The sequence below is a fragment of the Salvelinus namaycush genome, chromosome 3 (genome assembly GCF_016432855.1).
Source record: "Salvelinus namaycush isolate Seneca chromosome 3, SaNama_1.0, whole genome shotgun sequence".
In the NCBI taxonomy this organism is placed as follows: Eukaryota; Metazoa; Chordata; class Actinopteri; order Salmoniformes; family Salmonidae; genus Salvelinus; species Salvelinus namaycush.
The window spans coordinates 91,337,572-91,409,215 of record NC_052309.1 but is presented as its reverse complement, the minus strand read 5'-3'; the positions used below and the strand labels follow the sequence as shown (position 1 = coordinate 91,409,215).

General features: G+C 45.0%; 4 protein-coding genes across 7 annotated transcripts in view; 1 reads left to right on the top strand and 3 right to left on the bottom strand.

Moving 5' to 3' along the window:
* Nucleotides 1–13,936: 13,936 nt before the first annotated feature.
* rab40c (RAB40c, member RAS oncogene family) lies at nucleotides 13,937–33,408 on the bottom strand. Its single transcript, XM_038987237.1, has 7 exons — nucleotides 32,976–33,408; nucleotides 31,672–32,371; nucleotides 28,802–28,862; nucleotides 21,872–21,932; nucleotides 19,757–19,834; nucleotides 16,639–16,861; nucleotides 13,937–14,598 (listed from the first exon to the last, which is right to left on the bottom strand). Exons 2-7 carry the CDS (start codon nucleotides 31,811–31,813, stop codon nucleotides 14,324–14,326), a joined length of 840 nt encoding a protein of 279 aa, XP_038843165.1. The 5' UTR covers nucleotides 31,814–32,371; nucleotides 32,976–33,408; the 3' UTR covers nucleotides 13,937–14,323.
* A 3,234-nt stretch (nucleotides 33,409–36,642) lies between these two features.
* Nucleotides 36,643–51,470, bottom strand: pigq (phosphatidylinositol glycan anchor biosynthesis, class Q). 2 transcript variants are annotated; one of them, XM_038987228.1, is made up of 14 exons: nucleotides 51,405–51,470; nucleotides 49,302–49,551; nucleotides 48,623–48,809; nucleotides 47,145–47,440; nucleotides 46,630–46,826; nucleotides 45,298–45,429; nucleotides 44,936–45,056; nucleotides 43,045–43,171; nucleotides 42,531–42,684; nucleotides 39,456–39,567; nucleotides 39,179–39,259; nucleotides 38,806–38,920; nucleotides 38,404–38,465; nucleotides 36,643–37,999 (listed from the first exon to the last, which is right to left on the bottom strand). In XM_038987228.1, the coding sequence occupies exons 2-14, from the start codon at nucleotides 49,452–49,454 to the stop codon at nucleotides 37,847–37,849; spliced, it is 1,890 nt and encodes a 629-aa protein (XP_038843156.1). In that variant the 5' UTR covers nucleotides 49,455–49,551; nucleotides 51,405–51,470; the 3' UTR covers nucleotides 36,643–37,846. The 2 variants fall into 2 exon arrangements, with proteins under 2 accessions (XP_038843156.1, XP_038843151.1); XM_038987223.1 differs by lacking the exon at nucleotides 51,405–51,470 and adding an exon at nucleotides 50,848–50,994.
* A 534-nt stretch (nucleotides 51,471–52,004) lies between these two features.
* eef2kmt (eukaryotic elongation factor 2 lysine methyltransferase) overlaps nucleotides 52,005–71,644 on the top strand; it is a 63,728-nt gene continuing 44,088 nt past the window's right edge. Inside the window, exons 1-8 of one of the 2 annotated variants that reach the window (XM_038987188.1) lie at nucleotides 52,005–52,232; nucleotides 52,361–52,423; nucleotides 52,549–52,629; nucleotides 52,823–52,924; nucleotides 53,933–54,066; nucleotides 57,024–57,268; nucleotides 60,502–60,651; nucleotides 61,541–61,829. In XM_038987188.1, coding sequence (XP_038843116.1) covers nucleotides 52,107–52,232; nucleotides 52,361–52,423; nucleotides 52,549–52,629; nucleotides 52,823–52,924; nucleotides 53,933–54,066; nucleotides 57,024–57,268; nucleotides 60,502–60,651; nucleotides 61,541–61,641 — 1,002 coding nt within the window. In that variant the 5' untranslated portion in view covers nucleotides 52,005–52,106 and the 3' untranslated portion in view covers nucleotides 61,642–61,829. Of the gene's footprint in view, nucleotides 52,233–52,360; nucleotides 52,424–52,548; nucleotides 52,630–52,822; nucleotides 52,925–53,932; nucleotides 54,067–57,023; nucleotides 57,269–60,501; nucleotides 60,652–61,540; nucleotides 61,830–71,644 lie in introns of those variants that run through there. The other variant, XM_038987197.1, reaches the window with a different exon arrangement.
* Nucleotides 62,389–71,644, bottom strand: part of LOC120042341 (chitobiosyldiphosphodolichol beta-mannosyltransferase-like) — a 20,513-nt gene continuing 11,257 nt past the window's right edge. Inside the window, exons 6-13 of one of the 2 annotated variants that reach the window (XM_038987153.1) lie at nucleotides 71,638–71,644; nucleotides 69,713–69,834; nucleotides 68,563–68,601; nucleotides 66,648–66,707; nucleotides 65,932–66,042; nucleotides 64,932–65,046; nucleotides 62,993–63,068; nucleotides 62,389–62,723 (exon numbers count right to left, since the gene is read on the bottom strand). The exon at nucleotides 71,638–71,644 is cut by the window's right edge and continues 104 nt beyond it. In XM_038987153.1, the coding sequence (XP_038843081.1) occupies nucleotides 62,586–62,723; nucleotides 62,993–63,068; nucleotides 64,932–65,046; nucleotides 65,932–66,042; nucleotides 66,648–66,707; nucleotides 68,563–68,601; nucleotides 69,713–69,834; nucleotides 71,638–71,644 (668 nt within the window). In that variant the 3' untranslated portion in view covers nucleotides 62,389–62,585. The remainder of the gene's footprint in view (nucleotides 62,724–62,992; nucleotides 63,069–64,931; nucleotides 65,047–65,931; nucleotides 66,043–66,647; nucleotides 66,708–68,562; nucleotides 68,602–69,712; nucleotides 69,835–71,637) is intronic. The other variant, XM_038987157.1, reaches the window with a different exon arrangement.

Here is a 71,644-nt window from a genome sequence, read left to right as displayed (position 1 = left end):
CAGTGTTTCTGAGCGTGAGTATTGGATTACTGTTAAATTTTATGTGAAAACTGTCCGTAACCGAAGGCATTGTGTAAAGATATCTGCGAAGTATAAAATCAAGTCGAATTAGTAATCTGGAACTAGTTGAATTGTTCTTCAACTAGGAGTATCGGTGAGAAATCTAAGCTTGATGAAGTGTTGAAATGTAATGTAATCTGTTCAAGTCGTATTAGTAATCTGGGGCTAGTGGAAATGGCACCCCACTAGGAGCATCGGTGAGAAATCTAAGCTTGACATTTCGGGATTCAAGTCGCATTAGTAATCTGGGACTAGTCGAAATATTCTTCGACTAGGAGCATCGGTGAGAAATCTAAGCTTGAGCTAGGAGTAATGGTATTAAACCTGAACTCGCCAAATTAATGTGAGTGATTGAACGTTCCACGAGACTGATTGCTACTAATTACTGATATGCTAAATTGAGGCTGTGTTGAAAGTGACCGCCGAGTCAAAAAGTTTAGGTCGTTGTCCAGCCGCCGCGCTGAAAGTTGACTTGATTTTTCCCTCTTGTGCTGTTGGTAATTCCTTAAGGGCTAGAATTAATTTGACAATTATTTTAGAAGCGCTAGAATATACTAATATATTGTCCCAAAGGGAAATTTCTGAAATGTTTTGGCAAAGTATTTAATTAATCGAATAAGCGAAAACCAATAATAACTTTTGGATAAAAGTTCCTAAAATCATTATTCCAATTAAAATAGAAGCGCTTGAATATACTAATATATTGTTCCAAAAGGACATTTCTGAAATATTTTGGCAAAGTATTTAATTAATCGAAAAAGTTAAAAACAATAATATCTTTTGGGAAAAAGTTCCTAAAATCTTTATTCCAATTATTTTAGGAGCGCTTGAATATACTATATACTATTGTTCCAAAAGGATATAGCTGAAATATTGTTGGAAAACGGAAAAATAATTCATTGAAGATACGGAAATTACATCGCTGGTTTCGACCAAGTGACGGGCTAAGTGCACCAAAATAGTATAGACCCAGACATAGCTTAACGACAAAATGGCCACGACCACCGTCCCCAAACACAAATTCAATGAATACTTAGATCAGAGAATAAAGGACAGAGCAGGGGGAAAAATACAATATAAAACAATAAAGAAGGTATGGGAGGAAGTGAGGCTAAAATGGACACAGGCAGGTTACCTTAGTGGAGCTGCCCCATCAAAAGGGCAACTCCTCACTATGGAGAAAGAATTAGAGGAAGCAGTGTAGGAAGGGATAGAAAGTGAAGTTGAAAGGAATAGGAACCACTTATTCAAAAAGGAAGGTACAAAACATAGGGAAAGAGCAGAGGCAGAACAAAGGATAGGAACGTGGGCAATTGAAGAAACCAGAAGGGCACTCCCATACAAAAAACCTGATATGATGGGGGTGGTCACTGGAGCCCCGACTGCCATAAAGGGCATCGCCCAGGCTCAGTTCAACTCCCATGTGCATCACCACATCACTCAATACAACAAGGACAAGGGAGAAGCAGAAACACAAGTCCAGTCCCTACAGGTACAACTTTTGAAACTACAACTGAAAGAGGCCCAGAAAGGAGATAAACCGAAGAAACAGATGGTGGCAGAAGACCAACCAGATATTTCTCAAATCATTGAGAAAACAGTATCTCAGATGATGCAAACCCCACAGGTACCGGTCATTTCAGGAGCACCAATGGACCAACCCATCCCGATGGCAACACCACCATACTACCAAACACCAGTGCCACCATACCAGTCACCTGTGGCACCATACCAAGCACCATGGGGACAACCAAGACACGAGACACCATGGGGGGGCTGTTTCAATTGTAAACAAATGGGACATTTTGCACGCCAGTGCCCATACCCAACAACAGCGGCTCAGCAACATTGGGTAGCAAATAGGGCAAGAGGATACGCCCCTAGGGCAAGGGGAGAAGTAAGACCCATGATGTACCAACCACGGGCAGCCCCTCCGACCGCATACAATCACCCAAACCCAGACCCTAACCAGCAGCCGCCTCCTCCTTTCCAGGGCATGTCAGACGAATATGCCCCATGGCCCTGAAGCTGCCAACCACCACAGAACGGGAATGGGGGTCAGCATTTTCCACTCCACACCGAACCAACTGTCATGTGTGAGGTGGAGGGAGTGACCCATCAAATGGACCACTGAAGCATCAAAGGCTTTTGCACTCCTGAAAACAGATCTCTCAGTGGCAGCAGCCTTGACATCACCTGACTACAAAAACAAATTCCATCTGGATGTTTCTGAAAAAGAAGGATTCACATCATCCATCCTTTTTCAGAAACAAGAGGGGGAGAGAAGAGTGTTGATGTATCACTCCTCCAAATTGGACCACATCGAAGTAGGACAAACCACATGTTCCAGGTATGTAGCTGCAGTGGCAAAAGCTATTGAAAAAACAGCCCACTTGGTAATGTGCCATCCATTGGAAATCCACACCCACCATGGGGTTGCAGCATATCTGATGAGCAAAGAATTCACGTTCAGCGCTGAAAGAAAAACGAAAATCCAGAATAAATGCACACAATCACACATCACATTTGTCAACACTGACAAAAACATGGCAGACGCACTCAATGCTGAAGAAGGTCTACCCCACTCCTGTGCAGAAAGAGCTGCACAAGAACTGAAACTGAGACCTGACCTGGGGAACGAACCACTCACCAACCCGGACCTATGGTTATACACAGATGGATGCTGCTATAGAGGAGAGGAAGGGAACATAGCAGCATACGCAGTGGTACAACAGCTTCCAGACGGGTCACACGTGACCTTGGACTCTGCCATCATCCCACAACCTGCATCGGCCCAACTGGCAGAAATCATAGGTTTAACACAAGCTTTGGAAAAGGCTGAAGGAAAGACTGTAAACATCTACACCGACTCAGCGTATGCTCATGGAGCAGTCCATACTGATGGACCACAATGGGTTAGACGCAACTTCACCACCACAGGAAACCTGCCAATCAAACACAAGACACAGATGGAAAAACTGATTAAATCAGTCTCACTACCTAAGAAGGTGGCCATCATGAAGTGTAAAGGACATCAACAACTGAAAAACAGAGTCAGCGAGGGAAATGATGCAGCTGACAAAGCAGCCAAGAAAGCTGGTGGATACACCCCGAGACAAATGATACTACAGACCCAACCAGCTCGGACTGAGCTCACAGAGCAACACATAAAAGAACTCCAGTTCTCAGCAGGACCCTATGAACACTCAGTATGGGGACAGAAAGGGGCCACCAAAGGACCTGATGAACTGTAGAGATGCCATGATGGCAGACTAGTGGCCCCTGCAAACCTCTGTCCAGAACTAATACGGGAAGCTCATGGGCCCACACACGAAGGCAAACTAAAGACTTTACAGAAGGTGTCCCACATCTGGTGGCACCCCCACATGAAAGACATGACAGATTTGTTTTGTGACGAGTGTAGCATTTGTGGTAGCCACAATCCAAAGAAACCATATCAAACGCCCATGGGTTCATACCCAGTCCCTAACGCTTGTTTTCAGGACATAAGCATAGATTACACAGATATGGGGCCAGACTATGTGACAAATGGAAAAAGGTACCTGTTAGTTATGGTAGACAGGTTCTCTAAATGGGTTGAGGCAATACCAACAGCAAGGGAGGATGCAAAATCGGTCATTAAGTGGCTGCAAACCAAACTCATACCAAGGTATGGAGTCCCCAGGCAAATCCGATCCTACAACGGATCCCAATTCAGTAACAAACACCTGAGACAGGTGGAGGAAAGATTTGGCATTGTACACAAATTTGGGTCAGTGTACAAGCCCCAATCTCAGGGCCTCGTGGAACACTCAAAACAGACCCTTAAGGCTAAGATAGCTAAGGTATGTGCAGGTTCGAAGTTGACATGGGTCGAAGCCCTGCCCCTGGCGTTGATGGCCATGAGAGCCTCGCCAGGTGCAGGCACCCATCTCTCTCCTCATGAGATAATGACTGGTAGAGTCATGCCTGGTCCACCAAGGGAGGGAGGTCATATGCCCGCCCTTGATGTACAACAAATTGTAATGTACTATGGGAGAAAATTGACGGAACTTTCTGCAGCTCTCTCCAAACAGATTCACAAGGTCCAAGAGGGGGAGCTGACGGGAGATCCGGCACCACTGAAGGTAAAAGTTGGTGACTGGGTGAGGGTGAAAGTCCACAAGAGAAAGTGGCTAGAACCCAGGTGGACTGGACCGTACGAAGTGAAGGAGGTTACTTCACACTCAGTCCAGGTCAAAGGTAAATCAGGCGCACCTTGGCACCACCTTACACATTGCACTCCAGCACCAACTCCTTCCAGAACTTTGACTGAGGTCAGGGCCGATTTGAACGACCTGAATTCGATTCTAATCACAGAAACCTCAGGTAGTGAGAATGTGGGAACGACTCCCAGTCACACGAACTAAGGAATCTCGCCGGGGGACGGGTTATCTCCCGCCCTGGGCGAGATTGGGGATATCTGGTCCCTTGTTTGTTATTTTCATTATAATCACTGGAGTTTCCTAGGAACTTTCACATGGCTAATACAGCACCTGGCACATCCACCTGTCCCACGCACCAGCCAAACTAATGTCACATCCAACACCACTTCACACATCTACAACCACAAAATATACAAACGACATACTGTAACTAGTAACCATACCTGTACTACAGACCGAGTTAGAAGTACCACCCTATGTGTCCCCATAAACGCCACCACCACTGTCACGGTACCCTGGGGAATGCTGGAAAGTTCTAGGGACAGTGCTGAAGACAAGACATTATGGCAGACCGGATTTCATTGGTATATGACATTGGGGGGTTTAGATAAATGGTCCTGGAAAAATCTTGTCGCTGAGACGGGTCCCGATTGGTCGAGTTATGCTAAAGGACGGGACGTCTTATTATGGCGAAAGGAACTTACATTGACTAAACTACAAAATGGTCTGAGGCTGGTTATCCCACCAGGTCTGAGGGAGGGTTGCCAACCTTATGTGTTGGCTCCATGGATGGACACCAGTGGTGCTCCATTATCAAGGGACTTTGTTAAGATAAAGGGTTCTTTTGGTATGTCTAGATATGGTATGGAACACGAATGTAGGTGTAACCTTTTGACCTGTTTTTCATTGCATTTTCCTGTGACTTGATCACTCACGGGGGGATGTAGTGAGAATAATGAATTTGTGGTCATTGGGATGCTAGTTTTGAGTTAAAATGATTAGAATAGAGTTTATAACTCTTGACCATAAACTTACCTAAGTCATTATTTAGAGTAGGTAAGGTTGATACCTGGCCAGAGCCAGGTATCAAACGGGGGAGGGGTACATTGTGGTTTAGGATAGGATGGGGCCTATTGGATAATAAACTAATTTAAAACTAAAAATTTCTAGCTAAAAAAAATAGGCATAGAAGTTAAATATATAATCAGATAGAACAAATGAGAAACTGTTTGTTAACCAAACCTGTATGTCCAAGATTTTATGCATTGCAGGTGAATTAAAGGAGAAGGTGATTCACCCGACCTGGGGGCATATCGCACTTGGAGGGTGAGACACACTGACACTGCCGAATGATCACAGAGTTAAGGAGAAGAACCGTTGCTAATAGAGTTCGGGGGTCAACTCCTTAATGAAGAATCCCTGACCCCGACCTTTCATCACTGTGTAAGTTCATAGAAGTGAAAGTGTTGCTTGATCTCTGGCTGGTGATGTGTTCTCTGGGAGAGGATGGGGCTTTACAGGACTGCTTGTAGTCCTGAGCTGTCTGTTTGGGATACGATGGGGATGTTACTATCACAGTACCGCCAGAACCACCACCAGTTCCAACAGACCAGGGTTCAGCCGGCCTCCTCCACCACTTCAAGACCAAGTCCCACGCCATCACCTAAGCTCTCCAATCTGGTACAGGTAATAAATGTAAAAGACATCTCAGATAGTGACCAATTGGGGACTGAAACTGGTTATGAGGGAAGGGAGAATATGTGGTTGGCCTACAAAACACTTAATAGAAAGGACTGTGTCGTATGTGGACATGCCAGACCTATTCTGGCTGCTCACCCATTTGTCCTAAGTAATGGGGAAGGTTGGATGTGCATATTGGAAAGCTTAAGCCAAATTCAACCCTGTGTAAGACTCTGAGTCTTGTGTTCCCAGAAGTCCCTCCCCAGAAGGCACCGTGGGGAGTTAAGGCATATGGGGGATATTACAGCTGTATCACTGGTACAGGTAGAGGTATAGACTATGGGAGGCTCCCTACTACTGCCTGCATCACTAATGTCACTATTAACTAGAGGTGTTGCTGATGTATGGTGGATATGTGGACCTGCCAGGCGGTTGACCCCATTTTGAAAGGAGATTGTCAGGGCACATGTGCTTTGGCCAATCTGATAAACACCATTGCCTATTATTGAGGTTACAGCTAACCAACTTCTGGGAGCCGCACATGACACAGAGGCTTGGGACCAACCCAGGAGACGGCAGAAACGTGACGCTCCTTGGTCCGAGGGAACAGATAACATTCACACCAACCTGTTGGGGGTCCCAATAGGGGTCCCCCACGAATTCCAGACATTAAACAGGAAAGATGGCCTGTGGCATCTGATGCCCATCATTGGCCCAGCTATTGTTGATGCTAAAACAAAATGTCTGGATCAATTATATCTACTATAATTAATAATGATTTGTTAAATACACCCACACAGCACTTACAGGGATGGCTGAACAATTGGATGCTACCTCTCAAACCAGTAGACACAATAGACTAACACTGGACATGATTCTGGCCAACCAGGGAGGTGTATGTAAAATATTTGGAGAACAGTGTTGCACGTTCCCTAACAATACTAGTCCGGATGGGAGCATTTCAAAAGCTCTGAGTAGGTTGGCAAGGTTATCAGTGGAGATGAAGGGTCTTGCAGGCGTGGAGGAGAGTGGACTGGTCCCTTGGCTGGGTGGTTGGTTTGGTAAGTACACTGCAATGATGATTACTGGATTTCTGACACTAGTTGTTGTTTTTCATTTTTGTGTTGCCTGTATCATACCTTGTTTGAAGAAGTCTGTTACAGATGTGTAAAGGGCCTCTGGTATGATGCCGTTGCTTGATGCTCCAGTTGGAGAGGCTGATACGAAAACAAGCTTCCGCAGGAGAGTGGGCCTGACAGAGGAGGACCCTTGGTTTGCTGTAGTTGATGTTGTCGAATGAATAAAAAGTGATGTTTGTCCTCCCTGTTGTGAAGGTTTGAAGTTCCCGGGTGGCGACGAGCCCACCTGGTACAGGTTGTATAGAGGGATGGACCTAAGGGTTTAACATATTCTCGTTTTTTGGTTACTAATGTGTGATTGGCCACTCCAGGTAACCTGCCCAGGGACTGCGGTTGAAAATTAGCCGGCTGGCTAAAACCGGCACTTTTACTGAAACGTTGATTAATGTGCACTGTCCCTGTAAAAATAAACTCAAACTCAAACTCAAGGTGTAGTTATTGGAGTGGTCTCCTTTTTGGTCCTTGCTCATTTACGACTCAACTTACATTGATGCTATTGGTGTCCCTAGGGGTTGCCAGATGAATATAAACTGGTGGACCAAGTGGCAGCTGGGTTTGAATCTTCTGTCTGTTGGTGGTGTACAGTTAATAAAAATGTGGACAGAATTAACTACATTCATTTTAATGTCCAGAAACTGGGCAATTGGACTCAACAAGGCTTCGAGGCGGTCCATGGACAATTGGCAGCCACATCCCTGATGGCATTTCAAAATAGAATCGCGGTTGATATGTTATTGGCTGAACGGGGGGGGGTCTGTGCAATGTTTGGTGAGCAGTGTTGTACTTTCATTCCCAATAACACAGCTACGGATGGGAGTCTGACTGTAGCATTGGAGGGACTTCGTACCCTTAATGGTAAGATGAAACAGCATTCTGGAGTGGACACTTCTATGTGGGACTCATGGATGGATGCTTTTGGTAAATATAAGACGCTGGTTTCCTCTATCCTAGTATCTATTTCCGTTTTTGCGGGCATTCTTGTACTTTGTGGATGCTGTTGCATTCCATGTGCGCGCACGCTTGCTAGCCGTGTTATCACTGCCGCCATAGACCCTAATCAGGAAAGGGCCCAAATGTTCCCATTGCTTGATGATGGGGAAGCTGGACCTGTCTATCTATTTGAGGACTAAGAAACTTTTATGTCACGTCTCTTGTGAGACGTGAAGAGGGGGAATTAAAAATTTGTCTTCTGACAAATTTTATCCCATAGCTTTGTCTTTTTTACTTTTATGTCACGTCTCTTGTGAGACGTGAAGAGGGGGAATCAAAAATTTGTCTTCTGACAAATTTTAACTAGTTTATTCACGTCTATAAGACGTGAAGAGGGGGATTTGTAAGAAATTGTAATAGATACTGGAAACTTGTTATAACAACTTCTCAACATAAGCTATCTTTTATACAACATGCACACACCCCCTCTTTCCCCTAGACACATGCTGGTCTCATTAGATACCAACCACAGACACACACACACCCCCACTCAGAACAGGCCCCTGAAACAACATTAGGCATACACATTCTTTCCAAGGTTGGGACTCAAGACAAAGAACTATGTTAAGAGCCAATGGAACGTCGACATCAGGCCCGAACAGGACTACCCACGACCCAGATCGACCAATCAGAAGGCCAGACTACCAGATTCAACCTACGTCATTTACAGCATATATAATCTGCACAATATGTTTAGGGCCTCTTTCCCGACGATTCCATATGAATCAGACAGAACGGGGCCGTGCAGCACGATTTGCCAGATATCTTTACCCTTGAATAAACTGCCTTATTATACCATATCCACCTAGTCCTATGTCTCAACTTGATCTCCTGTCTCCAGTAAATGTTTTATCAACAATGGCACATTAAAAAGAAGTTAATTTTTTACAGTTAAATTACGTGTCAATTTTTTTTTTTAAGGAATGTATAGTAAATGAGGGGCAGGGCCTCATACTGGCCTCTCCAAATCACTTAGCACCAGCGCTAGCCTGGGGACGAGGTTGGTGTGTATGTATTGGGGCCAGTAGATGGCATTGTTTCTTTAAGAAACTGATACTCATGTCTATGGCGCTAGGTTCTGCATGCACCTCCAGCCGATAAAAGGATAAACTAACTCCTGTAAACACACAATATTACCTCTGGTTAGTGGGTCAAGGTTTTGGACAGACTTTAAGACGACATATTGTTGGCAATGTCTAGTTTAACAAAAGTGTGGATTGCAGTCACTCCTCCTTGTCCACTGCTTTCAAGGTAAGGAAACAAACATCTAAACTATCTCTTTACAATAGAACATCAGAGCCTGGTTCAGGCTCCCGAGTGGTGCAGCGGTCTAAGGCACCTCATCTCAGTGCTAGAGGTGTCACTACAGACCCTGGTTCAGGCTCCCGAGTGGTGCAGCGGTCTAAGGCACCTCATCTCAGTGCTAGAGGTGTCAATACAGAGCCTGGTTCAGGCTCCCGAGTGGTGCAGCGGTCTAAGGCACCTCATCTCAGTGCTAGAGGTGTCACTACAGAGCCTGGTTCAGGCTCCCGAGTGGTGCAGCGGTCTAAGGCACCTCATCTCAGTGCTAGAGGAGTCACTACAGACCCTGGTTCAGGCTCCCGAGTGGTGCAGCGGTCTAAGGCACCTCATCTCAGTGCTAGAGGAGTCACTACAGAGCCTGGTTCAGGCTCCCGAGTGGTGCAGCGGTCTAAGGCACCTCATCTCAGTGCTAGAGGTGTCACTACAGACCCTGGTTCAGGCTCCCGAGTGGTGCAGCGGTCTAAGGCACCTCATCTCAGTGCTAGAGGTGTCAATACAGAGCCTGGTTCAGGCTCCCGAGTGGTGCAGCGGTCTAAGGCACCTCATCTCAGTGCTAGAGGAGTCACTACAGACCCTGGTTCAGGCTCCCGAGTGGTGCAGCGGTCTAAGGCACCTCATCTCAGTGCTAGAGGAGTCACTACAGAGCCTGGTTCAGGCTCCCGAGTGGTGCAGCGGTCTAAGGCACCGCATCTCAGTGCTAGAGGTGTCACTACAGAGCCTGGTTCAGGCTCCCGAGTGGTGCAGCGGTCTAAGGCACCTCATCTCAGTGCTAGAGGAGTCACTACAGAGCCTGGTTCAGGCTCCCGAGTGGTGCAGCGGTCTAAGGCACCTCATCTCAGTGCTAGAGGTGTCACTACAGAGCCTGGTTCAGGCTCCCGAGTGGTGCAGCGGGCTAAGGCACCTCATCTCAGTGCTAGAGGTGTCACTACAGAGCCTGGTTCAGGCTCCCGAGTGGTGCAGCGGGCTAAGGCACCTCATCTCAGTGCTAGAGGTGTCACTACAGAGCCTGGTTCAGGCTCCCGAGTGGTGCAGCGGGCTAAGGCACCTCATCTCAGTGCTAGAGGAGTCACTACAGAGCCTGGTTCAGGCTCCCGAGTGGTGCAGCGGGCTAAGGCACCTCATCTCAGTGCTAGAGGAGTCACTACAGAGCCTGGTTCAGGCTCCCGAATGGTGCAGCGGTCTAAGGCACCTCATCTCAGTGCTAGAGGTGTCACTACTACAGACCCTGGTTCGGGCTGTATCACACCCGGCCGTGATCGGGAGTCCATAGGGCGGCGCACAATTGACCCAGCGTCGTCCGGGTTTGGCCGTCATTGTAAATAAGAATTTGTTCTTAACTAACTTGCCAAGTTAAATAAAAGGTTACATCTTTTTTTTTTTTTTTTTTATATCACAGAAGACACCATACAACAACTTGATAATGTTAAGTTTTTATTGTGAAAAAAGTCTGCTTTTCATACCCTAGCCTAAAACTGTACAATCAATAATTTAAAAACATGTTTTTATTTTTAAGAACACACTCTTGCGCTCGCTCGATCACACACTCCTTGTTTAAATTACCCAGCAGCAGCTACAACCAAAGGAAAATAGTGTGCATCCCAAATCACATCCTATTCCCTATGTAGTGCACTACTTTTGACCAGGGCTCATTGGGATATGCACTACATAGGTAATAAAGTACTCTTTTGGGACACACCCATAGTGTTTATATTTTGTGTTCACCATCATTTCTCTTCCCTTAGTCCAAAATGGCCCCCTATTTCCTATCAAGTGCACTACTCTGTTCAAAAGCAGTGCTCTATATAAGGAATAGGGTGCCATTTGGGACGCACATAACAACCTCAACTCAGGCAACATCAGGGACACCCCCAAACGGGGCCCTTCTATTGACATGGTCACAAAACTCCATCTCCCATCATTCTTTGCAAACTTTTTTTTTTTTAAAACAGTCCATCATAATAATAACATTATTCTCATCTGGAGAAATTACTTGAGAAGGAAAAAAATATAATATCTCTGTTTCAAATTACACCCTATTCCCCCATATTAGGGCACTTATTTTAAAAAGTACTGCAGTATTTTGAAGAATAGGGTGTAATTTGAGGCCTTCCTAATGTCAGACTATTATAAGGTCAACATCAAAGGGTGGTGTCGTAATAAAACACATTACAATGTCAAAAAGTTTTAAAATGAAGGACGAAAAGGTTTTGTTGAAAGCTCGTCTTCACTACATGATGAAGGTAGTGGGTCCATATTATGATGTGCTGCACAAGAACCAAACACCTCTTCCCTCCTTTACAGTCTACAACTAACAGATCACTATTAGGCACTCTATTGGCACCCTATTCCCTAGATAGTGCACTACTTTTTGACCAGGGACCATAGTGACTAGGGTGCCATTTGAGATACATCCTATGCTTCTGTCCAGAGAACAGCATGACAACCTTTTGATATTACCAGACCTAGAGGTTTTCCCTGACCTCATGACCTGACCATGTGGCCTAACCAGGAGAACCTCACAGAGAGGGAGGCCTGGAAAAAGGCTGTGGGGAAGAAGCTTCTTTATAAAAAGCAGACAGAGTTAAAGTCCTATTTTCTTCATTCATACAATACTGGACTTTGAGGCATTGGATGCAATTGTTGCATACAAACTACATAAAACAAAGACCTTTTCTCAATACATTAACTCAACTCCTCCATCCTCTCTCGCCTCCTTTTGTAAAAGGTCATGGAGGAGAGGTGGCGAGAAGGGAACGTGGATGAAATTGCTACTTGTATAAAATTAAGACTCCTCTCCACTCACGCATTATCAGGCAAATGATGTCTACAGGGTGGAATCCCCAATAAATGTGTAACGTGATAATAAAAAATAAAACATTTCAAAAGTATTTCCGTGAAGGACTCAGGTAGGATTCACATAACTATCCTTGATGAAAGGTGGCTATCGAGGAGGGGAGGAGCCTGTTCCGTTCGTCTACTAACTAATTGGCACGACTCGACCACTTATCGGTTTCCGGATCAAGCAGAAGAGAAGACGGAGAGAGGACAGGCTTTTTCCCAAATGAGAAAAGGCCATTCATACATCCATACATACATAGAAGAGTCTGTCCTTCTAGCGGTTGATACTGCAGCCTCTCTCTCTCTGAGACCAGAGGGACACGTTAGTTCAGTAAAACACCGAACAATAAGGGAGAAAAATAGCTTTGAGGGCCAGGAGATTTCCCTGAATAGGAGAAACTCTGGGGCTCCATGCTCACGTCGCTGACGGTCTGTGTAGGAAAACAATATGGCCGCCCTGCAGTGAGAAGAGAACACCACTCAGCCTGACAACCAGGCTTCATTGGGTGAGTCTGGGACGGCGTCCTAAACGGCTCCCTATTCCCTACACAGTGCACTACTTTAGACCAGAGCCTGTGTCGGGAATAGGGTGACGTTCACTGGCTGCACTGGAAACTGGTGCAGAGAGGAGAGGAGGAGCAAGAGAAAGGAAGGAATGAGAGGAAAACTGGCAGGCAGACTGGATGACTCTGGGGAGAAGAGAAAAGGGAGAGAGAAGACAAAAGGATAAGAGAGGAGGGTAGGGAAGGGAGAAGGAGGGAGATAAAGAACAAGGAGGGAGGGAGATGGGAGGTAAAGAGGAAGGGAGTGCGAGAGAATGCAAAGTGAGGGAGATGAATAGATGTAAAGTGGAAGAGAGGGAGAAGGGAGGGAGAGAGATGTAGGGAGAGCAGGCAGAGTGAGGAGAGAAAGCAGGCAGAGGGATGTAAAAAGCGGCAGAGATCCATGAAGAGAACATCTATTATTTAACATATGAATCATGGGACAACAGGAGGCAACACTCTGATCAACAGAGAGAGAAAGGGAGGGAAGAAGGAGAGAGGAGGGGAAAACACTAGAACTCAGTAGGGTTGTGTGGAGGTATTCTGGATGTATTCCGGGTGTGGATGTATTCTGGATGTGGATGTATTCTGGATGTGGATGTATTCTGGGTGTATTCTGGGTGTGGAGGTATTCTGGATGTATTCTGGGTGTGGATGTATTCTGGATGTGGATGTATTCTGGGTGTGGAGGTATTCTGGATGTATTCCGGGTGTGGATGTATTCTGGATGTGGAGGTATTCTGGGTGTATTCTGGGTGTGGATGTATTCTGGGTGTGGGTGTATTCTGGGTGTATTCTGGATGTGGATGTATTCTGGGTGTGGATGTATTCTGGGTGTGGATGTATTCTGGGTGTATTCTGGGTGTGGATGTATTCTGGGTGTATTCTGGGTGTGGATGTATTCTGGGGGTGGATGTATTCTGGATGTATTCTGGGTGTGGATGTATTCTGGGTGTATTCTGGGTGTGGATGTATTCTGGGTGTATTCTGGGTGTGGATGTATTCTGGGGGTGGATGTATTCTGGATGTATTCTGGGTGTGGAGGTATTCTGGGTGTGGAGGTATTCTGGGTGTGGAGGTATTCTGGGTGTGGATGTATTCTGGGTGTGGAGGTATTCTGGGTGTGGATGTATTCTGGGTGTGGGTGTATTCTGGGTGTGGGTGTATTCTGGGGGTGGATGTATTCTGGGTGTGGGTGTATTCTGGGTGTGGATGTATTCTGGATGTGGATGTATTTTGGAAATATTCTGGGTGTATTACTACTCCAGCACAACCCCTCCTATGGACGAGGGTTGACCAGAAATGTCTGTTCGGGTCTCCTCAAGTCTGTGTACACACACCTCCCTCCTCCTCCAGTAGGTTTCACCACCCCCAGGGTGAGGGTATGGGGTAAGGGCTAGGTCTGTTTCAGAGTATCTCCTCCCTTCAGGGTGTAGGGTAGGTCTCAGACTTGGTTCTCTCCACACATCTTCTCCTCAGCTTGTCTGTCCCCTCAGTGGAAGGGAGGGGGTCTGTTTCAGTGTGTTTAGGGGGTCAGTCTCCCCCCTCCCCCAGACAGGGTCTATCACTAGGAGATTTTACAGTTGTTGCGTGTGCAGTTCTGTGGGGGGCTCTGGGGGGGTTTGATGGATTTAGAACGCTTCAGACTGTTCCCTTTAGACCCGCCCCCCGCGTTGGCCAGCGAATAGGACCGTCCGTGCATCATCACCGCGTTCATCCCATTGGCCATAGAGAAGGACTTGAGGTGGGACTTTATCGCCACGGGCAACGGCAGCTTGTCAATCAGGTGGACGGGCGTGCAGGAGACAATCGCTCTGCAGCACAGGTCCTGGAGAGTGAAGACTGGAGGGAGAGGGGAGGAGAGAGAGTTAGTTCATACACAAGAGATGCTAACCTTAAAACAACCTTGTTCTGTCCTGTTACAGCATGAGCTAGCTAGCAACCTGCTAACCACAGATCATTAGCTAGCTAGCTAGCTAGCAACCTGGTAACCACAGATCATTAGCTAGCTAGCAACCTGCTAACCACAGATCATTAGCTAGCTAGCTAGCTAGCAACCTGGTAACCACAGATCATTAGCTAGCTAGCAACCTGCTAACCACAGATCATTAGCTAGCTAGCAACCTGCTAACCACAGATCATTAGCTAGCTAGCAACCTGCTAACCACAGATCATTAGCTAGCTAGCAACCTGCTAACCACAGATCATTAGCTAGCTAGCAACCTGGTAACCACAGATCATTAGCTAGCTAGCAACCTGCTAACCACAGATCATTAGCTAGCTAGCAACCTGCTAACCACAGATCATTAGCTAGCTAGCAACCTGCTAACCACAGATCATTAGCTAGCTAGCAACCTGGTAACCACAGATCATTAGCTAGCTAGCAACCTGCTAACCACAGATCATTAGCTAGCTAGCAACCTACTAACCACAGATCATTAGCTAGCTAGCAACCTGGTAACCACAGATCATTAACTAGCTAGCAACCTACTAACCACAGATCATTAGCTAGCTAGCAACCTGGTAACCACAGATCATTAGCTAGCTAGCAACCTGGTAACCACAGATCATTAGCTAGCTAGCAAACTGCTAACCACAGATCATTAGCTAGCTAGCAACCTGGTAACCACAGATCATTAGCTAGCTAGCAACCTGCTAACCACAGATCATTAACTAGCTAGCAACCTGCTAACCACAGATCATTAGCTAGCTAGCAACCTGCTAACCACAGATGAAGGATATCGTGGTTCAGAAAGGAACAAGAGAGAACTTCTTTAGATGTGCTTCGAAAGTGGCCCTCCGTAGCTCGGTCGCTAGAGCGCGGCCCTCCGTAGCTCGGTCGCGGCCCTCCGTAGCTCGGTCGCGGCCCTCCGTAGCTCGGTCGCTAGGGCGCGGCCCTCCGTAGCTCGGTCGCTAGGGCGCGGCCCTCCGTAGCTCGGTCGCTAGGGCGCGGCCCTCCGTAGCTCGGTCGCTAGGGCGCGGCCCTCCGTAGCTCGGTCGCTAGGGCGCGGCCCTCCGTAGCTCGGTCGCTAGGGCGCGGCCCTCCGTAGCTCGGTCGCTAGAGCGAGGCCCTCCGTAGCTCGGTCGCTAGGGCGCGGCCCTCCGTAGCTCGGTCGCTAGGGCGCGGCCCTCCGTAGCTCGGTCGCTAGGGCGCGGCCCTCCGTAGCTCGGTCGCTAGGGCGCGGCCCTCCGTAGCTCGGTCGCTAGGGCGCGGCCCTCCGTAGCTCGGTCGCGGCCCTCCGTAGCTCGGTCGCTAGGGCGCGGCCCTCCGTAGCTCGGTCGCGGCCCTCCGTAGCTCGGTCGCTAGGGCGCGGCCCTCCGTAGCTCGGTCGCTAGGGCGCGGCCCTCCGTAGCTCGGTCGCGGCCCTCCGTAGCTCGGTCGCGGCCCTCCGTAGCTCGGTCGCGGCCCTCCGTAGCTCGGTCGCGGCCCTCCGTAGCTCGGTCGCGGCCCTCCGTAGCTCGGTCGCTAGGGCGCGGCCCTCCGTAGCTCGGTCTCTAGAGCGCGGCCCTCCGTAGCTCAGTCGCTAGAGCGCGGCATTTGCAACACCGGGATAGTGGGTTCAATTCTCGGGACCGTCCATACGCAAAATGTATGTACGCATGACTAAGTCACTGGATAAAAGCTTCTGCTAAATGGTATATATTATAATATTAAAAGTAGAACAGCTTTATGTAGGCTGCGTCTTATTATTTTCCTTCTGGTGCTCCTAAACCCTGGATTTTGTAATTACTGCCTATTTATATCATCAATACCTTGAATACTTTTTATTGTGCTCCTACATTTTTCTAATTAGGAGCACATGTACTAATTAGTACATTACCTAATTATTACCTAATTAGGGGGAACACAAAAAATGTCAGTGTCAAGCTCCTCCCTCCTACCTCTGTTGGGCTTCCAGAACTTCTCCATGCCGTGCCTCATCAGTACGATGCGAGACAGCTCTGTGAACGACTCGATGACGTTGAAGTTGCAGAGCGGGCTGACCTCGAAGAAGGTCATGCCATTCTTCTCAGCGTACGCCCGGGCCTGCTCCGTAGGAACCTGACGCTTGAACGCCAGGTGGAGCCGGTTACCGACCAGGATACGAGGTACACCCGGGGCATGCTGATGGGAGGTAGAGGGGGGCATTTAAGTGATTTACAGGAAGTAGAAAACAGTAGTAAGTCATAGAAACTGTTAGAATTGTCTCTTTCAGATAACAGAGAGATCAGGGACCAGTTTCCCAAAAGCATCTTAAGGACACGTTCATCGTGAGAAGCCTTCGTAGATCTCCCAGCTGTTTCCCAAAAGCATCATTACTAAAGTTGGTGTTGAAAAAGCTTCTTATTTAATGATTGCCTCAGACCACTCTTAGAGCAGCCAAGTACGTGGTTAGATGCGTTTTCTACCCTACAGCATCACTTCATACACAGAAGATCTCCGCTATACACAACATCAACATGTTTATCTGTCTTTCTGTGACAGAACCAACGTGACATTGACTGCAAATACAAAGCTGCCCATTTCTTTGCATAACAAGGGAAGGATAAAGAGGCCCCAGATGAAAACCCAGATGACTGTATTAAAAGATACATACAGTACACACTACCTATATATTGGAATGATAAATTCAATTGAGTTTTATTTAGCTATTTGTACACTACTGTCTAATACAATTTTTCCCTCAATATACACTGTGTACAAAACATTAAGAACACCTTCCTAATATTGAGTTGCATCCCCCCTTTACCCTCAAGGCTTAACCTGTCTCCTCCCCTTCATCTTTAGCCCGTCTCCTCCCCATCATCTTTAACCCGTCTCCTCCCCATCATCTTTAGCCCGTCTCCTCCCCTTCATCTTTAGCCCGTCTCCTCCCCTTCATCTTTAACCCGTCTCCTCCCCTTCATCTTTAACCCGTCTCCTCCCCTTCATCTTTAACCCGTCTCCTCCCCTTCATCTTTAACCCGTCTCCTCCCCTTCATCTTTAACCCGTCTCCTCCCCTTCATCTTTAACCCGTCTCCTCCCCTTCATCTTTAACCCGTCTCCTCCCCTTCATCTTTAACCCGTCTCCTCCCCTTCATCTTTAACCCGTCTCCTCCCCATCATCTTTAACCCGTCTCCTCCCCTTCATCTTTAACCCGTCTCCTCCCCATCATCTTTAACCCGTCTCCTCCCCTTCATCTTTAACCCGTCTCCTCCCCTTCATCTTTAACCCGTCTCCTCCCCTTCATCTTTAACCCGTCTCCTCCCCTTCATCTTTAACCTGTCTCCTCCCCTTCATCTTTAACCTGTCTCCTCCCCTTCATCTTTAACCTGTCTCCTCCCCTTCATCTTTAACCTGTCTCCTCCCCTTCATCTTTAACCTGTCTCCTCCCCTTCATCTTTAACCTGTCTCCTCCCCTTCATCTTTAACCTGTCTCCTCCCCTTCGTCTACACTGATTGAAGTGGATTTAACCAGTGACATCAATAAGGGATCATATCTTTCACCTGGATTCACCTGGACAGTGTCATGGGAAGAGCAGGTGTGTTTTGTCCACTCAGTGTATTTCACGTGTAACGTGCACTATGATGTGCCACATCTGACTGTAGTGGACTACATTAGGGGAAGCATTAGAATAAACCACCTCAATATACTTGTAGCCATAGTTGATAATATCTCTCTAGGAGCTGATCCGTCGTCAGTATTGTGGAATCATTCTAATGTTAAGGTACGATTGGAAAGGGAGAACACTGATCTGAGAACAGTGCTTTCTTTCAATCCTATCAGTATCCATCCTATCCTATCAGTATCCATCCTATCCTATCAGTATCCATCCTATCCTATCAGTATCCATCCTATCAGTATCCATCCTATCCTATCAGTATCCATCCTATCCTATCAGTATCCATCCTATCCTATCAGTATCCATCCTATCCTATCAGTATCCATCCTATCAGTATCCATCCTATCCTATCAGTATCCATCCTATCAGTATCCATCCTATCCTATCAGTATCCATCCTATCCTATCAGTATCCATCCTATCCTATCAGTATCCATCCTATCCTATCAGTATGGACACACGCTGCAACAACGCACTTAACGAACGTTCTCTCTGCATGGTGTTTTGGGAAACACATGTTACATCTTGGGCCGTTGTAGGAAAGATGGTTAAAACACTGGTAAGCCGAGTTCCATCGCTATGGGAAACGGGCCCTGGTCTTTCTAGCGGCTTCACCTCTCATTCTACCAATCAAATTATCTAGTCTATTTTCTCTCTCTCCTTCCCTCCCTCTTCTCTCTCCTTCCCTCCCTCTTCTCTCTCCTTCCCTCCCTCTTCTCTCTCCTTCCCTCCCTCTTCTCTCTCCTTCCCTCCCCTCTTCTCTCTCCTTCCCTCCCCTCTTCTCTCTCCTTCCCTCCCCTCTTCTCTCTCCTTCCCTCCCCTCTTCTCTCTCCTTCCCTCCCCTCTTCTCTCTCCTTCCCTCCCCTCTTCTCTCTCCTTCCCTCCCCTCTTCTCTCTCCTTCCCTCCCCTCTTCTCTCTCCTTCCCTCCCCTCTTCTCTCCTTCTCTCCTTCCCTGCCCCCTCTCTCCTTCCCTGCCCCCTCTCTCCTTCCCTGCCCCCTCTCTCTCCCCCCATCTGTCTTTCTCTCTCCCGCTCTCTGAATGACAGGAGTCCAGTTGCAGGGTACTGTAGACTAGAGGTGAACCAGGAAAGACATCTTCACCAAACACCACCCCCTGAGAGAAACACAGACACACACACCCAGGGAGAATGTCCTCTAGGCTTCTGCATCCCAGCCATCAGGAAGGACATGGTGTGTCTATTGCAGTACTCTGGGCCTATTCTGTTCACTGAGGTGTGTTGAGGACTATGGGACAGGGTCTCTCCTTTCCTTTCCTCTCCTCTCCCTCCCTCCCTTCCTTCCTATCCTCTACCCTCTCTTCCTCTTCTCTCATCTCCTCTACCCTCGCTCCCTCATCTCCCCTATTTCCCTATTTCATCTCCCCTTTTTCCCTTCCTCCTCTCCTCCCTCCATACCTCGTCAATCTCTCGTATCCAGCGGTCGATGCCTTCAAACGACCAGCGGTTTGCGATGTCATACACCAACAGGATCCCCTGGAGAACACACACACATCAGGCATTGTTCTTTATGTCCTGTTTATAGAAGTAGGAGGAGCAGACAGGGCCAGCCAAACACACTCAGTAGGGGACTTGTGTTAGTAGAATGTGTGTGTACTATGTCATTAGATTGTGTGTGTACTAGATTAGATGAGTTTATTAGTCATGTGCACAGAGTCTCAGATGTAATTGCAGGGTACAGGGTACAGCTCCAACAGTGCAGGTCAAAAAGAGAAGTACATGAAACAATAATACTAATAATATATACTATATACAGTTGAAGTCGGAAGTTTACATACACCTTAGCCAAATACATTTAAGCTCAGTTTTTCACAATTCCTGACATATAATCTTAGTAAAAATTATCTGCCTTAGGTCAGTTAGGATCACCACTTTATTTTAAGAATGTGAAATGTCAGAATAATAGTAGAGAGAATGATTTATTTCAGCTTTTATTTCTTTCATCACATTCCCAGTGGGTCAGAAGTTTACATACACTCAATTAGTATTTGGTAGCATTGCCTTTAAATTGTTTACCTTGGGTCAAACATTTCGGGTAGCCTTCCACAAGCTTCCCACAATAAGTTGGGTGAATTTTGGCCCATTCCTCCTGACATAGCTGGTGTAACTGAGTCAGGTTTGTAGGCCTCCTTGCTCGCACACGCTTTTTCAGTTCTGCCAACATATTTTCTATGGGATTGAGGTCAGGGCTTTGTGATGGCCACTCCAATACCTTGACTTTGTTGTCCTTAAGCCATTTTGCCACAACTTTGGAAGTATGGAAGACCCATTTGCGACCAAGCTTTAACTTCCTGACTGATGTCTTGAGATGTTGCTTCAATACATCCACATAATTTTCCTGCCTCATGATGCCATCTATTTTGTGAAGTGCACCAGTCCCTCCTGCAGCAAAGCACCCCCACAACATGATGCTGCCAACCCCGTGCTTCACGGTTGGGATGGTGTTCTTCGGCTTGCAAGCCTCCCCCTTTTTCCTCCAAGCATAACAATGGTCATTATGGCCAAACAGTTTTGTTTTTGTTTCATCAGACCAGAGGACATTTCTCCAAAAAGTACAATCTTTGTCCCCATGTGCAGTTGCAAACCATAGTCTGGCGTTTTTATCGCGGTTTTGGAGCAGTGGCTTCTTCCTTGCTGAGCGGCCTTTCAGGTTATGTCGATATAGGACTCGTTCTACTGTGGCCATAGATACTTTTGTACCTGTTTCCTCCAGCATCTTCACAAGGTCCTTTGCTGTTGTTCTGGGATTGATTTGCACGTTTCACACAAAAGTATGTTCATCTCTAGGAGACAGAATGCGTCTCCTTCCTGAGCGGTATGAAGGCTGCGTGGTCCCATGGTGTTTATACTTGCGTACTATTGTTTGTACAGATGAACGTGGTACCTTCAGGCGTTTGGAAATTGCTCCCAAGGATGAACCAGACTTGTGGAGGTCTACAAAAAACTTGTGGAGGTCTTGGCTTATTTCTTTTGATTTTCCCATGATGTCAAGCAAAGAGGCACTGAGTTTGAAGGTAGGCCTTGAAATACATCCACAGGTACACCTCCAATTGACTCAAATTATGTCAATTAGCCTATCAGAAGCTTCTAAAGCCATAACATAATTTTCTGGAATTTTCCAAGCTGTTTAAAGGCACAGTCAACTTAGTGTATGTAAACTTCTGACCCACTGGAATTGTGATACAGTGAATTATAAGTGAAATAATATGTCTGTAAACAATTGTTGGAAAACTTGTGTCATGCACAAAGTAGGCCTTGGTTGAAAACCAAGTTTTAATGACTCCAACCTAAGTGTATGTAAACTTCCGACTTCAACTGTATATATACACACACTATGTCAGCAGAATGTGTGTACTATGTCAGCAGAATGTGTGTACTATGTCAGCAGAATGTGTGTACTATGTCACCAGAATGTGTGTACTATGTCACCAGAATGTGTGTACTATGTCACCAGAATGTGTGTACTATGTCAGCAGAATGTGTGTACTATGTCAGCAAAATGTGTGTTCCTACCTGAGCCCCTCTGGAGTAGGACCTGAAGATGGTGCAGAACCTTCCCTGTCCTGACGTGTCCCTGAGAGAGAAAGAGAGAAAGAGAGAGAGAAAGAGAGAGAGAGAGAGAGAGATGAGTTAACCACAGTTAAAGGGCAATTCCGCCACTTTTCAACCTCATATTCATCATCTCCAGCACCGTACATATTGTCTACATGTGAAACGCTGTGTTTCTATGATCTGTGGTTAAAAAGAGAAGGTCCTAAACAAATGTTTTATCTGTGACATCACAGGATAGGATTCAAAGTAAGAAAAACAGTGATTTTCAAAACCGGCAAGGACTTTCTAGCCAGGAGGGTATTATCTTGCTCCCCACGTCACTACAAATCCCATAGTGGGAGTTTCTAGCCAGGAGGGTATTATCTTGCTCCCCACGTCACCACAAATCCCATAGTGGGAGTTTCTAGCCAGGAGGGTATTATCTTGCTCCCCACGTCACTACAAATCCCATAGTGGGAGTTTCTAGCCAGGAGGGTATTATCTTGCTCCCCACGTCACTACAAATCCCATAGTGGGAGTTTCTAGCCAGGAGGGTATTATCTTGCTCCCCACGTCACCACAAATCCCATAGTGGGAGTTTCTAGCCAGGAGGGTATTATCTTGCTCCCCACGTCACTACAAATCCCATAGTGGGAGTTTCTAGCCAGGAGGGTATTATCTTGCTCCCCACGTCACTACAAATCCCATAGTGGGAGTTTCTAGCCAGGAGGGTATTATCTTGCTCCCCACGTCACTACAAATCCCATAGTGGGAGTTTCTAGCCAGGAGGGTATTATCTTGCTCCCCACGTCACTACAAATCCCATAGTGGGAGTTTCTAGCCAGGAGGTTATTATCTTGCTCCCCACGTCACTACAAATCCCATAGTGGGAGTTTCTAGCCAGGAGGGTATTATCTTGCTCCCCACGTCACCACAAATTCCATAGTGGGAGTTTCTAGCCAGGAGGTTATTATCTTGCTCCCCACGTCACTACAAATCCCATAGTGGGAGTTTCTAGCCAGGAGGTTATTATCTTGCTCCCCACGTGACTACAAATCCCATAGTGGGAGTTTCTAGCCAGGAGGTTATTATCTTGCTCCCCACGTGACTACAAATCCCATAGTGGGAGTTTCTAGCCAGGAGGTTATTATCTTGCTCCCCACGTCACTACAAATCCCATAGTGGGAGTTTCTAGCCAGGAGGTTATTATCTTGCTCCCCACGTGACTACAAATCCCATAGTGGGAGTTTCTAGCCAGGAGGTTATTATCTTGCTCCCCACGTCACCACAAATCCCATAGTGGGAGTTTCTAGCCAGGAGGTTATCATCTTGCTCCCCACGTCACTACAAATCCCATAGTGTTTGAATATCACTGTTTTTAAAATGTTTTAACTTCTGATGATATCATCGGGTAAAACTTCAACATTATATTTGTTTCTACAAAATGTAGAAAATGTGCCGTTTTCACATAGTGTCAATCTGTGGTGTAGCAAATGATTATCCAAGAATAAACCCAGATAATGCACTTCAGAAAAAAGGGTAGAGTAAGAAGTATTCATGACTTCTCTTTCGGCCAACGCCCCTAAACTACACTACCTCATATAAATACCTTGGTTTCCTGTCTGAGGAAAGTATGACCTTTGAGGAGGGTATAAAGTCTTCATCAGATTGTGCAGGTAGAGCGTTGGTAGTAAACTGAACATCTGGAAAGACCTTAGCTGTGTTCGAATACCCATACTAACATACTGTATACTACATACTTAATGAGTACCCATACTAACATACTGTATACTACATACTTAATGAGTACCCATACTAACATACTGTATACTACATACTTAATGAGTACCCATACTAACATACTGTATACTACATACTTAATGAGTACCCATACTAACATACTGTATACTACATACTTAATGAATATATACTATTAGTTCATTCTAGTATACTGTAAACAAATGGTATTGTTTCAGTTGAGCGTACTAGCATTTCACCTGTCTACCGGAAGTTGATGCTGTTGCTATGCAACCTCTTGCTAGCTTGTTAGCATAACAAATAACTAGCTAGACATTTTACAACCTCGGGTGTGTTCGTAAATTCAATCTGGAGTACGTTCTGTTTCACACAACTCTACTGACTGACAATGTTCCACACAACTCTACTGACTGACTGCTTCACACAACTCTCCTGACTGACAGGTAGTGACGACCTGGGTGGCAGGTAGCCTCGCGGTTAGAGCGTTGGGCCAGTAACCGAAAGGTTTGAATACCCAAGCCGTCAAGGTGAAACACCTCTCGATGTGCCCTTGAGGAAGGATTTAACCCTAATCTACTCCAGGGGCACCGTACTATGGCTGACCATGTAAAACAACACATTTCACTGCACCTATCATGCTACTATGGCTGACGCTGTAAAACAACACATTTCACTGCACCGATCACACTACTATGACTGGCCCTGTAAAACAACACATTTCACTGCACCTATCATACTACTATGGCTAACCCTGTAAAACAACACATTTCCCTGCACCTATCATACTACTATGACTGGCCCTGTAAAACAACACATTTCACTGCACCTATCATACTACTATGGCCAACCCTGTAAAACAACACATTTCACGGCACCTATCATACTACTATGGCTGACCCTGTAAAACAACACCTATCATACTACTATGGCTGACCCTGTAAAACAACACATTTCACTGCACCTATCATACTACTATGGCCAACCCTGTAAAACAACACATTTCACTGCACCGATCACACTACTATGGCTGACCCTGTAAAACAACACATTTCACGGCACCTATCATACTACTATGGCTGACCCTGTAAAACAACACATTACACTGCACCTATCATACTACTATGGCTGACCCTGTAAAACAACACATTTCACTGCACCTATCACACTACTATGGCTGACCCTGTAAAACAACACATTTCACTGCACCTATCATGCTACTATGGCTGACCCTGTAAAACAACACATTTCACTGCACCTATCACACTACTATGGCTGACCCTGTAAAACAACACATTTCACTGCACCTATCATGCTACTATGGCTGACCCTGTAAAACAACACATTTCACTGCACCTATCATACTACTATGGCTGACCCTGTAAAACAACACATTACACTGCACCTATCATACTACTATGGCTGACCCTGTAAAACAACACATTTCACTGCACCTATCATGCTACTATGGCTGACCCTGTAAAACAACACATTTCACTGCACCTATCATGCTACTATGGCTGACCCTGTAAAACAACACATTACACTGCACCTATCATACTACTATGACTGACCCTGTAAAACAACAGGCCCTGTAAAACAACACATTTCACTGCACCTATCCGATGCATCATGAATTCATAATAAACTTTTATATGCCACCCACGGTTCAATCTTTCCAGAAAGAGAACATCTCACATCACTGTATCCTGTAGTCTGACTGGTGAGAGACAAAGCTGTATGTTGATTAGCTGAGGATAAGATGACAGGAGGATGAATCTGGAACATGATTAGCTCTGGTGAGACGAAAGGGAGATGTGTATCCGAGTGGTGATTGGGTAGTTAAGGACGTTAACAGACAGATGGTATCTGAGTGGTGATTGGGTAAAGTTAAGGAGTTAACAGACAGATGGTATCTGAGTGGTGATTGGGTAAAGTTAAGGACGTTAACAGAGAGATGGAATCTGAGTGGTGATTGGGTAAAGTTAAGGAGTTAACAGACAGATGGTATCTGAGTGGTGATTGGGTAAAGTTAAGGACGTTAACAGAGAGATGGAATCTGAGTGGTGATTGGGTAAAGTTAACATGGCTTATTTGCATAAAGGCCTACTGATGCTCTGATTGGCTATTGCGCACCGGTCTACTTAGACTCTGGTCCTGGATGTTTTTATTAGGTTTTATTTACTGCAGTGTCTAGTAATTGTCCAAACGCACGGCAGCTTTTCCACTCTATATTGATATAGCATTTTCACCAATGCCTTACTCTACGTCATTCCCAAACATTATAAGAATTTATGAAAACGTTAAAATGACCATATCTAAGTGCTCGCTTGTCAGCAGATGTAAAAACCTTCTTGTCATATTTTTCCTGGGGTGTATATGAACAGATTAAGATTCCCATGTTGCTAAAACGCTGTCCGTTCCACTTTAAGGGTGTTAAGAGAGATGATACCATGTATGAGGACTTATGTATTTTTAAATCAGTTAATTTACCTCCTCTGACTCTAACCTCTCTCTCTCACACACACACACACACACACACACACGTAATGATGACACCCGCTGGGTGCCGGCTAACAACATGTAGGATGTACTAACCACAGCGTGTTGATTCAACACGTACTAACCACCACGTGTTGATACAACATGTACTAACCACCACGTGTTGATTCAACACGTACTAACCACGGCGTGTTGATTCAACACGTACTAACCACGACGTGTTGATTCAACACGTACTAACCACGGCGTGTTGATTCAACACGTACTAACCACCACGTGTTGATTCAACATGTACTAACCACCACGTGTTGATACAACATGTACTAACCACCACGTGTTGATACAACATGTACTAACCACCACGTGTTGATTCAACACGTACTAACCACCACGTGTTGATTCAACACGTACTAACCACCACGTGTTGATTCAACACGTACTAACCACAGCGTGTTGATTCAACACGTACTAACCACGACGTGTTGATTCAACACGTACTAACCACCACGTGTTGATTCAACACGTACTAACCACGGCGTGTTGATTCAACACGTACTAACCACGACGTGTTGATTCAACACGTACTAACCACGGCGTGTTGATTCAACACGTACTAACCACGACGTGTTGATTCAACATGTACTAACCACGACGTGTTGATTCAACATGTACTAACCACCACGTGTTGATTCAACACGTACTAACCACCACGTGTTGATTCAACATGTACTAACCACGACGTGTTGATTCAACATGTACTAACCACCACGTGTTGATTCAACACGTACTAACCACAGCGTGTTGATTCAACACGTACTAACCACGACGTGTTGATTCAACACGTACTAACCACCACGTGTTGATTCAACACGTACTAACCACGGCGTGTTGATTCAACACGTACTAACCACGACGTGTTGATTCAACACGTACTAACCACGGCGTGTTGATTCAACACGTACTAACCACGACGTGTTGATTCAACATGTACTAACCACCACGTGTTGATTCAACACGTACTAACCACCACGTGTTGATTCAACATGTACTAACCACGACGTGTTGATTCAACATGTACTAACCACCACGTGTTGATTCAACACGTACTAACCACGACGTGTTGATTCAACACGTACTAACCACCACGTGTTGATTCAACACGTACTAACCACGGCGTGTTGATTCAACACGTACTAACCACGGCGTGTTGATTCAACACGTACTAACCACGACGTGTTGATTCAACACGTACTAACCACCACGTGTTGATTCAACACGTACTAACCACGACGTGTTGATTCAACATGTACTAACCACCACGTGTTGATTCAACACGTACTAACCACGACGTGTCGATTCAACACGTACTAACCACCACGTGTCGATTCAACACGTACTAACCACGACGTGTTGATTCAACACGTACTAACCACCACGTGTTGATTCAACACGTACTAACCACGACGTGTTGATTCAACACGTACTAACCACCACGTGTTGATTCAACACGTACTAACCACGACGTGTTGATTCAACACGTACTAACCACGGCGTGTTGATTCAACATGTACTAACCACCACGTGTTGATTCAACATGTACTAACCACCACGTGTTGATTCAACACGTACTAACCACCACGTGTTGATTCAACACGTACTAACCACCACGTGTTGATTCAACACGTACTAACCACCACGTGTTGATTCAACACGTACTAACCACCACGTGTTGATTCAACACGTACTAACCACCACGTGTTGATTCAACACGTACTAACCACCACGTGTTGATTCAACACGTACTAACCACCACGTGTTGATTCAACACGTACTAACCACCACGTGTTGATTCAACACGTACTAACCACCACGTGTTGATTCAACACGTACTAACCACGACGTGTTGATACAACACGTACTAACCACGACGTGTTGATTCAACACGTACTAACCACCGCGTGTTGATTCAACACGTACTAACCACCGCGTGTTGATTCAACACGTACTAACCACCGCGTGTTGATTCAACACGTACTAACCACGACGTGTTGATTCAACACGTACTAACCACGACGTGTTGATTCAACATGTACTAACCACGACGTGTTGATTCAACACGTACTAACCACGACGTGTTGATTCAACATGTACTAACCACGACGTGTTGATTCAACATGTACTAACCACGACGTGTTGATTCAACACGTACTAACCACGACGTGTTGATTCAACACGTACTAACCACGACGTGTTGATTCAACACGTACTAACCACCACGTGTTGATTCAACACGTACTAACCACCACGTGTTGATTCAACACGTACTAACCACCACGTGTTGATTCAACATGTACTAACCACGACGCGTCGATTCAACACGTACTAACCACGACGCGTCGATTCAACACGTACTAACCACGACGCGTCGATTCAACACGTACTAACCACGACGCGTCGATTCAACACGTACTAACCACCACGTGTTGATTCAACACGTACTAACCACGACGCGTCGATTCAACACGTACTAACCACGACGTGTCGATTCAACATGTACTAACCACGACGTGTTGATTCAACATGTACTAACCACGACGTGTTGATTCAACATGTACTAACCACCACGTGTTGATTCAACATGTAGGATGTACTAACCACAGCTCCAGTTTCACTCTCCTCCCATCCAGCAGAATAGTGGTGGTCTTGTAGTCGATGCCTGGATGGAGGAGAGGGGGAGGAGGGAGAGAGAGAGGGAAGGAGGGAGAGAGAGAGAGGGAAGGAGGGAGGGAGAGAGAGAGAGGGGGAGGTTGAAATACAGAAGAGAAAGTGGTAGGGAGGAGGGTGAGAGAAAGAAGGGAGAGGTATTAGACATTAAAAAGCATTATCAGTTCACCTGTCCTTATAGCAGTGTGTGTGTGTGTGTGTGTGTGTGTGTGTGTGTGTGTGTGTGTGTGTGTGTGTGTGTGTGTGTGTGTGTGTGTGTGTGTGTGTGTGTGTGTGTGTGTGTGTGTGTGTGTGTTCGGCTTCAGAATGTAAATGGACACGTTGTGCTTCAGTTGCAGTTCTCCACTTGGGTGAGAAATCTTTGCTCTCGTCTTGACCAATCAAATTACTGCTTTCACGGCGTTCTAAGGCACTGCATCTCAGTGCTAGAGGCGTCACTACAGACCCTGGTTCGATTCCAGGCTCATTCACAATTGGCCCAGCGTCGTCTGCGTTAGAGTTTGGCCGGGGTAGGCCGTCATTGTAAATAAGAATTTGTTCTTGGCTGACATTCCAAGTTTAATTTTTTTTTTTATAAAATTGAAAAATTCACGACTGGCATTCTTTTGTTTTAAAGGAACTCAGTCCAGCTTTAAACTTACTCTTGAAAGGTATAATAGTAGATGGGTATTACATCAGTTCCTCTTGTCATGTCAGTCATTACATACCTTAGAGAGATATTTATAACCTGTCAGAAATGTCCAGATCAACTAGCCCACGTCAGCTAACGATTTTAAATTGAGTTTTTTTTAGCCCATAGATACTGTTGTCATTTTTTTTGTCACTCAAATATCACATTATTACACACATACACACATTAGACATGGCAAAATGTATAGAATTGCAAGGAAATCACCTTTAAAACTGTTACATTTTCTCCACCAACAAGAGGGGTGTGCACAGTCTATCATGAATAGTGCTTGTCCCCATAGAGGTGTGCACAGTCTATCATGAATAGTGCTTGTCCCCATAGAGGTGTGCACAGTCTGTATCATGAATAGTGCTTGTCCCCATAGAGGTGTGAACAGTCTGTATCATGAATAGTGCTTGTCCCCATAGAGGTGTGCACAGTCTGTATCATGAATAGTGCTTGTCCCCATAGAGGTGTGAACAGTCTGTATCATGAGTAGTGCTTGTCCCCATAGAGGTGTGAACATTAGATAGTTCATGTAGACAGAGTATCTCCCCCTTCTCTTCGCATATACATTAGTTATTCTCTCTATCTTCTCCCCATCTCCCTCCATATCTCTGGGGGATTTCTCTGATGGAGCTGGGAGTGTGTGAAGCAGCTCTTTTGAAGCCACAGACCAGCAGCCCTGCTCCCCCCCTTCCTCCATCCCTCCCCTCTCTCTCCCTCCATCGCCCCCAACTATCAGCAGCACCATAACACCCAGACAGGCAGCCGTCCCCTCTCCTCATGCCCAAGGAGAGCTCACCCCATCGGGTACGAATCTGTCACAACCTCCCCTCTCCACTGAGAACCTCCAGGACTCCGACAGAGTCACACGACAGCTAGCCTGTAGACACCTCTAGCGCTGAACGATAATGACTGGGGATTCCCGGCCACAATGTTATTGTATTGAATTGAAGAAAAAGAAACAAAGAAACCACACAGCCTTTCAAATGACTTAACAAGGACAAGGTACGCAGTTCAAAAAACACCCTGATGAACTGGTGTGGAAGCTATGATTCCAAGCGTGATGGCAGCTAATGGGCGTCTCCGACTCAACACACACCCTGAGGGTGTCTCCGACCCAACACACCCTGACAAACCAGAATAGAAGGCATCTGGTGTTCCTTGGGCTAAAGTCATGGTGACTGTGTAGCTACACTCTCAGGGGACCTGCTGGGTGTGTGTGGAGTGTGTTTGTGGAGTGTGTGTACTCTATAATACAGGGCTTGTTGTAGGACTGTGAAGTCATTCAAACCAGGGGTGGGAGTAAAGGTCTGGTTTGAAAAGCTTCTCTTATGTTAAAACTTTATTATAAAAAAAAAATAAAAAAAATACACCGAATAGGTGCAGTGAAATGTGTTGTTGTACAGACATAGTAGTACGGCGCTCCTGGAGGAAATTAAGGTTAAGTGCCTTCCTTAAGGCACTTATTTTCACCTTGTCGGCTCGGGTATTGGTACCAGCGACCTTTCAGTTACTGACCCTTCTGCTGTAGCTCGTGCATTATTAGTTAGTGAGACAGTGACTGGACCTTTGTTTGGGAAAAGTCTAGCTAGATTATAAAAACAGGAGTGAGCGGAGTATGAGTGAGACAATATGAATGTGTCTGCATTGTTCAGATGTTTTTACAGGAACGTAAAAGATTATTCACTTACCACACACAGCGGACTTGTACGCGTGTCTGTTTTTAGGTGGTGTGTGTGTAGATGGTGTGTGTGTGTGTGTAGATGGTGTGTGTGTGTGTCTGTGTGTGTGTAGTATGTGTATACTTGTGTTATGTGTCCGTGCGTCTGTGTGTGTCAGTGTCTATACGTGTTCGTGCTGTGTATTTGTATTTATTAGGGATCCCCCTTAGCTGCTGCCAAGAGTTAGTGTGTGTGTGTATATATGTATCTGTGTGTGTGTGTGTGTGTGTGTTTTGTGTGTGCAGTACATTTTCAAGTTAGTCATTTAGCAGATGCTCTTATCCAGAGCGACTTCCAGTTAGTGCCCTCATCTTAAGATAGCTAGGTTGGACAACCACACATCACAATAAGTACATTTTCCCTCAATAAAGTAGCTATCAGAAAAGTCAGAGCTAGTGACTCACCGCTGCTGTAAGCGTATGGGGACTCTGCAGATCCATCCTGTAGGCTGTCTAGTATCTCCCCTTTCCCCACATCACTGTCCCCGACCAGGAGAAACTTCAACAGGTAGTCATAACTCTTCACCGGGCTGCCCTGGGTACCCATCCTGCCTTCCTCACATCTGTACCCTCACACACTGGGGGAGGAGGGGGAGAGGATGGAGGCAGAGGGGGACTAAGGGGGAGGCAGGTAAGGGGGGGGGGGGGGGGGGGGGCTGAGAGAGGGGGAAACAGGTATAGTCTATTCCAGCAGAGAAGTTAGAGGAGTCAAGAGTCTGTGTGGTCCTCCAGTTCAGAATCCTTGATTAGCCCTAAGGCCAGCCCACTGTTGTGTGTCTAGGTGGGGTTGAGGCGCTGCTACTGGTTAAAACACATGACCACCATTGTAGCTTGGCAAGTCTGAATGATGTAGCAATAGTGGACACAATGAATAAAAAAAAGTCCCTCCAGGTTAAACAGCTTGCAGGAGTTGGAAGTACAATGTGCTGCTCAAAACCAAAACATCCCTTGGACAGGAATTAGGCAGGGTACCAGTGGTGGTCCAAATAACGTCACTGCTGAAAGCAAGCTGCGAGCAGAAATCCTGATCTTCCAACCTCAACACCGTTTAGAATTGGTATTTAACCACCGACTTCTCTGGCTGCTAGCGCTTCAATCAGAACACCTGTCACAGTTTAAAACATCAGTTACATTTAAATTACAACGCTGTTGCTTCATCAACAGACGGTTAGTAAACGAACCTTGTGAGCTATCTGGCAATAACCTCTCTTTAGATGAAAACAACATATTTGTTTTGTGGACGTAACGTTAGCTAAACTGTATATTTTAAGGATGTAGCTAGTTTCCTAGCTAGTTAACAGGCTATCTGTGCCCGGGTCCTTATTGTTAGCATAACGCTAGCTAGCTAGCTAGCGACTAATGCCATTAGGGGCTAGCTATCGCAACAAAGAAAGTGAGTGTTATCAAGAACATCTAACGTTATAACGTTACAGCCTATATTGAGCCCACAAAACAAAAAAAAATTATAACCTGATTTTTTAAAACTAGATCGTTAGCAACCCTGTTATAGTAATTAAAGGGTAAATAGGCAGCTAGCCAGAATGGTAGCTAGCAAGCTAACTACTGCTAGCTCGTGAACAACAGCTTTGCGTGGCTGGCAAGACAGGAGTACCTAGCTGGTAATGCTAGTTAGCTAGATATTCGTGGTTAGTTGACAAGTGTCAAGTCAAATCAACGACAGAGGTCAACATACGAATTAAATAACATACCCTATATGTATCAGTTTCCCAGAGCTCTCATTCATAAAGGTAATAATTGTACGAGTAATCTCGTAACCTGTAGAGAACTGGACTATCCTCTTCCTAACTGGTTTACGATGCTGGCTTCCTTGGTAGCGATTGCTAGCTAACTTCACCCGAGACTGGCTGCTCTGAAATCGGGCCCCTCTCTCTTGTCCGGACAACAAAGATCCGTAACTTCCCGACCTTTTCCTTTCCTTGGTTCTATCCAGAACTTGCCGTATTCTCTCGTGGGTCCAAAGCACAATTTGAGATGTAAGGTTTTAGTCCAAGTCCGCGGTAAATCATTTGAAAATCTCAGTTTGTAAAATCATACATTTTTTCCTCCACGCTCAATCATATTCGCGATAACACACTGTAGCTGACAGATAGGCACTGCACAGTCTGGCGCTCGAGGTTCCCGCTCCGCCCTTGCCAGCCTCTGATTGGATACACATACGTACAGAATGATACGATTGGCTATCAGAAAAATCAATCATAAAATCTGTCAACAACACATCCAGAGAGTGTGGAAGTGACTGAGATAAGGGACAGATTCGACTATGCTGATCGTACTGGTCTACTGGGCACTGGTCTATGACCGGTGACGTAAACGGGCAAAAGCGGTGAAGGAGGAGCGTCGTTCTCAAATGGAACGGTAATCTGCGCTGCTCGGTCGTGTTGTCAACAAGGCAGCATGGTGCATCGTCCAGAAACATACATCTCTTTCCAATAAAAATATGTTTGAATTTTTCAAATTAGTTTATTGGGAAGGCAGATACAGCGTTTATATCAAAAGCAATCACTCTTTTCATGTCATAACATAGAATCCTACACATTACTCCACGAGTTTAATTATGTCACTTTTGTTTTGAACCAATTTCGCCATGGGCTCTGAATGGGGGTCCTGGGTCACGCCTGGGAGGCAGCCCGGTTCTAAAACGAATGCAATCAACATTCACCCGGTGCAAAACACGCCTTATCGGGCGCCACAGCCAGATTAATCGAATGCCTTCAATGATAATCAGATAATAGAATGGATTAAAGCACTGGCTCAAACAAAACAAATGAATAAAAAACAATGGGAAAATTGTGTAATACTAGTAACGTCATAAATGTTGAAACAAATGACACGGAAGTAACCTTAACACGTTTGTGTGGGATACTTGTCAGTTGAAAGAGGGTGTGAATGTGTGTCAAACCTGTTTGAAAATCATGACTCATTACCTCTCCCACGGATAAATACTCGAATTAATGAATGAATGACTGAATTAATTAATCACACAGACACATAGCCGAGGTAAGTAGTGGTGCAGAGGGTGCTGCAGCACCACTGAAAAATGGAAAATAATATATATATATATACTGGTCATGTATTAGCGGACCGATATAGGCTTCCGTATCGCCGGCAAATATGTTTTAGATATATATTTCAGGATATTGTGTATCCTTGGAAATAAACAGAATTCATGTAAACATTACAATTTTAAAAACATAGCTTGTCCAAGAAAAGTAGTCTCTTGACAGGGCAAATTAAGCTGCCTACAAAGTTCTGTACTGAATTCAACTTTTTAAAACCATGTATATATTTATAATTCAACACAATCATTATTATTTATTTTTATATATTTAATTTTAAGCTTATTTTAACACAGGCCAGGCCCTGTTGTTACTTCATATCCCAGCGATAATGCTTTGCATTACCCTGGGAAGAAAACATTTCAATTTGCTCAACTTGCCATTGGCTCAAACCCATGGCGAACATTTTGACTATGTTAGCTCACATCTACAAGGATGCACTTTCATGCTAGTGTAACAGTATAACTTTAGTACATCCCCTCGCCCCGACCCGGGCGCGAACCAGGGAACCTCTGCACACATCAACAACTGACACCCACGAAGCGTCGTTACCCATCGCTCCACAAAAGCCGCGGCCCTTGCAGAGCAAGGTGCAACACTACTTCTAGGTTTCAGAGCAAGTGACGTAACTGATTGAAACGCTAGTAGCGCGTACCCGCTTACTAGCTAGCCATTTCACATCCGTTACACTCACCCCCCTTCTTTTCCGCAGCAACCAGTGATCCGGGTCAACAGCATCAATGTAACAGTATAACTTTAAACCGTGCCCTCGCCCCGACACGGGCGCGAACCAGGGACCCTCTGCACAAATCAACAACGGTCGCCACGAAGCGTCGTTACCCATCGCTCCACAAAGGCCACGGCCCTTGCAGAGCAAGGGGCAACACTACATCTAGGTTTCAGAGCAAGTGACTTAACTGATTGAAACGCTACTAGCGCGTACCCGCTAACTAGCTAGCCATTTCACATCCGTTACACTAGGTTTAGGACCTCATATTGAAGCTTGTAGGCTGTTTACACAGGCAGCTCAATTCTGATTTCCCCTCCACTAGTTGGTCTTTTGACCTATCACATCAGATCTTTTCACATCAGATCTTTTTCAGAGCTGATCTGATTGGTCAAAATACCAATTAGAGAAAAAAATATCAGAATTGTGCTGCCTGTGTAAATGCAGCCATAGAGACCCCCCAACTGATGAATAGAGCAGTCTCAAAATGATCCACTTTGGTTTAGATACAAGCATCTTGAAACCTCTAACACAAATTTGTTTGAATTGGTAAAAAAAAAATTTTGGGACCTAACTTGCTCACCATTTTTTCATATAGTTTCTTCCTTCACAGACACCATGAAATGATGACCTCTTACTAAATATTTGGTCAAATTATTAATTTAGTTTATGGTTTCCTAGAAACAAGGGTGGCGCCACAGGAAAGGAAGACCCAAGGTTACATCTGCTGCAGAGAATAAATTCATTGGAGTTACACACACCTATAAAACACACACCATGACAGGACTCCAGACACACACCTATAAAACACACACTATGACACCATGATGTGCATGTATTCACACAACCATGAGGCAAACGCACACACAGCTATTTCACACAAACACTACTGACAGATACACAGTCTATGGGAACAATATTGTATTAACCAAGCACTTGGTCGATAACTCCCATTGGAATAATCTGCTTTAGCCTGATAAAAACTCAAGATACTTTACTAATGGATTATACCAATCATCATCACAATGATGCAGATAATACATGTAAACCCTGGATTATCCATCATCAATCTGAATCTCAGATAATGTATGTAAACTCTGGATTATCCATCAATCTGAATCTGTGTCTGTTGTGTTGTGTTTGTGTGGCCAACAGGGCTCTGGTATGATGCTTCGGGACAGGCCTCCCAATCCTCTAGGTTCCTGCCTTGCCATTGGAGCCAGGTTCTGTCCCTGACTAGCCCCTGTGCAGAAGCTGGTGTGTAACAGACACTCCACATAAATATCCTCACACACTGACTGGAACCCTCCAGGAACTGTGGAGGGGAATCATACTTGACTATGAGGGATCCCAAAGGAATAGAAGGTGGTGTGTGGTGTGGTTGTAGTGTTGTGTGTGTGTAGTGTTGTTTGTGTCCAATCCACAGCGGTTCCTGCTGCTGCCTTCAGAGCAGACAGTTATACCAACGCTGTAGCAGTGCTGGTGGAGGACAGAATTCATCCCACGCCCTTCTCTCTCTCTCTCTATAAACTGGAAAACAATGAGGCTACTCCTTTTCAAACCACATTCAAATCAACTGGGACTTTATTATTATGAAAGGGACATTGGGGATACGTCGCATATAGCCCTAGTCAAAAAGTAGTGCACTATTTAGTCTATAGCGTGCCATTTGAGACGCATCCCCGGACATTTAGGTACGTTGTACATTCAACGACTTGATTAGTAGTCAACACAATCAAGTGCAATCAAACATGACAATATGACAAACTATGGTCCTGATTTAGAATCAATTGTTTTCTTATTTCTTTCCATTATGGCACAAAAAAAAATCAGTCTATGAAATTAAAGGGAAAAATGTACATTCTAAGAAGATAAACCAGGATAATACCAGGTTGTTATTGTAAAAAATAAAGGCTCTCAATAAAGTTGCAAAATTCCTTGCTATTTCAGAAATCCCAGTTGGAGGATTCCCTGATTCCCTCCAGATTCCGGGAATATTCCAACCAGGATTTCTGGGGGAAACCTGGGAATTTGGGGAAAGTTAGAGGAATCTTTCAAACGTAATGCTAAATAAAAGGTTAAATAAATACAGTACTATACTCTAGTACTTCTCTGGCAGTTAGATACTGTACTGTAGGTTTGGGGTTAGCAGGTTCTTAGGGGGAAATGGCACATTACCAGAGTAAAAAAAATGATCTAGAATACTAAACTAAGAATAAATACTGAATGTTTTCAATAAAAATAAATTCATTGACAAATGTTCTAATAATCACAATCTCGCTACACATTAGTCGGAATGTATAAACAATCAATTCATCCTAACATTTGTGACTGTTTTATTTTAATCTTATAATATAAAATACATCTGGAGTTAAATAAGACTAGGAGTAATTAGTGCAGTAGATGGTTTAGACAGCATCACAAATGGCACCCTATTCCCTACATAGTGCACTACTTTTGACCAGGGCCCCATAGAACTCTGGTCAAAAGTAGTGCACTATGTAGGGAATAGGGTGCCAGCAGCCCTAAATACCTGATTTAAAAAGGAGACACACACCTCCTTTACAAGCTCTCATCAGCAGCACCAACATTCTCACACTAACATCCTCTCCCACCACCCCCCTCCTCAACCTATCTCCCCCTATCCATCCCCCCTATCTATCTCTCCTCTCTCCCCTGGTCTCAGTTGATCTTGGTGGTGTTTCCAGGGGTAGATGAGTTCTCCCAGAAACAGCTTCTCCCCTCCATCTCTCCCCTTTGTCTCTCCCCCCTGGTCCTAGTCTATCTTGGTAGTCTTGTGTCTCCAGGGGTAGATGAGTTCTCCCAGGAACAGCTTCTTGCAGAGGGCCAGCCAGGAGTCTTTAGGGTAGCAGCTGTAGGTGGGGGTCCTGTAGGTCTGAACCACACTGCTCACCTTCAGAGGGTTAATCTGAGAGAGAGACAGAGGAGGGGACTGTGAATGACACATGTGTGTATGGTATGTCTAATGATGCTGTGGTTTTACAGGACTAAATAACCTAAACTGACTGACACTTTTAGCTTCTGTTTTGTTATTCTGCCACATATGCCAAACGCTATCATGAAAGAGGATCACAATTGAAATAAGTCGTATACTTTTGTGTGTGCTCAATGATTCTTAATCAAGTGCATCATTTTGTGTGGATCTAGTTTTAAATTATTAAATAAACTAAAAGACAGAACAAAAAAGAAAGACAGAATTTATGTTGTGAAAAATTAAATGAAAGAGAAAGAGACGAGAGAGAAAGAAGAGAAATAACAAAGAGATAGAGAAAGATACAGAGAAGAGAGAGAAGAGAGTGAGAGATGTCTTACATCCATCATGAGGTGTAGAGGTGTTCCTGGTTCCTCACAGAGCACTCTGAACTTCACCCCCTCTGTAGAGAACACACATCTCAGTCAAACACAGAACATCACAGCCCAGCACCCTCTCCTCCCTCCATCCCCCTCCCTCATTCAACCAGGTCTCTCTTAAAAATAGAGACTAACCTGGTTAAATAAAGGAATATAGAAACCACAGTACAGAACATTTTCTAAAACATTTTCTAAAGTCGGTTTTGTAGAATAAACTGGGAATTTGATATTTTTGACTGACATTCTGATTGTCTGTTTCATATCGGCGAAGTAGTTAAAACGCTGTCACTTCCACTAAGTTTGAAAGTACATTTCCTGCCATTCTACACATTTAGACATGTTGGCGGAGATGGTCCCTCCCACCTGCCAGTCTGTAGGATCTGAAGAGTCGGAGGCCCATGGCGAACAGAGGGAAGGAGTTGATGAAGTCAACACTGAGGTGGACAACTCCCTGGAACATTACTACCACAAGGCGGAGCTAGAGACAGACAGACAGACAGACAGACAGACAGACAGACAGACAGACAGACAGACAGACAGACAGACAGAGACAGTAGGGGTCAAAGAATAGATACTTTATTGTCCATTGGTTAGAATGAGAATGTGTCTTGTTCCTTTCCCAACACCCCCAGACACACGTTGAGAGGCCCAGGGTCAGCCGCAGGACAGCGCCCATGGATGGAGAGCAATTGTAGGGGATTAAAGTGCCTGTGTGTGTGTGTCTGTGTGTTCTCACCAGGGTAAACACTAGGTAGTATAGAGCTGTGGTTGGCAGGAGGAACAGCAGGATGGTGAAGAGTAACGTCCCGATGAACAACTAGAAAACAACACACATTAGTTCACTGTAACAAACACACACACGTTAGTTCACTGTAACAAACACACACATGTTAGTTCACTGTAACAAATACACACACATTAGTTCACTGTAACAAATGTGTGTGTGAGTAATAGGTGTGTGTGTGTGTGTGTGTGTGTGTGTGTGAGAGAGAGAGATAGGTGTGTGTGACTACCTGGTCCAGGTCATAAGAGCAGGAGTCTACTCTCTGTCTGAGGACGTTCCATTTCTTCCCTCTGAACAGCCTCCACAGAGAGGACAGACCATATACCGTCATACAGTACAGCCTGGAGAGAGAGAGGAGGGGGAGAGAGAGGGGAAGGGAGAGAGAAGTAGGAGAGAGAGAGGAAAGGGAGGAGGGGAATGAGGGATGGGGAGAGGAAAGGGAGGAAGAGGGGAGGGGAGAGAGAGAGAGAGGAGGAGGGGGAGAGAGGGGAAGGGGAGAGAAAGAGGGGGGGGTAGGAGAGGGATGGGGAGATGAAAGGGAAAGGAGGAGGAAGAGCAGGGTGGAGAGGGGGAGAGGATAGAGAAAGGATGGAGAGATGAGGGGGATGGAGAGATGAGGGTAAAGGGGAAGAGGTATAGAGAGGAGAGATGGACAGGGAGAGAGAGAGAGAGGATGGAGGGTGAGAGAGGGAAGGAAGATATTTTTAGCCTCCATACACATTTAATAAGTCCATCTGTAAATGCCATGCTGAGAGCTCCTCACACATCAATTACTAAAGGGGAAAGGGGGAACACGTCACCATAATGTTCACAGGGCTGAGAGCTCCTCACACATCAATTAGTAAAGGGGAAAGGGGTAACACGTCACCATAATGTTCACAGGGCTGAGAGCTCCTCACACATCAATTAGTAAAGGGGAAAGGGGTAACACGTCACCATATTGTTCACAGGGCTGAGAGCTCCTCACACATCAATTAGTAAAGGGGAAAGGGGTAACACGTCACCATAATGTTCACAGGGCTGAGAGCTCCTCACACATCAATTAGTAAAGGGGAAAGGGGTAACACGTCACCATATTGTTCACAGGGCTGAGAGCTCCTCACACATCAATTAGTAAAGGGGAAAGGGGTAACACGTCACCATAATGTTCACAGGGCTGAGAGCTCCTCACACATCAATTAGTAAAGGGGAAAAGGGTAACACGTCACCATATTGTTCACAGGGCTGAGAGCTCCTCACACATCAATTAGTAAAGGGGAAAGGGGTAACACGTCACCATAATGTTCACAGGGCTGAGAGCTCCTCACACATCAATTAGTAAAGGGGAAAGGGGTAACACGTCACCATAATGTTCACAGGGCTGAGAGCTCCTCACACATCAATTAGTAAAGGGGAAAGGGGCAACACGTCACCATATTGTTCACAGGGCTGAGAGCTCCTCACACATCAATTAGTAAAGGGGAAAGGGGTAACACGTCACCATAATGTTCACAGGGCTGAGAGCTCCTCACACATCAATTAGTAAAGGGGAAAGGGGTAACACGTCACCATATTGTTCACAGGGCTGAGAGCTCCTCACACATCAATTAGTAAAGGGGAAAGGGGTAACACGTCACCATAATGTTCACAGGGCTGAGAGCTCCTCACACATCAATTAGTAAAGGGGAAAGGGGTAACACGTCACCATATTGTTCACAGGGCTGAGAGAGGTGCAGTGCCTTCAGAATGTATTCAGACCTCTTGACTTTTCCCACATTTTGTTACATTACAGCCTTAAAAACATTTCCCCCTCAATCTACACACAATATCCCATAATTGTTTTAAAAATGTCAACATTTTCAGGGGGCGGACCCCCCTGCTAGATGGGGCACTCCCACTTTATACAAAGTCAGGAGCCCATGAATAGACCTACATTTATTAAATCAGTAGACCAATATCCTTAATATTACCATATAAGTATCATGACATTAGCTTTTATAACCTTCAATCTGTTTGTTTTTTTAATCATATTTTGGACCAGAATAAGGCTCTACTACCTATTGTTCCTGCAGTGAGGACTCAACATCTTCACCAAATGTTTTCATAATTTATCTGAAGAGAATCACTAAAAAATCAGTAGTAGCCTACCAGTATACACATTAGGGAGTACATGAACAGCTCCCTCACGATGTAATTCGGTTTCGTTCAACTAAAATATCAGCTTGTTCGCAAACCACTACGCCGTACGTGATCTTCACGGCGTCTTGCCCCGCTACTGAACGGACAAGTCAAGTGTAGTGTTTGTAACGCAAGCTTGAGGAGAGCCTATCTCGTCAGGGATCGTATTTATTTTGGAAGAATATGACATTTTAATTCAAAAACAGGATAAATATCAGTTTCAGGCTGATAATAAACATGTTCTTCGACGAACTGGCTGGACTGAAGAGGACGCAAAAGTTTGAAAAATGTTCAAAGTATGTGGTCCGTCTTTCAACGGAACCGTCAACCGCAAGGGGGCGTTGCGTTTCCACTTCGATGAGCACTTCCCGATTGAAATTCCTGACATCCGGCGCAACGTAAGGCTTTAGGAAGAAGAAGATGAAAATATATGGTTCTTCTTACTCTCATGGCGTGTTAACCTGCCAAAATACACTGAAGACTCAATGTCTGTATCCCAAATGGGACCCTATTCTCTCCGTAGTGCACATCTTCTGACTAGAGCTCATAGGGTATTCCCTTTATAGTGCACTATGGTCAAACGTTGTGCTCTTTTGGGAGGCATCGTGACTGTGCTGGTCTCTTCTCAGCTGGCTCCATATGTAACAGTGTTGCTTCCGTCCCTCTCCTCACCCCAACCTGGGCTCGAACCAGGGACCCTCTGAACACATCAACAACTGCCTCCCACGAAGCATCGTTACCCATCGCTTTCCAATCGCTTACGCAAGGGAAACATCTACTTTAAGGTCTCAGAGCGAGTGACGTCACCGATTGAAACGCTATTGGTGCGCACTGCTAACTAGCTAGCCATTTCACACCGGTTACACAGACGTAGAAATAGTAGATATAGCAGGGTTAGTGACTGGTCTCTTCTCACCTGGCTCCATAGACGTAGAAACAGTAGATATAGCAGGGTTGGGGTTAGTGACAGTAAATGTGCAAGGTGAGCAGGGCAGTGATGTCAGAGAGCAAAGGTCAAGCCCAGGCAGGCAGACAGACCCACGTACCACAGAATCATCTCAAAGAGCGGGATGATTCTCACCTGGCTCCGTAGACGTAGAAACAGTAGGTATAGCAGAGTTAGGGTTAGTGACGGATCTCTTCTCACCTGGCTCCATAGACGTAGAAACAGTAGATGTGGAAGGTGAGCAGGGCGGTGATGTCAGAGAGCAGGGAGAGGGCAAAGGTCAAGCCCAGGCAGGCAGACAGACCCACGTACCACAGAATCATCTCAACGAACGGAGACATCAGGTGAATGTAGCCTGCAGAGAGAGGAGGAGGGCCATGGGTGTTTGTGTCTGTGGAGGAGGGCCATGGGTGTGTGTGTCTGTGTCTGTGGAGGAGGGCCATGGGTGTTTGTGTCTGTGTCTGTGGAGGAGGGCCGTGGGTGTGTGTGTCTGTGTCTGTGGAGGAGGGCCATGGGTGTGTGTGTCTGTGTCTGTGGAGGAGGGCCATGGGTGTCTGTGTCTGTGGAGGAGGGCCATGGGTGTTTGTGTCTGTGTCTGTGGAGGAGGGCCATGGGTGTTTGTGTCTGTGTCTGTGGAGGAGGGCCATGGGTGTTTGTGTCTGTGTCTGTGGAGGAGGGCCATGGGTGTGTGTGTGTGTGTGTGTGTGAGACTCACTGATCCACAGGTGTATATGGTAGAGGAAGAATCGTCCTAACACCTGGTCTAGAGCCCGGTTCATCTTCAGACCAGCTGGAGCTCCCATCAGCCACTGCAACAGCTCCTCCAGCTCTTTAGCTACATGCTAACAACAAAACACACAATACATAGCTTAGCTACATGCTAACAACAAAACACACAACAATACATAGCTTAGCTACATGCTAACAAATCATAGAACAACATTTAGTCTCACCTTATAATATATACACTATGGGCTGTATTTATTAAGTGTCTCAGAGAGCTGATCTAGGATCAGTTTAGCCTTTTAGATCACAATGAATCAGATTACATGGAGAGGAGGACCTGATCCTAGATCATAATGAATTAGATTACATGGAGAGGAGGACCTGATCCTAGATCATAATGAATCAGATTACATGGAGAGGAGGGACCTGATCCTAGATCATAATGAATCAGATTACATGGAGAGGAGGGACCTGATCCTAGAACATAATGAATATGATTATAATGGACAGGAGGGACCTGATCCTAGAACACAATGAATATGATTATAATGGAGAGGAGGGACCTGATCCTAGAACACAATGAATATGATTATAATGGACAGGAGGGACGTGGGGTCGTACGTATCAGCTCCCCTCGGTCTATGTTATCTTATTCCTTGTGATCTAAAAGGCAAAACTGATCCTAGATCAGCACACATACTCAGAGATAAAGATATTTAGGAGATATTTAGGGGGATATTGGGGAGATATTTAGGGGGTTATTGAGGGGGATATTGAGGAGATATTTAGGGGGTTATTGAGGGGGATATTTAGGAGATATTTAGGGGGTTATTGAGGGGGATATTTAGGAGATATTTAGGGGGATATTGAGGGGGTTATTTTAGGGGGATATTGAGGGGGTTATTTTAGGGGGATATTGAGGAGATATTTAGGGGGTTATTGAGGGGGTTATTTTAGGGGGATATTGAGGGGGTTATTCTAGGGGGATATTGAGGGGGATATTTAGGGGGATATTTAGGGGGATATTGAGGGGGTTATTTTAGGGGGATATTGAGGGGGTTATTCTAGGGGGATATTGAAGGGGATATTTAGGGGGATATTGAGGAGATATTTAGGGGGATATTGAGAGGGATATTGAGGAGATATTGAGGGGGTTATTCTAGGGGGATACTGAGGGGGTTATTCTAGGGGGATACTGAGGGGGTTATTCTAGGGGGATACTGAGGGGGTTATTCTAGGGGGATACTGAGGGGGTTATTCTAGGGGGATACTGAGGGGGTTATTCTAGGGGGATATTGGGTTGGATATTGAGGGGGATATTTAGGGGGATATTGAGGGGGTTATTTAGGGGGATATTGAGGGGGATATTGGGTTGGATATTGAGGGTGATATTTCGTAGTGCAAAAATGACCCTGAACCTCTTTATAATGTGGCAACGTGATTTCATTTGAAGCTTATCTTCAACAATGTGAGTTTAACAAAAGGTGATTATTGAACTAGAGTTTAGTCAAATGAGCAATACATAAATAGTCACCTCTCGATACTGAACGTTGTTGAAGAAAAGTTTTAAAAATATACATCTCTCTGATTGCTTTTGCACGAGGTAAATGTTTTACATTTACATTTAAGTCATTTAGCAGACGCTCTTATCCAGAGCGACTTACATTTAACCTTTTTTTATTTTTTATTTAACTAGGCAAGTTAGTTAAGAACAAATTCTTGTTTTCAATGACGGCCTAGGAACAGTGGGTTAACTGCCTTGTTCAGGGGCAGAACGACAGATTTGTACCTTGTCAGCTCGGGGATTTGAACTTGCAACCTTTCGGTTACTAGCCCAACGCTCTAACCACTAGGCTACCCTGTTGCCCATAATGTCTCACATCAGCAGCAGGTACCAGTGTGTTGGCCAGTTTGCCAATACGGTTCTCTCTATACATCCACCATACCAACAGCAGGCCCAGACACACATCCACAAAGAACGACACGGAGATATTGGCTTTCCTATGGAGAGAAAGAGGAGAGAGAGTCACTACTTTTGACCGGGGTCAATAGGGCTCTGGTCAAATGCACTGCACTATATAGGGAATAGTGTGCGATTTGAGACGCATTGGGGTGAGTTAGATACCATCTTGTAGCCAGTCTGCCACATGGCTGTGTGTGTGTGTGTGTGTGTGTGTGTGTGTGTGTGTGTGTGTGTGTGTGTGTGTGTGTGTGTGTGTGTGTGTGTGTGTGTGGTCTCTACCTCATGAAGTGGTTGTGTGCGGTGGCTCTGGTAGGAGAGCAGACTGTCTGAAGGTGTTCTGTTCTGTAGCTCAGCTGAACACACGTAGACAACTTACTGGAGATGAACCTCATCGGACGCACATTCAATATCCTGGGAGACAGACAGACACATTCAATATCCTGGGAGACAGACAGGCAGGTGAACACATTCAATATCCTGGGAGACAGACAGACAGGTGAACACATGCAATATCCTGGGAGACAGACAGACAGATGAACTGGGTCAGTGTCTCTTGGCACATAAGGAGTTGCAACTGATGAACGTTCAGGATCCACAGTGTTAGTATCCAGGTGGTTAGCAGACAGACAGGTACTGACACACACACACACACACACACACACACACACACACACACACCCCTTACCTGCTACTACAGAGGCTGGTCCACAGTGTTAGTATCCAGGTGGTTAGCAGACAGACAGGTACTGACACACACACACCCCTTACCTGCTACTACAGAGGCTGGTCCACAGTGTTAGTATCCAGGTGGTTAGCAGACAGACAGGTACTGACACACACACACCCCTTACCTGCTACTACAGAGGCTGGTCCACAGTGTTATTATCCAGGTGGTTAGCAGACAGACAGGTACTGACACACACACACCCCTTACCTGCTACTACAGAGGCTGGTCGACAGTGTTAGTATCCAGGTGGTTAGCAGACAGACAGGTACTGACACACACGCACCCCTTACCTGCTACTACAGAGGCTAGTCCACAGTGTTAGTATCCAGGTGGTTAGCAGACAGACAGATACTGACACACACACACCCCTTACCTGCTACTACAGAGGCTGGTCCACAGTGTTAGTATCCAGGTGGTTAGCAGACAGACAGGTACTGACACACACACCCCTTACCTGCTACTACAGAGGCTGGTCCACAGTGTTAGTATCCAGGTGGTTAGCAGACAGACAGGTACTGACACACACACACACACACACCCCTTACCTGCTACTACAGAGGCTGGTCCACAGTGTTAGTATCCAGGTGGTTAGCAGACAGACAGGTACTGACACACACACACACCCCTTACCTGCTACTACAGAGGCTGGTCCACAGTGTTAGTATCCAGGTGGTTAGCAGACAGACAGGTACTGACACACACACACACACACACACACACACACACACACACACACACACACACACACACACACACACACACACACACACACACACACACACACACACACACACCCCTTACCTGCTACTACAGAGGCTGGTCCACAGTGTTAGTATCCAGGTGGTTAGCAGACAGACAGGTACTGACACACACACACCCCTTACCTGCTACTACAGAGGCTGGTCCACAGTGTTAGTATCCAGGTAGTTAGCAGGCAGACAGGTGTAGAGGCCTGTTTCATCAGTTCTACTATAATGGAGCCCTCCCGTCCCTCTGATTGCCAGTGGGTCAGCTTCACAGGACTGTCATCATACTTATCCAGGAAGAACAGCGGCTCACTCTGACACACTGTCCCAAACACCTGCAGCAACAACAACAACATAACAATTACAGACAACACATATGTATTACAACAACTATATAAGAATGACAGACAACACATATGTATTACAACAACAACAATATAAGAATGACAGACAACACATATGTATTACAACAACAACAATATAAGAATGACAGACAACACATATGTATTACAACAACTATATAAGAATGACAGACAACACATATGTATTACAACAACTATATCAGAACTAAACAACACAGGAGAGGATAGAAAACCCCTGTGTTCAATGAGCAACATATTAATGTAAATCAGGTTGTCAGTCCACATCCTCACCTGTGGTAGTTGTGACTCAGTTTGAGGGTCTGGAACCCCGTTCTCTATGGGGTGCAGCTGAGACAGCATGACCTTCCTCTGTTCATAGTGGATAAATATCACCTTGTCCTTCTCTCCTCCTCCTTTCTCTCCCTCTACTTTCTTCTCTTCTCCTTTCTTCTCTCCTCCTTTCTTTGTTCCTCCTTTCTCTCCTCCTCCTTTCTTGCCCTCTCCTCCCTTTCCTCCTTTCTTTCCCTCTCCTTTCTCTCCACCACCACCCTCTTTCAGCTCCTTTTCCTGTTGTAGCAGCTTCCCATCTACGGCAGGGGCAGAGGGACATTTTATTACAGATGCACTGCATGATGATAACAACAGAAATATCCGCCTTTTGATTAAATATACAGTGAACAGACATATCTGTGTCTCTGAATTAAAAAGAGCAGAGTGAATTAAGCTATCTAATTTGCAAACTCTTAACTTACTTTTGCTATGAGAAAACAGTGATGTAGTGATGTACGTCTATAGACAGAACATTCATTTCAGTGTGAGAAAACAGTGACGTACGTCTATAGACAGAACATTCATTTCAGTGTGAGAAAACAGTGATGTACGTCTATAGACAGAACATTCATTTCAGTGTGAGAAAACAGTGACGTACGTCTATAGACAGAACATTCATTTCAGTATGAGAAAACAGTGATGTACGTCTATAGACAGAACATTCATTTCAGTGTGAGAAAACAGTGATGTACGTCTATAGACAGAACATTCATTTCAGTGTGAGAAAACAGTGATGCACGTCTATAGACAGAACATTCATTTCAGTGTGAGAAAACAGTGATGTACGTCTATAGACAGAACATTCATTTCAGTGTGAGAAAACAGTGATGTACGTCTATAGACAGAACATTAATTTCAGTGTGAGAAAACAGTGATGTACGTCTATAGACAGAACATTCATTTCAGTGTGAGAAAACAGTGATGTACGTCTATAGACAGAACATTAATTTCAGTGTGAGAAAACAGTGATGTACGTCTATAGACAGAACATTCATTTCAGTGTGAGAAAACAGTGATGTACGTCTATAGACAGAACATTAATTTCAGTGTGAGAAAACAGTGATGTACGTCTATAGACAGAACATTCATTTCAGTGTGAGAAAACAGTGATGTACGTCTATAGACAGAACATTCATTTCAGTGTGAGAAAACAGTGATGTACGTCTATAGACAGAACATTCATTTCAGTGTGAGAAAACAGTGATGTACGTCTATAGACAGAACATTCATTTCAGTGTGCGAAAACAGTGATGTACGTCTATAGACAGAACATTCATTTCAGTGTGAGAAAACAGTGATGCAGTGATGTACGTCTATAGACAGAACATTCATTTCAGTGTGAGAAAACAGTGATGCAGGTCTATACATGGGCCCTGGTTAAAAGTAGTGTCTTATATAGGGAATAATAGGGGCCACTTGGGATGCAGACAGAGACTTACTCTGGTCCCTTGTGAGGACGTGACACCCGAAGCCTATCTTGCCCATCTCTCTACTGAGCTGGAGCCACTGTCCCTGGGGGAAGATGGTGCTGAGGTCCCTAAGGAAACTCTCCATGCCCTCCTGGCCCTCCTTGGGCATGCTCCACGAGCCCAGCACCGTCAGATCCACCCCACTCTGGCCACGCATCTGGACCAGGGAGAGTAGACAGGAAGGTTAAAACACACACACACACTCTCTCTACCTGCTGTATGTCCTGTTTGACCTGACAAGGGATGAAGGGGTATTGGGTGACTGACAGATTTAAAAATATATATATTTATTTAAACTTTATTTAACTAGGCAAGTCAGTTAAGAACAAATTCTTATTTACAATGACGGCCTACCGGGGAACAGTGGGTTATGCCTTATTCAAGGGCAGAATGACAGATTTTTACCTTGTCAGCTCGGGGATTAGATCTAGCAACCTTTCGGTTCCTGGCCCAACACTCTAACCAGTAGGCTACCTGACGCCCCAGATACACACACACTGACTGTCACTCACACTTACTGACACACACACACACACACACACACACACACACACACACACACACACACACACACACACACACACACACACACACACACACACACACACACACACACACACACAGACACACACACACACACACACTCTACCTGGTGGATGTACTGTTTGACCTGTCCAGGGATGAAGGGGTAGTGGATAACAGCTAGCACCACGGCCGAGTTCTGTCCTGGGATCCATCGCCCCACAAGCAGCCCACTGTCTGCCTTGTTACAGCACTGAGGGAAGAATATCTTCAGCACCATGATGGGACTGGAGGTCAGGGGTCAGAGGTCAGGCACGCTCCTTCAGTCTAACCTCCTGGGGTAGGTGATCACAGGTTAGCCTAGTGTCTTCAGATTCCTGCAGGAAGGAGAAACATTTTGTGAAGGATGAAATAATTAGTATACCCATTACCCAGCTATACTAGTTACCAATAATTAGTATACCCATTACCCAGCTATACTAGTTACCAATAATTGGTATACCCATTACCCAGCTATACTAGTTACCAATAATCAGTATACCCATTACCCAGCTATACTAGTTACCAATAATTAGTATACCCATTACCCAGCTATACTAGTTACCAATAATTAGTATACCCATTACCCAGCTATACTAGTTACCAATAATCAGTATACCCATTACCCAGCTACACTAGTTACCAATAATTAGTATACCCATTACCCAGCTATACTAGTTACCAATAATCAGTATACCCATTACCCAGCTACACTAGTTACCAATAATTAGTATACCCATTACCCAGCTATACTAGTTACCAATAATTAGTATACCCATTACCCACCTACATTAGTTACCAATCATTAGTATACCCATTACCCACCTACACTAGTTCCCCCCAAAAGTAGTAACATAGTTAAGGTCTATATATAGTTTAGTTATACTGTGTATACCAGTGGTTCATCTTGTCAAATTGTGAATGTCCTCGTGTGGTGTGAGCCGATCTTGTTTAATAAACATGACCAAGAATCAGGAGGGTTGTCAGCCGACATTTCAATTCAGCAATCTGTTGTTAGTCAACTAAAACGAATCATTGTCAGACAGCTTCAGTTGAGTTCCGTTGCCTTTGTCCACTGCTGCCCTCTTTGTGTCCTTCAGAATATTGAGCCTTGCATTCGTTTCCATGCCAACCATGCCTGTGGGCTTAACTATTGATTTGGCTGTCGTGCTTTAGTTTCCCGTCACATCTATAACAGCACTATTGCTGCCTAAACTACGTTACATGTTAATATAACATGCGAAACAATTTTGGGCATTAATCGACTATTTGCAGTATACGTTTGAGACAAAGTGAGAAGCTTAGTTTAATTAAATGAGCAAAAATAGGCCCAAATCGAAGTTAGTGCACACTCCAGCCAGCTTCGGATGCTAGGCTGTGCGACACCCGTAACGTTATCCCTTGTCAAAATAAAATCAACAGCAATCAACAATAGTTTCTGTATTCCTCTCTGATGTGATGCATATCTTCAATGTCATTGATAATATATTCTGCAGGCAACTATCCACACTGGGCGCACAGTGCAAAGAGACAGACATTAGCTTACGTAGTTAGCTAACGTTAGCTAGTAACGGCTAAATCAGTCTTCAGCTAGCTAACAACATTTCGGCAAATAATACAAAAATATTTCATACCTGCAGGGTCGTTTATTTCTATTTGAAGAAAATCTGCTTTTGTCAATATGACGTCAATCCAGTTTCAAACAGATTGGGATGGTACCGTTACATGATTTACCCTTCAATTGTCAAATTGAAGTTAGCGTCTGTGGGTAGCCATCTTTGTTGTTGATAGACCGTCAACAATTACGCTCCGGTTAGAATATCATTGCAGTAACAAAAGTTCCGGTGGATTGCTGGATGAGATGAGGTAGCAGTTCTGTGAATAATCTGAACTAAAGCCTCTGTTTAATACTAATTTCCAGCCACAACAAAAAGTTTGATATTTAGCCTAATAATATCAAATATAATCATAAAATACTACACTTTATTATGGCCACTGATTTCCACTACCACTGAATATTCTTAAATCCCATCCATTTCTGCCAGTTGAAAAGGACACATTTTTCATTATAACCAAAACGATTGTAATCAAACATTGAATCTCATTTCGACTCAATAAGGCAGCCATAATATCCATTTTAATATAGTATTACAAAATGTGAAAACATAACCCTCGAAATGACATTTCTTACCTTCAATGTTCAGACGTGTTGTTTGCTGTTGGAGGTCATTCTGTTGAATGAAGAACAACTGTAGAGGTGTTATCTCCTCTGAATGACACTGCAAGAAAAGAGCGGGCTGAAAAAGCTTTAGACAAGTAGATATTATAAGTAACCCACATCCACTGTCCATAATGTCTTACACCCATGTGCATAGCTTGTTCATTTAGGCGAGATCTTAATTCCACATGAAATGTCAAAGAAAGTCACATTTCAGAAGAATAGCTATGTCCTTATGCAGCTTTAGTAGGCTACATATCGTAATCTGGCACATTTTGGGTGCTTCATTTATTTGGGATGACAGTTGTGGAGGTAGAGATAACACAGACAGGGGGAGTGGTCTAAAACAGTAGACTTGTATCAGTTTTAAGGGTGGCACTGAGAACAGTAGGCCCACAGATACAGGTTTTATTGGGAAATAAAATACAGCTCTCATCTCATTGTAAAGGTTTTATAATTTGTACTTTCTTTAAAAAAAAAAGAAGATGTATCCCTTATCACGTTACTGTCTGTCATGATTATACTACATTGACCATCAGGCATTGCGACAGGAGGAGTGCTTCTTGGGTAAAGAGGAAGACAACAAACTCAGGGAAACACGTGGCCAGTCTGTGGTTTAGTGTAAATCATTTCTCGGGAATTATATCACTGTAATATTGGTTGAAAATTAACGAAATGTATCTGTCTAAGGATCAGACCAAAAAAAACAAAGTCACTTGCATAAGGAATAGAGCAGATGTTATATATAACTTTAAAGTCTCCTTTTTCACTATGAGTCAACTGCCAAATTTCCCATGGAATGTAAGTAGCGGGGCTGCTTGCATGTTGTACTATGTAGGGTCTGCATCATAAATTGAATGTATTTTTTTTATTGTTTAGGAATAGTAAGACATGAATACAGTAATAACATTTATTGTTGTTTTCTACAGTTCCTTGAAAGGGAGCTCGAGAACGACAGCTCATCAGAAATTATTCTAGACATTCTAAAGCAGGTATTGCCTAACTGTCAAAGCATTTTTTTTTATGCCACACCTATTTAGTTCAATATATAGAAACAGTACATTGGATTTCCGTGTTGGAAACCACACTAACAATGACTATTGTCACCTGTTTACAGACATGCCTTCATCCACTGTGCTGTAAACATCCTCCCTCAGTAAGATATAGGAGACAGTTTTTGTCTCAGCTCATCAAAAGGGTGGGTTCTTTTATCTGATATATTTTTGTCTGGTATCATTCTGTCAGAAAATAGTTCACTATCATACAGTAACTGGTGCATTTAAAAAGGCAAATTGCATACTTTCACATGAATACAATACAACAAAGTATAACTTTATTGTCTATTTTGTTAAAGCGAACAACAGTGATGCTTCTCTTCCCTGTGTGCGCAGCATGAAGCCAGTGAGCGCGAGCCCCTGGATGAGCTCTATGATGCACTGGGTGAAGTCCTGGGGGTAGAGGAGGGGACAGAGTGCTACAAGAGCTATTTACTGGTAATACACACACCTTTCAAAACACCACACTGTATTCTACAGAAACTGTATTCAACAGAAACCGTATTCTACAGAAACTGTATTCAACAGAAACTGTATTCAACAGAAACTGTATTCAACAGAAACTGTATTCTACAGAAACTGTATTCAACAGAAACTGTATTCAGCAGAAACTGTATTCAACAGAAACTGTATTCAACAGAAACTGTATTCAACAGAAACTGTATTCTACAGAAACTGTATTCTACAGAAACTGTATTCAGCAGAAACTGTATTCAGCAGAAACTGTATTCAACAGAAACTGTATTCAACAGAAACTGTATTCAGCAGAAACTGTATTCAACAGAAACTGTATTCAACAGAAACTGTATTCAACAGAAACTGTATTCAGCAGAAACTGTATTCAACAGAAACTGTATTCAACAGAAACTGTATTCAGCAGAAACTGTATTCAGCAGAAACTGTATTCAACAGAAACTGTATTCAGCAGAAACTGTATTCAGCAGAAACTGTATTCAACAGAAACTGTATTCTACAGAAACTGTGTTCAGCAGAAACTGTATTCAACAGAAACTGTATTCAGCAGAAACTGTATTCAAACTGTATTCTACAGAAACTGTATTCAACAGAAACTGTATTCAGCAGAAACTGTATTCAGCAGAAACTGTATTCAACAGAAACGGTATTCAACAGAAACTGTATTCAACAGAAACTGTATTCAACAGAAACTGTATTCAACATTTTGTCATTTAGCAGACACTCTTGTCCAGAACAACTTCCAGTAGTGAGAGCACACATTTTTTTCATACTGGTCCCCCATGGGAATTGAACCCACAACCCTGGTGTTGCAAGCACCACCAGCTGAGCCACACGGGACCTCTATTTTATCCTTTAAAATAATACAATTATTATTAATTTAAGGATTACTTTAATTAAATCTTAATTTTATATTTACAGTGTGTGTGTGTGTGTGTGTGTGTGTGTGTGTGTGTGTGTGTGTGTGTGTAGCCGTGTGGAGAAGCAGTGAGTCTATCAGAGAGTACAGCTGTGATCTCTGAGGGGACTACAGGCCTGGTCACATGGGAGGCTGCTCTTTACCTGGCTGAATGGGCTCTGGAGAACACACACGTCTTCACTGACAGGTAGGTACACTACTGTGTGTGTTATGTCATTGTGTTCTGTCTGGAGAACACACACGTCTTCACTGACAGGTTGGTACACTACTGTGTGTGTTATGTCATTGTGTTCTGTCTGGAGAACACACACGTCCTCACTGACAGGTTGGTACACTACTGTGTGTGTTATGTCATTGTGTTCTGTCTGGAGAACACACACGTCTTCACTGACAGGTTGGTACACTACTGTGTGTGTTATGTCATTGTGTTCTGTCTGGAGAACACACACGTCCTCACTGACAGGTTGGTACACTACTGTGTGTGTTATGTCATTGTGTTCTGTCTGGAGAACACACACGTCTTCACTGACAGGTAGGTACACTACTGTGTGTGTTATGTCATTGTGTTCTGTCTGGAGAACACACACGTCCTCACTGACAGGTTGGTACACTACTGTGTGTGTTATGTCATTGTGTTCTGTCTGGAGAACACACACGTCCTCACTGACAGGTAGGTACACTACTGTGTGTGTTATGTCATTGTGTTCTGTCTACAACTCATGCTGTTGTTACCACTCCATCTCAATCTGGTGTGTAATGTGAGTGTCCTCTCCCTGTGTGTGTGTGTGTAGGTCCTGTCTCTGCTCTCTCCTACAGGACAGTCCTAGAGCTGGGCAGTGGTGTAGGGTTGACTGGTATAGCAGTGTGTAGGTCCTGTCTCTGCTCTCTCCTACAGGACAGTCCTAGAGCTGGGCAGTGGTGTAGGGTTGACTGGTATAGCAGTGTGTAGGTCCTGTCTCTGCTCTCTCCTACAGGACAGTCCTAGAGCTGGGCTGTGGTGTAGGATTGACTGGTATAGCAGTGTGTAGGTCCTGTCTCTGCTCTCTCCTACAGGACAGTCCTAGAGCTGGGCAGTGGTGTAGGGTTGACTGGTATAGCAGTGTGTAGGTCCTGTCTCTGCTCTCTCCTACAGGACAGTCCTAGAGCTGGGCAGTGGTGTAGGGTTGACTGGTATAGCAGTGTGTAGGTCCTGTCTCTGCTCTCTCCTCCTACAGGACAGTCCTAGAGCTGGGCTGTGGTGTAGGGTTGACTGGTATAGCAGTGTGAGTCCTGTCTCTGCTCTCTCCTCCTACAGGACAGTCCTAGAGCTGGGCTGTGGTGTAGGGTTGACTGGTATAGCAGTGTGAGTCCTGTCTCTGCTCTCTCCTCCTACAGGACAGTCCTAGAGCTGGGCTGTGGTGTAGGGTTGACTGGTATAGCAGTGTGTAGGTCCTGTCTCTGCTCTCTCCTACAGGACAGTCCTAGAGCTGGGCTGTGGTGTAGGGTTGACTGGTATAGCAGTGTGAGTCCTGTCTCTGCTCTCTCCTACAGGACAGTCCTAGAGCTGGGCTGTGGTGTAGGGTTGACTGGTATAGCAGTGTGTAGGTCCTGTCTCTGCTCTCTCCTCCTACAGGACAGTCCTAGAGCTGGGCTGTGGTGTAGGGTTGACTGGTATAGCAGTGTGTAGGTCCTGTCTCTGCTCTCTCCTCCTACAGGACAGTCCTAGAGCTGGGCTGTGGTGTAGGGTTGACTGGTATAGCAGTGTGTAGGTCCTGTCTCTGCTCTCTCCTACAGGACAGTCCTAGAGCTGGGCTGTGGTGTAGGGTTGACTGGTATAGCAGTGTGAGTCCTGTCTCTGCTCTCTCCTCCTACAGGACAGTCCTAGAGCTGGGCAGTGGTGTAGGGTTGACTGGTATAGCAGTGTGAGTCCTGTCTCTGCTCTCTCCTCCTACAGGACAGTCCTAGAGCTGGGCAGTGGTGTAGGGTTGACTGGTATAGCAGTGTGTAGGTCCTGTCTCTGCTCTCTCCTCCTACAGGACAGTCCTAGAGCTGGGCTGTGGTGTAGGGTTGACTGGTATAGCAGTGTGTAGGTCCTGTCTCTGCTCTCTCCTACAGGACAGTCCTAGAGTTGGGCTGTGGTGTAGGGTTGACTGGTATAGCAGTGTGTAGGTCCTGTCTCTGCTCTCTCCTCCTACAGGACAGTCCTAGAGCTGGGCTGTGGTGTAGGGTTGACTGGTATAGCAGTGTGAGTCCTGTCTCTGCTCTCTCCTCCTACAGGACAGTCCTAGAGCTGGGCTGTGGTGTAGGGTTGACTGGTATAGCAGTGTGTAGGTCCTGTCTCTGCTCTCTCCTACAGGACAGTCCTAGAGCTGGGCTGTGGTGTAGGGTTGACTGGTATAGCAGTGTGTAGGTCCTGTCTCTGCTCTCTCCTCCTACAGGACAGTCCTAGAGCTGGGCTGTGGTGTAGGGTTGACTGGTATAGCAGTGTGTAGGTCCTGTCTCTGCTCTCTCCTCCTACAGGACAGTCCTAGAGCTGGGCTGTGGTGTAGGGTTGACTGGTATAGCAGTGTGTAGGTCCTGTCTCTGCTCTCTCCTCCTACAGGACAGTCCTAGAGCTGGGCTGTGGTGTAGGGTTGACTGGTATAGCAGTGTGTAGGTCCTGTCTCTGCTCTCTCCTCCTACAGGACAGTCCTAGAGCTGGGCTGTGGTGTAGGGTTGACTGGTATAGCAGTGTGTAGGTCCTGTCTCTGCTCTCTCCTCCTACAGGACAGTCCTAGAGCTGGGCTGTGGTGTAGGGTTGACTGGTATAGCAGTGTGAGTCCTGTCTCTGCTCTCTCCTCCTACAGGACAGTCCTAGAGCTGGGCAGTGGTGTAGGGTTGACTGGTATAGCAGTGTGAGTCCTGTCTCTGCTCTCTCCTCCTACAGGACAGTCCTAGAGCTGGGCAGTGGTGTAGGGTTGACTGGTATAGCAGTGTGTAGGTCCTGTCTCTGCTCTCTCCTACAGGACAGTCCTAGAGCTGGGCTGTGGTGTAGGGTTGACTGGTATAGCAGTGTGAGTCCTGTCTCTGCTCTCTCCTCCTACAGGACAGTCCTAGAGCTGGGCTGTGGTGTAGGGTTGACTGGTATAGCAGTGTGAGTCCTGTCTCTGCTCTCTCCTCCTACAGGACAGTCCTAGAGCTGGGCTGTGGTGTAGGGTTGACTGGTATAGCAGTGTGTAGGTCCTGCTATCCCTCCAGCTACGTGTTCAGTGACTGTCACCTCAGCGTTCTACATAGACTGAGGGACAACATCCAGCTCAATGGGCTGGACAACCAGAACTCTCCCAGAGTGTGTGTGGAGCATCTGGACTGGGAGGAGGTGACAGAGAAGCAGCTGAGAGAGATCGAAGCCACCACGGTCATCGCTGCAGGTAGGAACATGGTCTGTCTCTATTCTATTCAATCCGTAAAGCTGCAGGTAGGAACATGGTCTGTCTCTATTCCATCCGTAAAGCTGAAGGTCCGCTTTAAAGGCAATATTCCCTCTGTCGCGGAGACTTCACAATAAACACTGCATATGTCAACTCAGTCAGAAATGACTTTTACATTTGTATGCTGATCTTCTGCGATGCTTTGGGCGATATGGATTGAATCCAGCCTTTAATTACAACAAAAGTATATATTTCTAATATATACTTTTTTCCTAATTCTATTGTTGTCGGCTGACACTCGTCCTGTTGTTTCCTAATTCTATTGTTGTCGGCTGACACTCGTCCTGTTGTTTCCTAATTCTATTGTTGTCGGCTGACACTCGTCCTGTTGTTTCCTAATTCTATTGTTGTCAGCTGACACTCGTCCTGTTGTTTCCTAATTCTATTGTTGTCGGCTGACACTCGTCCTGTTGTTTCCTAATTCTATTGTTGTCGGCTGACACTCGTCCTGTTGTTTCCTAATTCTATTGTTGTCAGCTGACACTCGTCCTGTTGTTTCCTAATTCTATTGTTGTCAGCTGACACTCGTCCTGTTGTTTCCTAATTCTATTGTTGTCGGCTGACACTCGTCCTGTTGTTTCCTAATTCTATTGTTTCGGCTGACACTCGTCCTGTTGTTTCCTAATTCTATTATTGTCAGTTGACACTCGCCATGTTGTTTCCTAATTCTATTGTTGTCGGCTGACACTCGTTCTGCTCTTTCCTAATTCTATTGTTGTTGGCTGACACTCGTCCTGTTGTTTCCTAATTCTATTGTTGTCAGCTGACACTCGTCCTGTTGTTTCCTAATTCTATTGTTGTCAGCTGACACTTGTCCTGTTGTTTCCTAATTCTATTGTTGTCGGCTGACACTCGTCTTGTTGTTTCCTAATTCTATTGTTGTCGGCTGACGCGTGTCCTGTTGTTTCCTAATTCTATTGTTGTCAGCTGACACTCGTCCTGTTGTTTCCTAATTCTATTGTTGTCGGCTGACGCGTGTCCTGTTGTTTCTTAATTCTATTGTTGTCAGCTGACACTCGTCCTGGTGTTTCCTAATTCTATTGTTGTCAGCTGACACTCGTCCTGGTGTTTCCTAATTCTATTGTTGTCAGCTGACACTCGTCCTGGTGTTTCTTAATTCTATTGTTGTCAGCTGACACTCGTCCTGGTGTTTCCTAATTCTATTGTTGTCGGCTGACGCTTGTCCTGTTTCCTAATTCTATTGTTGTCAGCTGACACTTGTCCTGTTGTTTCCTAATTCTATTGTTGTCGGCTGACACTCGTCCTGTTGTTTCCTAATTCTATTGTTGTCGGCTGACTCGTGTCCTGTTGTTTCCTAATTCTATTGTTGTCGGCTGACACTCATCCTGTTGTTTCCTAATTCTATTGTTGTCAGCTGACACTCGTCCTGTTGTTTCCTAATTCTATTGTTGTCAGCTGACACTCGTCCTGTTGTTTCCTAATTCTATTGTTGTCAGCTGACACTCGTCCTGTTGTTTCCTAATTCTATTGTTGTCAGCTGACACTCGTCCTGTTGTTTCCTAATTCTATTGTTGTCGGCTGACACTCGTCCTGTTGTTTCCTAATTCTATTGTTGTCGGCTGACACTCGTCCTGTTGTTTCCTAATTCTATTGTTGTCGGCTGACACTCGTCCTGTTGTTTCCTAATTCTATTGTCAGCTGACACTCGTCCTGTTGTTTCCTAATTCTATTGTTGTCGGCTGACACTCGTCCTGTTGTTTCCTAATTCTATTGTCAGCTGACACTCGTCCTGTTGTTTCCTAATTCTATTGTTGTCAGCTGACACTCGTCCTGTTGTTTCCTAATTCTATTGTTGTCGGCTGACACTCGTCCTGTTGTTTCCTAATTCTATTGTTGTCGGCTGACTCGTGTCCTGTTGTTTCCTAATTCTATTGTTGTCGGCTGACACTCGTCCTGTTGTTTCCTAATTCTATTGTTGTCAGCTGACACTCGTCCTGTTGTTTCCTAATTCTATTGTTGTCAGCTGACACTCGTCCTGTTGTTTCCTAATTCTATTGTTGTCAGCTGACACTCGTCCTGTTGTTTCCTAATTCTATTGTTGTCGGCTGACACTCGTCCTGTTGTTTCCTAATTCTATTGTTGTCGGCTGACACTCGTCCTGTTGTTTCCTAATTCTATTGTTGTCGGCTGACACTCGTCCTGTTGTTTCCTAATTCTATTGTCAGCTGACACTCGTCCTGTTGTTTCCTAATTCTATTGTTGTCGGCTGACACTCGTCCTGTTGTTTCCTAATTCTATTGTCAGCTGACACTCGTCCTGTTGTTTCCTAATTCTATTGTTGTCAGCTGACACTCGTCCTGTTGTTTCCTAATTCTATTGTTGTCGGCTGACACTCGTCCTGTTGTTTCCTAATTCTATTGTCAGCTGACACTCGTCCTGTTGTTTCCTAATTCTATTGTTGTCGGCTGACACTCGTCCTGTTGTTTCCTAATTCTATTGTCAGCTGACACTCGTCCTGTTGTTTCCTAATTCTATTGTTGTCGGCTGACACTCGTCCTGTTGTTTCCTAATTCTATTGTTGTCAGCTGACACTCGTCCTGTTGTTTCCTAATTCTATTGTTGTCGGCTGACACTCGTCCTGTTGTTTCCTAATTCTATTGTTGTCGGCTGACACTCGTCCTGTTGTTTCCTAATTCTATTGTCAGCTGACACTCGTCCTGTTGTTTCCTAATTCTATTGTTGTCGGCTGACACTCGTCCTGTTGTTTCCTAATTCTATTGTTGTCAGCTGACACTCGTCCTGTTGTTTCCTAATTCTATTGTTGTCGGCTGACACTCGTCCTGTTGTTTCCTAATTCTATTGTTGTCAGCTGACGCATGTCCTGTTTCCTAATTCTATTGTTGTCGGCTGACACTCGTCCTGTTGTTTCCTAATTCTATTGTTGTCAGCTGACACTTGTCCTGTTGTTTCCTAATTCTATTGTTGTCGGCTGACACACGTCCTGTTGTTTCCTAATTCTATTGTCAGCTGACACTAGTCCTGTTTCCTAATTCTATTGTCAGCTGACGCGTGTCCTGTTGTTTCCTAATTCTATTGTCAGCTGACGCGTGTCCTGTTGTTTCCTAATTCTATTGTCAGCTGACGCTTGTCCTGTTGTTTCCTAATTCTATTGTTGTCGGCTGACGCGTGTCCTGTTGTTTCCTGTGTTATAGATGTAGTTTACGATCCAGATATCATTGGCTGTCTGGTGAAGCTTCTCTCTAAGATCCTGAGGTGTTCGGCCAATGGCAGCCCTCCTGATGTCTACATCTCCTCCACCATCAGAAACCCCGACACATATAACAGTTTTAAACACCAGCTAGGTCAGTACTAAACTTAGAGCTTTGACAGAACTAATGAAAAGAGCTTTACAAGTGTAATGTATTATTACTAGTAAACCAACTGCTTCAAAGAGCAGCTAAGTGAGGAGACCATCCAACCCATAGATACTGTAGAGGATGAATCTCAATAGTCTTCAAGTGAACTCCTCACCTTGTATGTTGGGTTACAGTAAAGTTCTTTGTGACGACTGATGTAAAAAGGGCTTTATAAATTCATGTGGTTGATCTAGTCCATCTCCACTGTTCTGGAGAGATCTAATCCTACAGACTTGGATGAATTCCTTTCCAGATGGATCTGTAATTATACACATCTGAAACTGATGGGTCTATAATTATACACATCTGAAACTGATGGGTCTATAATTATACACATCTGAAACTGATGGGTCTATAATTATACACATCTGAAACTAATGGGTCTATAATTATACACATCTGAAACTGATGGATCTATAATTATACACATCTGAAACTGATGGGTCTATAATTATACACATCTGAAACTGATGGGTCTATAATTATACACATCTGAAACTGATGGGTCTATAATTATACACATCTGAAACTGATGGGTCTATAATTATACACATCTGAAACTAATGGATCTATAGTTATACACATCTGAAACTGGTGGATCTATAGTTATACACATCTGAAACTGGTGGATCTATAATTATACACATCTGAAACTGATGGATCTATAATTATACACATGTGAAACTGATGGGTCTATAATTATACACATCTGAAACTGATGGGTCTATAATTATACACATCTGAAACTAATGGATCTATAATTATACACATCTGAAACTGATGCATCTTTCAAAATTAAATCAAATAAATTCTCCTTTGTTTTTCTCTCCCACAGAAAGTTCTGGAATCCAACATGAGGTCATGACAGGACCAGTGACACATGTGTTATTTTACAACAGACAAGCCACCATAGAGATGATCAAACTCTACATATAATAACTGCAACCCAAATGGCATCCTATTCCCATTGTAAGTGCACTACTTTTGACCAGGGTCCATAGGGCTGTGGTCAAAAGTAGTGCACTAGATAGGGAATAGGGTGCCATTTGGGATACACACAATATAACACCAAGCCGGAACCAGACGTGTATTACTGTGTAATAAAGTCTTTATTTACATCAATATTTACATTGTGGAAAATATCTCATTTATACATTCAAGTGTTGTTTAAGAGGGGAATCAAAACGGCCTGGAATGAAGAGATCCACAGGAGGAGAGACACATGGGGAGAGAGAGAGCAGAGGAAAGACTAGCCTGATGTAACAATCTCTCTTTCCGACAGGTCCTCAAAGTGGACCATGTGGCAGTTGGTAGCAGGTAGCCTAGCGGTTCAGAACAGGTAGCCTAGCGGTTCAGAACAGGTAGCCTAGCGGTTCAGAGCAGGTAGCCTAGCGGTTCAGAGCAGGTAGCCTAGCGGTTCAGAGCAGGTAGCCTAGCGGTTCAGAGCAGGTAGCCTAGCGGTTCAGAGCAGGTAGCCTAGCGGTTCAGAGCAGGTAGCCTAGCGGTTAAGAGCAGGTAGCCTAGCGGTTCAGAGCAGGTAGCCTAGCGGTTCAGAGCAGGTAGCCTAGCGGTTCAGAGCAGGTAGCCTAGCGGTTAAGAGCAGGTAGCCTAGCGGTTCAGACCAGGTAGCCTAGCGGTTAAGAGCGTTGGGCCAGTAACCAAAAAGTCACTGGTTTGAATCCCCGAGTAGACTAGGTGAAACATCTGTGGATGTGCCCTTGAACAAGGCACTTAACCCTAATGGCTCCTGTAAGTCGTTCTGGATAAGAGCGTCTGCTAAATGTTGAAGATTGGAGGCTCAAGAAGGGGGTTTGAGACAGAGCGAAGATGTAGAGAGGGGATGAGTCAGCTGCTGTAGAGAGGTCTGTCTAACAGGGAAGTCAGGGTGCAGTGAGGAGAGGCAGGACATTCTGGTCCCAGTTCTGGTCCCACCGCTGCCCCCCACTGGCCCGGAGGTTCCTCCTGAACTGACCCAGTTTGCCCTCATCCTCACAGCCAGGGAAGTCCCACAACAGAGACTGGAGAGACACAACATAGGGACATGAACAGGTTTCATAAAACGGGTAGATTGGATCCTGGCTAAAACAGCCATGTGTATATCAGACCATATACCACTATCACAGGAACTGGTTACAGTCAGATAAGATAGAATATACTTTAGAAAAGATGCCAGTTTACAGGATCATACCACTGGGAACAATAGTCAATGCTTTGGACTCAAGTGATCTGGTATAAATCAGGGGTTTCTGTATCTCCTCAGCTGAAGAGTATTATTATATTACTGTACCTTGAGCTGTCCAGATAGTTCCTCAGAGTCTTTGAAGATCAACCCGTTCTCCTCATGCTTCACCAGCTCATGTAGACTACAGAAGAGAATATAACAGGGTTAACAACAGAGACTGACAACATAGGAGAATATAACAGAGTTAGATCCACATTAAACACAGCACAGGAAACTCAGTCCAAAACAGATCAGATCAGCACATAGCCTCTCTGCATGGGGGTAAAAGGTGACTGTTGACCCAGGGTTTAGAGTATTCCCTCAGCAGTAGAAGGTGACTGCTGACCCAGGGTTTAGAGTATTCCCTCAGCAGTAGATGGTGACTGTTGACCCAGGGTTTAGAGTATTCCCTCAGCAGTAGAAGGTGACTGTTGACCCAGGGTTTAGAGTATTCCCTCAGCGGTAGAAGGTAACTGTTGACCTAGGGTTTAGAGTATTCCCTCAGCAGTAGAAGGTGACTGTTGACCCAGGGTTTAGAGTATTCCCTCAGCAGTAGAAGGTGACTGTTGACCCAGGGTTTAGAGTATTCCCTCAGCAGTAGAAGGTGACTGTTGACCCAGGGTTTAGAGTATTCCCTCAGCAGTAGAAGGTGACTGTTGACCCAGGGTTTAGAGTATTCCCTCAGCAGTAGAAGGTGACTGCTGACCCAGGGTTTAGAGTATTCCCTCAGCAGTAGATGGTGACTGTTGACCCAGGGTTTAGAGTATTCCCTCAGCAGTAGAAGGTGACTGTTGACCCAGGGTTTAGAGTATTCCCTCAGCAGTAGAAGGTAACTGTTGACCTAGGGTTTAGAGTATTCCCTCAGCAGTAGAAGGTGACTGTTGACCCAGGGTTTAGAGTATTCCCTCAGCAGTAGAAGGTGACTGTTGACCCAGGGTTTAGAGTATTCCCTCAGCAGTAGAAGGTGACTGTTGACCCAGGGTTTAGAGTATTCCCTCAGCAGTAGAAGGTGACTGTTGACCCAGGGTTTAGAGTATTCCCTCAGCAGTAGAAGGTGACTGCTGACCCAGGGTTTAGAGTATTCCCTCAGCAGGAGAAGGTGACTGCTGACCCAGGGTTTAGAGTATTCCCTCAGCAGTAGAAGGTGACTGCTGACCCAGGGTTTAGAGTATTCCCTCAGCAGTAGAAGGTGACTGCTGACCCAGGGTTTAGAGTATTCCCTCAGCAGTAGAAGGTGACTGTTGACCCAGGGTTTAGAGTATTCCCTCAGCAGTAGAAGGTGACTGCTGACCCAGGGTTCAGAGTATTCCCTCAGCAGGAGAAGGTGACTGCTGACCCAGGGTTTAGAGTATTCCCTCAGCAGTAGAAGGTGACTGCTGACCCAGGGTTTAGAGTATTCCCTCAGCAGTAGAAGGTGACTGCTGACCCAGGGTTTAGAGTATTCCCTCAGCAGTAGAAGGTGACTGTTGACCCAGGGTTTAGAGTATTCCCTCAGCAGTAGAAGGTGACTGTTGACCCAGGGTTTAGAGTATTCCCTCAGCAGGAGAAGGTGACTGTTGACTCAGGGTTTAGAGTATTCCCTCAGCAGTAGAAGGTGACTGTTGACCCAGGGTTTAGAGTATTCCCTCAGCAGTAGAAGGTGACTGTTGACCCAGGGTTTAGAGTATTCCCTCAGCAGTAGAAGGTGACTGTTGACCCAGGGTTTAGAGTATTCCCTCAGCAGTAGAAGGTGACTGTTGACCCAGGGTTTAGAGTATTCCCTCAGCAGTAGAAGGTGACTGTTGACCCAGGGTTTAGAGTATTCCCTCAGCAGTAGAAGGTGACTGTTGACCCAGGGTTTAGAGTATTCCCTCAGCAGTAGAGGATGACAGCACAGACAGTGTGTGTGTGAATGGTGTTAGAAGGTGCCTGTTAAAGAGTTCTGTCTCACCAGTAGAAGGTGACAGCACAGACAGTGTGTGTGTGCATGGTGTTAGAAGGGGCCTGTTAAAGAGTCCTGTCTCACCAGTAGAAGTGGATGGCACAGACAGGCAGACAGCAACCAAACATGTCCACCACCTTCATAGGCAGGTCCAGACCACTGGACGACTTATGGAGACAAACACCCAGATCTGCTGAGCCTGGGACAGGGAGAACATACACAACATCAGTACACACACACACACACAGATCTACTGAGCTTGGGACAGGAAGAACATACACAACATCAGTACACACACACACACAGATCTGCTGAGCCTGGGACAGGGAGAACATACACAACATCAGTACACACACACACACACACCCAGATCTGCTGAGCCTGGGACAGGGAGAACATACACAACATCAGTACACACACACACACACACACAGATCTGCTGAGCCTGGGACAGGGAGAACACACACAACATCAGTACACACACACCAGTACACACACACACACACAGATCTGCTGAGCCTGGGACAGGAAGAACATACACAACATCAGTACACACACACACACACACAGATCTGCTGAGCCTGGGACAGGAAGAATATACACAACATCAGTAAAACACACACCAGTACACACACACACACACACACACACACACACACACACACACACACACACACACACACACACACACACACACACACACACACACACACACACACACACACACAGATCTGCTGAGCCTGGGACAGGAAGAACATACACAACATCAGTACACACACACACACACACCAGTACACACACACACACACCAGTACACACACACACCAGTACACACACACACCAGTACACACACACAGAGATCTGCTGAGCCTGGGACAGGAAGAACATACAAAACATCAGTACACACACACACACACACACACACACACACACACATCTGCTGAGCCTGGGACAGGAAGAACATGCACAACATCAGTACACACACACCAGTACACACACACACACACACACACCAGTACACACACCAGTACACACACACACACAGACAGACCTACTGAGACTGGAACAGGGAGACCACACTAACCTAGCAGAACAGGGTAGTCCTCCGCCTCCAGCCATGGAGTACAGATCTTCACGTGCTCAAAGCTCAGGGCGTCTATCAGCTTCCTGTAGTGGTCCTTCTGAGGACCCTTACCTGGTCTCACACACACAGGGAATTGAAACAATACGTATCTAGGGTTAACAGTATAGGACCGACAAGAATTGTAAAGGTTTTTCTCAGTTGGTTTAACCTGGCAACAACAGGTTAGTTGATGATGTAATTGTTTGTGAGGCTTCTCAATCAAATCACGTTTATTCAAAAGGCCCCTTTTTACATCAGCATTTGATGCAAACGTTGCGTTTACACAGGCAGCCCAATTCTGATATTTTGCCCAATTATTGGCAAAAGACTTGATCTGATTGGTCAAAAGACCAAATCAGACGCAGCATGTAAAAGTGCTTTACTGTAATCCGGCCTAGACCTCACAGACCTGCAGCAGAACACTGTCAACACTATAGTTACCTGTGATGACAGACTGGCAGCAGTACACTGTCAACACTATAGTTACCTGTGATGACAGACTGGCAGCAGTACACTGTCAACACTATAGTTACCTGTGATGACACAGACCAGCAGCAGTACACTGTCAACACTATAGTTACCTGTGATGACACAGACTGGCAGCAGTACACTGTCAACACTATAGTTACCTGTGATGACACAGACCTGCAGCAGTACACTGTCAACACTATAGTTACCTGTGATGACACAGACCAGCGAGGGAAGAGAGGCTCCTGCTTTCACAAACCCCTCGTAGTCTGGTAGAGAAAACACACAAGGTTAGTACAAGGGCTTGTATCCCAAATAGCACCCTACTCCCTACGTAGTGCACTAACTTTTGACCAGAGCCCCATGGACCCTAAGAGGACACCACTGAGAGGTCTCCTTCCTTTCTCTCTTAGAATCACTGATTAGACATGATTGATTCTAATTAAGAATGATTAGACAGGTGAATTATAGTCACTAATTAGACGTGATTGATTCTAATTAAGAATGATTAGACAGGTGAATTATAGTCACTAATTAGACGTGATTGATTCTAATTAAGAATGATTAGACAGGTGAATTATAGTCACTAATTAGACGTGATTGATTCTAATTAAGAATGATTAGACAGGTGAATTATAGTCACTAATTAGACGTGATTGATTCTAATTAAGAATGATTAGACAGGTGAATTATAGTCACTAATTAGACGTGATTGATTCTAATTAAGAATGATTAGACAGGTGAATTATAGTCACTAATTAGACGTGATTGATTCTAATTAAGAATGATTAGACAGGTGAATTATAGTCACTAATTAGACGTGATTGATTCTAATTAAGAATGATTAGACAGGTGAATTATAGTCACTAATTAGACGTGATTGATTCTAATTAAGAATGATTAGACAGGTGAATTATAGTCACTAATTAGACGTGATTAATTCTAATTAAGAATGATTAGACAGGTGAATTATAGTCACTAATTAGACGTGATTGATTCTAATTAAGAATGATTAGACAGGTGAATTATAGTCACTAATTAGACGTGATTGATTCTAATTAAGAATGATTAGACAGGTGAATTATAGTCACTAATTAGACGTGATTGATTCTAATTAAGAATTACTAGACAGGTGAATTATAGTCATTGATTAGACGTGATTGATTCTAATTAAGAATGACTAGACAGGTGAATTATAGTCACTGATTAGACATGATTGATTCTAATTAAGAATGATTAGACAGGTGAATTATAGTCACTGATTAGACATGATTGATTCTAATTAAGAATGATTAGACAGGTGAATTATAGTCACTGATTAGACATGATTGATTCTAATTAAGAATGATTAGACAGGTGAATTATAGTCACTGATTAGACATGATTGATTCTAATTAAGAATGATTAGACAGGTGAATTATAGTCACTGATTAGACATGATTGATTCTAATTAAGAATGATTAGACAGGTGAATTATAGTCACTGATTAGACATGATTGATTCTAATTAAGAATGATTAGACAGGTGAATTATAGTCATTGATTAGACGTGATTGATTCTAATTAAGAATGACTAGACAGGTGAATTATAGTCACTGATTAGACGTGATTGATTCTAATTAAGAATGATTAGACAGGTGAATTATAGTCATTGATTAGACGTGATTGATTCTAATTAAGAATGATTAGACAGGTGAATTCCAGTGCTCCACCACATGGCTTTCATCTGTCAAGTCTTTTCTAATCAGAGATGACTTCAAAGAAGGAAGGATGGATGGGAGGGAAGAAGGATGGATGGGAGGAAGGATGGATGGGAGGAAGGATGGATGGGAGGAAGGATGGATGGGAAGAAGGATGGATGGGAAGAAGGTTGGATGGATGGGAGGAAGGATGGATGGATGGATGGGAGGAAGGATGGATGGATGGGAGGAAGGATGGATGGGAGGAAGGATGGATGGGAGGAAGGATGGATGGGAGGAAGGATGGATGGGAGGAAGGATGGATGGGAGGGAGGGAAGAAGGATGGATGGGAGGAAGGATGGGAGGAAGGATGGATGGGAGGAAGGATGGATGGGAGGAAGGATGCTCTTTAAAATGGGGCCCAACTGCAGATGATAATGATTACCTTCCAGAGCCTTCAGCAGAATGGAGAAGTCCTCATCCTCTGTTGAACACAGACAGGGGAAACAGTGAGAGACCCTAACAAGTATTTACACCTGACAGCTGTGTGTACTTACGTTGTACACATGTCGACTAAACACATAGAGCCAGGATTGTATTTTATGTCCAACACAGAAAACCTCTAGCCTGATCCCAATCCTAACCTGACTCCAAACAGAATGTAGTCCCAATTCTGACCTGACTCCAAACAGAATGTAATCTGGCTCTAGTCTGATCCCCATCCAGACCTGATTCTAAACAGAATGTAATCTGGCTCTAGTCTGATCCCCATCCAGACCTGACTCCAAACAGAATGTAATCCCAATCCTGACCTGACTCCAAACAGAATGTAAACTGGCTCTAGTCTGATCCCCATCCTGACCTGATTCTAAACAGAATGTAATCTGGCTCTAGTCTGATCCCCATCCTGACCTGACTCCAGAATGTAATCTGGCTCTAGTCTGATCCCCATCCTGACCTGATTCCAAACAGAATGTAATCTGGCTCTAGTCTGATCCCCACCCTGACCTGATTCTAAACAGAATGTAATCTGGCTCTAGTCTGATCCCCATCCTGACCTGATTCTAAACAGAATGTAATCTGGCTCTAGTCTGATCCCCATCCTGACCTGATTCTAAACAGAATGTAATCTGTCTCTAGTCTGATCCCCATCCTGACCTGACTCCAAACAGAATGTAATCTGGCTCTAGTCTGATCCCCATCCTGACCTGATTCTAAACAGAATGTAATCTTGCTCTAGTCTGATCCCCATCCTGACCTGATTCTAAACAGAATGTAATCTGGCTCTAGTCTGATCCCAATCCTGACCTGACTCCAAACAGAATGTAGTCCCAATCCTGACCTGACTCCAAACAGAATGTAATCTGGCTCTAGTCTGATCCCCATCCTGACCTGACTCCAAACAGAATGTAAACTGGCGCAAAAGGATGTTTGGACGAGGCTAGAACTGCTCTCGAGGTAAGAAAAACCATTAAGAGTCTCCTGGTGCTTACGAAATTGCACCTTATTCCCTATGTATTGTACAACTTTTGACCAGAGCCCTATGGAGAACAGGTTGCCATTTGGGACTCAAACTGTGCCTGTGGGGTACTGACCGGTCCAGCTGGTGCTGCTGATCAGTAGGGCAGGTCGACCTGAGGTCAAGGTCACAGAAAGGTCACTGGGGTCACGACCTGTAAACGCTGTTCTCTCTGTCTCACCACCAGGGCGCTCACCACTGTAACAGACACAGTGGTTATAACATGTCTATGATAGTTCTTTATCTCTCCAATAAAAACAGAAACACAGTGATTATAACATGTGTTATGTCATGTCTGTTAAATGTATTTGTTAGAGTAATGACATTATAATAACTGTCCGGCAATGTTGGATAACTGTAGTACAGGCCCTATGTTCCTCCAGAACCAAGAGGATAACTGTAGTACAGGCCCTGTGTTCCTCCAGGACCAAGAGGATAACTGTAGTACAGGCCCTGTGTTCCTCCAGGAACCAAGAGGATAACTGTAGTACAGGCCCTGTGTTCCTCCAGAACCAAGAGGATAACTGTAGTACAGGCCCTGTGTTCCTCCAGAACCAAGAGGATAACTGTAGTACAGGCCCCGTGTTCCTCCAGGAACCAAGAGGATAACTGTAGTACAGGCCCCGTGTTCCTCCAGGAACCAAGAGGATAACTGTAGTACAGGCCCTGTGTTCCTCCATGAACCAAGAGGATAACTGTAGTACAGGCCCTATGTTCCTCCAGGAACCAATAGGATACCCCCAGACCTGGAACTGAGGGTTAGTCTTGGCCAGCCTCATCAACAGACTATACTGGACTCACCAGACCTGGAACTGAGGGTTAGTCTTGACCAGCCTCATCAACAGACTATACTAGACTCACCAGACCTGGAACTGAGGGTTAGTCTTGACCAGCCTCATCAACAGACTATACTGGACTCACCAGACCTGGAACTGAGGGTTAGTCTTGACCAGCCTCATCAACAGACTATACTAGACTCACCAGACCTGGAACTGAGGGTTAGTCTTGACCAGCCTCATCAACAGACTATACTGGACTCACCAGACCTGGAACTGAGGGATAGTCTTGGCCAGCCTCATCAACAGACTATACTAGACTCACCAGACCTGGAACTGAGGGTTAGTCTTGACCAGCCTCATCAACAGACTATACTAGACTCACCAGACCTGGAACTGAGGGATAGTCTTGACCAGCCTCATCAACAGACTATACTGGACTCACCAGACCTGGAACTGAGGGTTAGTCTTGACCAGCCTCATCAACAGACTATACTAGACTCACCAGACCTGGAACTGAGGGATAGTCTTGGCCAGCCTCATCAACAGACTATACTAGACTCACCAGACCTGGAACTGAGGGTTAGTCTTGACCAGCCTCATCAACAGACTATACTAGACTCACCAGACCTGGAACTGAGGGATAGTCTTGGCCAGCCTCATCAACAGACTATACTAGACTCACCAGACCTGGAACTGAGGGTTAGTCTTGACCAGCCTCATCAACAGACTATACTAGACTCACCAGACCTGGAACTGAGGGTTAGTCTTGGCCAGCCTCATCAACAGACTATACTAGACTCACCAGACCTGGAACTGAGGGATAGTCTTGGCCAGCCTCATCAACAGACTATACTGGACTCACCAGACCTGGAACTGAGGGTTAGTCTTGACCAGCCTCATCAACAGACTATACTAGACTCACCAGACCTGGAACTGAGGGATAGTCTTGACCAGCCTCATCAACAGACTATACTAGACTCACCAGACCTGGAACTGAGGGTTAGTCTTGACCAGCCTCATCAACAGACTATACTAGACTCACCAGACCTGGAACTGAGGGATAGTCTTGGCCAGCCTCATCAACAGACTATACTGGACTCACCAGACCTGGAACTGAGGGTTAGTCTTGACCAGCCTCATCAACAGACTATACTAGACTCACCAGACCTAGAACTGAGGGATAGTCTTGGCCAGCCTCATCAACAGACTATACTAGACTCACCAGACCT

Coding starts and splice junctions, on each gene's coding strand:
- rab40c (XM_038987237.1), bottom strand. CDS start 31,813: ATGGGTACCCAGGGCAGCCCGGTGAAGAGTTATGACTACCTGTTGAAG. Junction 21,933..28,801: donor AGAGTGAAACTGGAGCTGTG/GTTAGTACATCC, acceptor TTTCTCTCTCAG/GGACACGTCAGGACAGGGAA. Junction 19,835..21,871: donor CCTACTCCAGAGGGGCTCAG/GTAGGAACACAC, acceptor TGTGTTCTCCAG/GGGATCCTGTTGGTGTATGA.
- pigq (XM_038987228.1), bottom strand. CDS start 49,454: ATGGTGCTGAAGATATTCTTCCCTCAGTGCTGTAACAAGGCAGACAGT. Junction 45,430..46,629: donor ACCAGCCTCTGTAGTAGCAG/GTAAGGGGTGTG, acceptor TCTGTCTCCCAG/GATATTGAATGTGCGTCCGA. Junction 39,568..42,530: donor TTCTACGTCTATGGAGCCAG/GTGAGAAGAGAT, acceptor CTCTCTCTCCAG/GCTGTACTGTATGACGGTAT.